Below are 72,089 nucleotides of genomic sequence, written 5' to 3'. Positions count from 1 at the left end.
ATGAGTCTGAGTGAACTCTGGGAGTTGGTGATGGACAGGGAGGCCTGGCGTGCTGGGATTCATGGGGTTGAAAAGAGTTGGACACAACTGAGTGACTGAACTGAAGTCTGAACTGAATCAGGGTTGGTTCCTGTGGTAACCAGCTCCTATCCTTAGATTCTTTCCAAAAGTCACCTCACTACCATAAACCCAGTTGTGGCAAATGGATTTGTTATGAACAATAAGATACCCATTTCACCTTTATGGCTCTGAAAGGACTTCAGAAACTGAGGACAGGAGACCATATATTACAACAAAAGATTTTCCCATTGCTATTTTCACTCAGGAAAATCCAAGAATTTTAGAAGATAAGCACCAGAAATCATGGAGGAAAACTAAATCTATATGAGAAATATATTTTTGTCATCTAAATGACCAAATAGATATATTTTTCATTAAAATTTTTTTTGAATTAAAACTGATCTTTCTCTCTCTTTATTTCCTTCTTCCTTTCTTATTGAAATAGGCACCAACATTATTTGTTTCTTAATTTATGACAAAGTTTCTAGTGAACTTGGATCTTTCAGTTTTTATTCACAATCTTGATTCTCTCTAGGTCTCCTGTATGAAACTAAATAAATGACAGACATTTCTGTAGTTTGAATCCTTCCGTCAACTGATAGGATGGTGATTGGGCAAATCCAGGCTACTCGACACCCTCTTCCCATAGGAGGTATTGGTTTCTACCAGTCTCTTCAGCCTCTCTCTTTATTTCCTTCTTCCTTTCTTATTGAAATAGGCACCAACATTTACTACTCTGGGCACTAAGCCCTAACTTTTGAATTTTTAGTATAAATTCTCTCCTTCTGATGGAATTCTTCCTCAGATACATCTACACAAGCTAGGTAAGTCTGAGATTGCCTTACCTTATCTGCTGCCCTGTTTGGCCAGCCTTAGTCCCAGAGGCAGAGATGGACACTGTGAAGCACTGTTTCTTATTGAGAGATCTCCTGATTTAGAATCACCTGCAGTGATTTAAAAATGAAGACTTCCATCCCCCGCTTCCCAATAAACATGTAACTGTTAAAAATAAAGATGATACCTACATGCCTGAGAACCAGCATTTTTTATGTAAACTATGCTTTGGCCTGACTGAGTTGGATATAAAATACCTGATATTCCTTCAGATCTAGTACTAGTAGGGTTAATTTCAACTTAATGATTTCAACTTGCATGTAAGAAGGCACTCAAGGTGAAATAATTGACTTATTTTGTAAAGCCCACCTCCACATATATGAATTACTCTTGAACAAAATGTGAGAATTTTCTGTTTGTGTATCTTGGGTGATGGGTTACAGTCATGTGTATAAACCATTCTTGGGTTTCCCAGGTGGCACTAGTGGTAAAGAACCTGCCTGCCAATGCAGGAGACATAAGAGACATGGATTTGGTCCCTGGGTCAGGAAGATCCCCTGGAGGAGGGCATGGCAACCCACTCCAGTATTATTGCCTGGAGAATCCCATGGACACAGGAGCCTGGTGGGCTATGGTCCATAGGGTCGCAAAGAGTTGGACATGACCGAAGCGACTGAGCACGCACACACACGCATGCATAAACCATTCTTAAGCTATCAAAGAGCTCTGTGGGTCAGAATTTTCTGTAGGTTTATGAAAGATTCTCCCCTAAATAACTAACGGCAGCTTTTGGCTAACATATTGTGGATTCACAGATTTAAATTCATATGTCATTATATATCTTGAATCAAGTCTTCCTAGATATCCCTGAGAGTGGCATTTTCCAGTCCCAAACCCCATCGCATTCTGTTTATCTATCTCTAATGGCACTTATCATGTTGTATCTTGAATTACATTTGTTTTCATTTATTTTATCTTGATGGCATTTCAGGGCAAACCGCTACCACCTGTCAGCAAAATGTGAGGGTAATGAAGCTGAAAATCAGGGAGGGTCAGGAATTGGATACTGAAGAGTTATTATCAAAATGCAAAGCTACACTCATGTTCCTTTCATGGAAGCAGAGTTGAAGATGTGGCTAATGGAACAAGACACATTAAATCCATATAGGGCATGTGTGAAAATCAAAGTCCAAGGGGAAACATGAGGTCACAGTGGGAGGAAGCTAATAAAAAGGCACACATGGGAAGTAATGGTGGTGTTCACTTATTCTATGCAGATTCATTATCATAGATGGACTCCCATTACCATTTTTAGTTCTCTTTCTGATGTCCAGGGCCTCTTATTCTTTTGTCAGTCTTAATGAAGTAGTCTGTTCTAAATGACAAGTAAAGAATCCTACTTCTGATGCTGCTCTAACTTCATTAGTCGTTCCTATTTTTTCTCTCTCAAGCATTTAACACACATAAGATGTAATAAATCAAATTTGAATGAATGAACAAATAAGTGAATAAATGAAGTATTCATTCTTCTTTTCAGTTTGAAGGATTCACTGTTTAAAATTTTTTGAACAGACACTGATACTTGGTTATGCATACTGGTATAATTTTCTGCAGTTGAGGCAGCAATTTCTCCAATTATACTTTCTATTGCTTCATTAGTCTCCACATATTACAAGTAAGTTTTCCTTAATGGGGTATTTAGGATCATTTTAGTGATGGTCATTTATTTAAAAAGCCAAGACTACAGTAAACTTCTACACTGAGTGCTAATGTATTGTTTAATTCTACTTCATCTGCAAGTGTTTATTTTCTTTTTATTAACTGTATTAGAAGAGGCTAATTTGTATAGCATTTACATGTTATTTTCCCCAGTGAGGTGTCAGCTGTCATGCTTCTATGGCTCTATTATACCAGAAAATGATATTGCATTGCTTTCAATTGCTTTAATATAAAAATCAATAAAAGAAATTGTATAGGGGGAAATCCCCTACAACTGAACCTATGCAATAAACAGGAGTGAAGGGAAAATTTTTTAAAAAAATCTTGAATATATTTGGTCAAACTCTTTTCTTCTTTAAAATAAACTTTAAATAACTTTTCTTCTTAAACATAAAAGCAATCGATTCCAGGAGTCTCAGAGCCACACTGAGTCACTCACGTGCCACTGCTGAGTCATCTGTGCAGTCACCGTGTACCAGTTAATTTTGCACAGTGCAGGGCGAGGAAAGGACCCGCCAGAGATTCCACCACACAATTAAGAAACACTCTTCTCATCTCTCTGCTCCCCGTTATCTTTTCTTCTCACCTTGCCCTGCATTTTTCTTCTTTATGAAATGGCAGTAGTTTTTCAGTCTTGGTGAGAAAATAACAATTCAGCTAACCCCAAATGATAGGAAAACTTGTACACTGAGTCATAGGTATGTGGCCCAAGTGAGCAATCTAGCCTAGTCATTTTCAGGCCAAATTTGAGGCAGATAAAACAAAACTAGAAAAATGGCAGAAGTAAGAAATTGTTAAAGAAAGAGCTGACTTTGTTAAAGAAACTGGATGCTATTAATTGAAGTCCTTTTATTCCAAGATTTTTTTTTCATCAACATTGGAGATTTTGTCTTCATAAACCAATTACTTTTTGTAAAGCATTTCTGGTAGAGCTTTTTTTTTTTTTGGTAATACCCACATTGAACAGTCATGACTTCATGTGAAGTGAAAATAGACCTCATTTAAACCTCGCTTTGCTTCAAAGTCTCTAAATTAGCAATTAGTCAGATTACAACACATGACAGATACTTTCTCAATAGATAGGTAAGAGAAATAGATATGGATGTATAATAACAAAGACTTTCAAGACTGACGTGACTAACAAAGCAAGGATCATTAAAGAAAATCAAGTATGTGAAAGAGCACTATAAGCTACAATGTATATAGAATATGAAATATTGATAACATACTTTTTGTTTGAAACAGAACATACACTTGTGATGTTTTCTTCCCTTATTTTCTGTGTACCAAATTGAACTCTTTTTTTCTGGTCTTCATGGCCAATAATGAGTAGGATAATTTTTCAAGATAGATCTGAGAAAAGACAGCAGAAAGATTTTGTCATACTCTGAATAAGTAGAAAATTCACATGTAGCTAAAAAAAAAATCAGGACTGCGCAAAAAAATAAATAAATAAATAAATAAAAACTGGGGGAGGGAGCTTGTGCTAAGGTCACCTGGGAGCCATTCATGTGGGTGGTGGCCATTTACTTTTCAATAAAACATAACTACTTACCATAGCAACCAGAATAGAGGATGGTACATGTGCTGCCTCCAAGATTCAGTGCTTTAATAAAGAAATACTTGCAGTGAAGAATGAACAAACACATGGGCACATTTTTATAATCTCATAATAGAAAACAATATCTTTTGCAAAGGCATTTATATTTTCCCGATTTTTAATACCCAGCTACTGTGGGATAATCAATACAATCTGCTATAAGCCATTTGTCTTTCTTTGTGACTGGCTTGCCTTTAATGTGATGATTTTTATTTGAGTGCTTGTTTCAACAGGATGAATGTTGCATTTCAGAAAGCACATGCTGCAGTGGGAAGGTAGCCTTTTTTTTTTTTCCCAGAGAGGGAGTACAAAGTGACTGAAGTCTCTGCTGGGGGATACACATGTTTGTGTGATTCTCTAAGACTGGCTCAGGTATTGTTTCCTAATTTCCTTCAAGTTTCACGCAGGAAGGAGGGGCATGAGGGGTTTTAATGAACGAATGAGCTAGGCTGCAGTGCTCTGCTGAGGAGGCTGTTCATTACTTTAAGGTACAAATTAGATCCCCATGCTTTTTTCTAAGCTCATTTATATCCTTTGGCTGCAAGTTTAGAATTTACTGCATCCTAAGCTTCGCATCTGAAAGAGTCTTGAATTATCTTGTTATGATACTAGTCCCTGTGAGCTGCTTCAAATTTTTACAATAATATTTATTTTGTATGGGTGGGATTATTCCTATATAATGACTACTGGCAGGTATATTCCATATGTTATAAAAGTTAATTTTTTTCTTGGAAATCATAGCCAAGGAACACTTTTTTTTCCCAATGAAAGTAATTTAAATTGAAGTAAGACCCTCTAATACCACCATCTGTATGAGTAAATTACTTTCAGAGTAATTAAATATGCATATCTGATCCATGTTCTGTACAGATGAACCAAGTTTTATTGAAGCAATATGCTTATAAATCCCGTAGGTGTTAAAGATGAAGAACCAATGGCATTTTATATTCACACAGATACAAATAAGCACAAAGAAAGATATTTGAGCAGTTTCTTTTCTAGAAATGCATTTTATCAATTTTCCCTAGTTAATTAATATGTTTCACCAAATAGTGTGACCAATATTTTCACTAGTCTAACATCTGCATTGATTTAAACCTTCACTGACTATTTTCATGTTGCATGTATGTCTGGATTTATGATAGGTGCCCCCTCACTTATCTTCTGCAGGTTCCCAGAGAGCAGAGCAATGCAGTGAAACTGAAATCATTTTGTCGTCTGAATTCATTACAGTTGGACTTGCCCCTCCATGAAATAGCAATGCACAGCCAATTGGAATTCATGGCCCCAGCCCTTTATTGCAACATCATGGTTTATAGTCCATAACAAATACAAATACAGAAAGAAACCATAACAATAGGATACATCAGACCTGCCAGCCTACCTTCTAGGGCTTTGCCTGATGAACTTGCACTTTCACTGCATGGGGGAGAAGCAAAGGCAACACGCTGTGTTGTTACCTTTTCTAAGGTCAGATCTTGAGTCCCTGGTCCACATCTTTACCATGTTTTTACAACCAACTATCATCACAGCCAATCTCAGTTGGGAAAAGCAGTCATTTATGTAAGGTCTTGCAGAAACAAGGCTTGGTGAGTGTTTATTGATGAGACTTTAAAAGTGACTTCCTGCTGTGGTGAGACAACCCAGTTGCTTGTATATTGCATTGCTGTCTTCCTTACTGGAGCTGACAAGTGAGCTGGGCCCAAGACATGGTTAGATAAATTGAAGGCTATCAAAGGAAAGTTCTGTCCGGGACTTTTTCATCCCAGATCCATAGAAAAGGAATGTCTTTTTCTCAGATTGTTCTTCATCCTTGGGAATTTGGTAATCAATCTTCATTTACTTCACATCAATATTTTCCATTAAAGTAAAATTAAATGTTTATTGGAAAGTGTTGATGCTTTTCTTCTCTTTAGCATCCTCTCATCTCTATAACCATACTCAAAGTGGATAAAAACTTCAAGTGATATGGAACAGGTTCCTTTTATTATTCATACTTAGCTGCCCTTTAACAAACAATTCAAGTAAATGAGCAAATACTTTCTTAAAGAAAGGAAATTCCAAATTACCTTTGGAATAGAAGCTCTACTTATCTTATCCTGTTATCTTTTGCTTTGGGGCATTTTACTTTTTAGTTTACAGCAAGTTGTAAAATGTAATCCCTTAAAAGTCAGATTAAAGTCCACATATTATTATTGATTAATCAAGATTGCCAGGAGAAATATCAATATATGCAGATGACACCACCCTTATGGCAGAAAGTGAAGAAGAACTAAAGAGCCTCTTGATGAAAGTGAAAGAGAGTGAAAAATTTGGCTTAAAACTCAACATTCAGAAAACTCAGATCATGGCATCTGCTCCCATCACTTAATGGCAAATAGATGGGGAAACAGTGGAAATAGTGATAGACTTTATCCCTTGGACTGCAAGGAGATCCAAGCAGTCCATCCTAAAGGAGATCAGTCCTGGGTGTTCATTGGAAGGACTAATGTCGAAGCTGAAACTCCAATACTTTGGCCACCTGATGCAGAGAGCTGACTCATTTGAAAAGACCCTGATGCTGGGAAAGATTGAAGGCAGAATGAGAAGGGAACGACAGAGGATGAGATGGTTGGATGGCATCACCGACTCAATGGACATGGGTTTGGGTGGACTCTGGCAGTTGGTGATGGACCGGGAGGCCTGGTATGCTGCCGTTCATTGGATCACAAAGAGTCGGACACAACTGAGCGACTGAACTGAACTGAACTGATTATTATTGAAAATGCATTTAAAACTATGGTATTAGAAACATGGAATTGTCCTTTAAATTCAGTCTAGTCTTTTCTTTTTGGGGCATAAAATCGTGTTAAACCATTTCATTCAGTGCATCTTCATTCAAAAAGCCATCTTTGAAGGTGGCTTTCCTTTACAGGTTCACAAGTAGTCCTGGCCTTGGGTTTTTACCATTCTGCTACCTAAAAGGATAAAGTTAGAGGCAATGTAGTAAGATTTACATAAAGCTGAATTTATAAGAATTATGAAAACTGTTCTTCAGTCGGGTTGTATCACTGACAAGCTATAAAATTAGGGCAAGTTAAGTAATCTGTCTGTATCTCAATGTTCACATCCTTAGAATAAGGATATAAAATTACCTCATAGATGTCATACACATACATGCTCAGAACAGTGCCTTACCCCAACCAAATTATAAAATCCTGAGGAAGAAGACTTACCATTCTATCCCCAGATTTTAACTTAGTGCTTTATCATGAATAGAGTTTCAATAAGTATTTTTTGAATAACTTGGTTTTCCTTTTATTTAACATACTTATTTAGAAACAACAACAACAACAAAGAACTGGAAACTCTACGTTAGTCTCCATATTTTCAAAATATTTACTAGTATATAAAGTCTTAACTGTTTTAGAAATCATCATCTTATTAGAAGCTTCTACCATACTCTTAAAAAGCTCAATTTACTCTTCAGTCACAGAAGTTTTCCTTCTAATCTATTAAATAAATCCCTCTGCTATTGAAGTCCATAGTTGTTAATATAAAGAGGAGGAAAGCTGCCCACAACACTCTATAGCAATTTTCAATCATAGGCTTAAATAGAGTGATTGTTTTTTTTCTTTGCCAATGAATGTGTTATTCAAACTGACTACTGATTAAAAATCAATGGTAGTAATGAGAGTTCAAAATAGCTTAGAGAATTTTAACCAGGGAATCTTATAAAATGTATATTCTATAGCTTGTTTACCCTCATCTAATCCAGAGAAATATGATTTTCTCTCAATGTGTATTTAGGGCTCTAGAAACTGTTTGCAGGGTTTCAGCTCTGGTTTTTATTGGGGAATGTTGGTAAGGCTCCAGATTCACCCTCTGTGAAGTGACCGTGTTTGTCACTTCTGCTACATAATAGTACATCTTTAGTACAGTTCAGTTCCTCAGTTGTGTCCAACTCTTTGTGACCCCCATGGACTGCAGCATGCCAGGCCTCTCTATCCGTCACCAACTCCTGGAGTTTATTCAAAATCATGTCCATTGAGTCAGTGATACCATTCAACTACCTCATCCTCTGTGTTCCCCTTTTCCTCCTGCCTTCAATCTTTCCAAGCATCAAGGTCTTTTCAAATGAGTCAGTTCTTTGCATCAGGTGGCCAATACTACATGTAGAGGTTCCCTAAAGCCTAAAAGACTGTATTGTGAAGATAACTGGTGAGTCTGTATGCCATCATATCTTAATTGAAGAAAGTTAAGCTAGACTGCTTGTTTAACTTATATGCAGAGTACATCATGAGAAATGCTAGGCTGGAAGAGGCACAAGCTGGAATCAAGATTGCTGGGAGAAATATCAATAACCTCAGATATGCAGATGACACCACCCTTATGGCAGAAAGTGAAGAGGAACTCAAAAGCCTCTTGATGAAAGTGAAAGAGGAGAGTTAAAAAGTTGGCTTAAAGCTCAACATTCAGAAAATGAAGATCATGGCATCTGGTCCCATCACTTTATGGGAAATAGATGGGGAAACAGTGGAAACAGTGTCAGACTTTATTTTGGGGGGCTCCAAAATCACTGCAGATGGTGACTGCTGCCATGAAATTAAAAGACACTTACTCCTTGGAAGGAAAAGTATGACCAACCTAGATAGCATATTCAAAAGCAGAGACATTACTTTGCCACCTAAGGTCCGTCTAGTCAAGGCTATGGTTTTTCCAGTGGTCATGTATGGATGTGAGAGTTGGACTGTCAAGAAAGCTGAGTGCCAAAAAATTGATGCTTTTGAACTGTGGTGTTGGAGAAGACTCTTGCGAGTCCCTTGGACTGAAAGGAAATCCAACCAGTCCATTCTGAAGGAGATCAGCCCTGGGATTTCTTTGGAAGGAATGATGCTAAAGCTGAAACTCCAGTACTTTGGCCATGCGAAGAGTTGACTCATTGGAAAAGACTCTGATGCTGGGAGGGATTGGGAGCAGGAGGAAAAAGGGACGACAGAGGATGAGATGGCTGGATGGCATCACCGACTCAATGGACATGGGTTTGAGTGAACTCCCGGAGCTGGTGATGGACAGGGAGGCCTGGCGTGCTGCGATTCATGGAGTCGCAATGAATCGGACACGACTGAGCAACTGAACTGAACTGAACTGAAGCTAGACTGGAAACAGTTAACTCTGAATTTCCATATTCTCTGCATTTTTTTCCAGTAATTATATATTATCTATCTCAGGTGAAATAATGCAGTTCTGAAAACAGTTAACCTCACCTTTAGGCTGAATCTCTGTGTTACAATCTTAGAACTCTAAGGTAAGCTGTAAAGCATGTGCTAACCCATCCTGATCCTCCAGTGAGTGTAATACAATCACAGAAGCAATCATTTTAATTACACAGTGAGAGAGGCTCACACAAGAGTTATTTTTTGGAGCTGTCTAGTGGTCTGCGACTGGGAGGATTAGTATGGATGGTTAAGGGTATGGGAATGGAGTATCTGTTGGAAGAAATTAAAAGCCAAACTATTATAGAAGGGTCAAGCTAGTTGAAATAAGCAGCAGATAAGCAGCTCTCTTAAAAATGTTTGCTTTCTCAAGGCATTTCAACCAAATATGAAAGCAGCTCATACTACCTTTAGTCTCTAAATATAGATGAGCGAGAGAATGAACATATCTCTAGTTTGCACATTTTCTGCCATCATATTTCAAAATACTTCTCAGTGAAAACCTCAAGGGTAGAAACCTTACCTGAAAACTTTGTCCCTTCATAAAGTACATACTTTCTTATCATGGATTTTGAATACCTAGTTTTGAATGCTATTTGAAGTAATCTTCAAATTCTGTGTGCTACTCTTAGGGCTATCCATCACAATGCACTTTTTTGTATTCACATATATAAACCTATGCTGCTTCTGAGCACACCTTTCCCTTCTAGCATTACCCAAAAATCACAGACCCAGCTGAAAACTCATTAGTAATCAACATTATTATGAAACTAAAAAAATTACTATTTACAATTTAATGTAGAAAATTATTTCAGCTGTCTCAGATGCTTACTTAGTGAATTTTCTGTTAGTTTTTTTTTTTTTGTATTTGTGGGGTTACTGTTCCTTCTTCTTTCCTTTCTCCTCCATATTCCCTTCCCTCTCCTCTTTGCCTTCTTCTTTTTCTTCTTAATTTCTTGCTGGACTGTGGCTTTTGTTACTGAAGGGAATTGAGAGACTAGATTAAAATGATCCCTCTTAATGAAAAAATGGTCTTTTGCTACCAAGTCCAAAATCATACAATAGCATGTGCTCCCATCATCCTTCAACACAACTAAGGTTTCACCTCTTCATTTTCGAACACAATTAACCTAACTTGGGAGAAGGCAATGGTGACCCACTCCAGTACTATTGCCTGGAAAATCCCATGGACAGAGGAGCCTGGTAGGCTGCAGTCCGTGGGTTCGCTGAGTAGGACATGACTGAGCGATTTCACTTTCACGCACTGGAGAAGGAAATGGCAACCCACTCCAGTGTTCTTGCCTGGAGAATCCCAAGGACGGGGGAGCCTGGTGGGCTGCAGTCTATGGGGTCATGCAGAGTCGGACACGACTGAAGTGACTTAGCAGCAGCAGCAGCAACAACCTAACTTGAATACTGTCTATTTTGCTCTACTTCAGGAAATGAGCAGCTCCTTGAACTTCTTAGATGTACTTTAGTTTTCTTCTTAAAGGAGGATCATGTCATATGGGGAAGATTGTCACTAAGCATGACTGAAACGTTTTCTTATACTAAAATGGGTACAATTATACTTGCTCATGACCTTTGAAAGCAAAGCTATGTATATTTTCTAAAATTATTTCAGGGCCTAAAGAAAGTATATATCTGAAACAATGCTTTTTAAATGGTAAGGAAAATAACAGAATGATCTTCTGTTTACAATTCTCCCTCAGTTTTACAGGTAGCATTTTTCATAGATTTTTGTCTATGAAAGACAGTTTTCATTTAACTGTACTAACATGAGATTATGCCACAAGATATAATTGTCTATTTAAAATAGTTTTTACTATCTTGAGATGTTTATTTGAAATGGTTACACTAAGCTAGAGTTTCTACTAGGGAAACATTGAAACTCCAGAATTATTTTTTTAACTCAACATTCTGCAAGGCAAAAGAAAATTTATATGTTTATAGAAATAGCATAAGCGACATCTTCTCAGACACTGAGGCACCGTTTGGTGCTTAAATCCCAGTACCAACTATGGAGTTAAAACTGCATTTGCTTTTAAATCTCTGGCAATAAAGGCCAGATGTAAAAGAGTATCGCTCAGTTAATTCTTGATTTTCTCATTCTGGGAGTTAGAATTAGAGTAAAAACTACATATATGACCATATACAGACATTCAATTAAGAAAGAAGCTTGAAAATCAGTTAAGGTACACACCAAAAGAGATATTATTTACTTTCCCTAGATAAAAGTCTTGTTAGGATTAATCACAAATCCACAATAGAGGGGAAAATGTCTCACAAAATACTTCAGAATTTTTAGCTAAAACTAACCATGGTGGAGAGGTCTGACAGAATGTGGTCCACTGGAGAAGGGAATGGCAAACCACTTCAATATTTTTGCCTTGAGAACCCCATGAACAGTATGAAAAGGCAAAATGATAGGATACTGAAAGAGGAACTCCCCAGGTCAGTAGGTGCCCAATATGCTACTGGAGATTAGTGGAGAAATAACTCCAGAAAGAATGAAGGGAAAGAGCCAAAGCAAAAACAATATCCAGTTGTGAATGTGACTGGTGATAGAAGCAAAGTCCAAAGCTGTAAAGAGCCATATTGCATAGGAACCTGGAATGTGAGGTCCAGGAATCAAGGCAAACTGGAAGTGGTCAAACAGGAGATGGCAAGAGTGAATGTCGACATTCAGCAAACTAAAATGGACTGGAATGGGTGAATTTACCTCAGATGACCATTATATCTAATACTGTGGGCAGGAATCCCTTAGAAGAAATGGAGTAGCCATCATGGTCAACAAAAGAGTCCAAAATGCAGTACTTGGATGCAATCTCAAAAATGACAGAATGATCTCTGTTCATTTCCAAGGCAAACCATTCAATATCACAATGATCCAAGCCTATGCCTCAACCAATAATGCTGAAGAAGCTGAAGTTGAACAGTTCTATGAAGACCTACAAGACCTTTTAGAACTAACACCCAAAAAAGATGTCCTTTTCATTATAGGGGACTGGAATGCAAAAGTAGGAAGTCAAGAAACACCTGGAGTAACAGGCAAATTTGGCCTTGGAATGCGTAAAGCAGGGCAAAGGCTAATAGAGTTTTGCCAAGTGAACACAATGGTCATAGCAAACACCCCCTTCCAACAACACAAGAGAAGACTCTACACATGGACATCACTAGATGGTCAACACCAAAATCAGATTGATTATATTCTTTTCAGCCAAAGATGGGAAAGCTCTATACAGTCAGCAAAAACAAGACCAGGAGCTGACTGTGGTTCAGATCATGAATGCCTTATTGCCAAATTCAGACTTAATTTGAAGAAAGTAGGGAAAACCACTAGACCATTCAGGTATGACCTAAATCAAATCCCTTATGATTATACAGTGGAAGTGAGAAATAGATTTAAGGGACTCTATCTGATAGACAGAGTACCTGATGAACTATGGACAGAGGTTCGTGACATTGTACAGGAGACAGGAATCAAGACCATCCTCATGGAAAAGAAATGCAAAAAAGCAAAATGGCTGTCTGGGGAGGCCTTACAAATAGCTGTGAAAAGAAGAGAAGCAAAAGCAAAGGAGAAAAGGAAAGATATAAGCATCTGAAAGCAGAGTTCCAAAGAATAGCAAGAGGAGATAAGAAAGCCTTCCTCAGCGATCAATGCAAAGAAATAGAGGGAAACAACAGAATGAGAAAGACTAGAGATCTCTTCAAGAAATTTAGAGATACCAAGGGAACATTTCATGCAAAGATGGGCTCGATAAAGGACCGAAATGGTATGGACCTAACAGAAGCAGAAGATATCAAGAAGAGGTGGCAAGAATATACAGAAGAACTATATAAAAAAGATCTTCATGACCCAGATAATCACAATGGTGTGATCACTGACCTAGAGCCAGACATCCTGGAATGTGAAGTCAAGTGGGCCTTAGAAAACATCACTATGAACAAAGCTAGTGGAGGTGATGGAATTCCAGTTGAGCTCTTTCAAATCCTGAAAGATGATGCTGTGAAAGTGCTGCACTCAATATGCCAGCAAATTGGGAAAACTCAGCAGTGGCCACAGGACTAAAAAGGTCAGTTTTCATTCCAATCCCAAAGAAAAGCAATGCCAAAGAATGCTCAAACTACTGCACAATTGCACTCATCTCACACACTAGTAAAATAATGTTCAAAATTCTCCAAGCCAGGCTTCAGCAATATGTGAACCATGAAATTCCAGTTGTTCAAGCTGGTTTTAGAAAAGGCAGAGGAATCAGAGATCAAATTGCCAACATCTGCTTGATCATCAAAAAAGAAAGAGAGTTCCAGAAAAAGATCTATTTCTGCCTTATTGACCCTACTAAAGCCTTTGACTGTGTAGATCACAATAAACTGTGGAAAATTCTGAAAGAGATGGGAATATCAGACCACCTGACCTGCCACTTGAGAAACCTATATGCAGGTCAAGAAGCAACAGTTAGAACTGGACATGGAACAACAGACTAGTTCCAAATAGGAAAAGGACTACATCAAGGCTGTATATTGTCACCCTGCTTATTTAACTTATATGCAGAGTACATCATGAGAAACCCTGGGCTGGAAGAAGCACAGACTGGAATCAAGATTGCCAGGAGAAATATCAATAACCTCAGATATGCAGATGACACCACCCTTATGGCAGAAAGTGAAGAGGAACTAAAAAGCCTCTTGATGAAAGTGAAAGAGGAAAGTGAAAAAGTTGGCTTAAAGCTCAACATTCAGAAAATGAAGATCATGGCATGCACTCCAGGGCAAATAGATGGGGAAACAGTGTAAACAGTGGCTGAATTTATTTTTGGGGGCTCCAAAATCACTGCTGATGGTGATTGCAGCCATGAAATTAAAAGACACTTACTCCTTGGAAGGAAAGTTATGACCAACCTAGATAGCATATTAAAAATTAGAGATATTACTTTGCCAACAAATGTTTGTCTAGTTAAGGCTATGGTTTTTCCAGTAGTCATGTATGGATGTGAGTTGGACTGTGAAGAAAGCTGAGTGCCAAAGAATTCATGCTTTTGAACTGTGGAGCTGGAGAAGACCTTCCGAGTCCTTTGGACTGCAAGGAGATCCAACCAGTCCATCCTAAAGGAGACCAGTCCTGGGTGTTCATTGGAAGGACTGATGCTGAGGCTGAAACTCCAATACTTTGGCCACTTCATGCGAAGAGTTGACTCATTGGAAAAGACCCTGATGCTAGGAAAGATTGAAGCCAGGAGGAGAAGGGGACGACTGAGGATGAGATGGCTGGATGGCATTACTGACTCTATGAACATGAGTTTGGGTGAATTCCAGGAGCTGGTGTTGGACAGGAAGGCCTGGTGTGCTGCGATTCATGGGGTCACAGAGTCAGACATGACTGAGCGACTGAACTGAACTGAACATTTTTATTGAGTTATCAAACACAAAATATAGCTGAGATGAGAAAAATCATATCTAAACTGTCCATGAGAGCAACGTCGATAAAAATAGCAAAAAATAGTTTAAATTGTAAGTAGTATTTCACTTCTGACCTTGAGAGAGGAGGTGGGTCCAAACTCAGTACCTAGAAAACTGACAAAATGCATAAAACAATAGATTTTAGAAACTGAACACTGAGCAACACAGGACTATTATTCCTGAGAATAAGAAAATGAAATGAGATGTATGATGACCTCAGGTCTCTACCTGGAAAGTTTCCAGATCATTGTGCAGGGGAGAGAGAACTCAGGAGACACCAGCATTCGCACAAAAAGGGGAAGATGGGTAGCAGCATTTAGGGAGTCCAAAGAAACAAGAACTTTCAAGGCATAGTATTAAAAAAGGAGGGATATACAGAGTAATAGTTTCAGGAATCTGCAGTCTTTTCGAGTATTTAAGGCTTCCCTGGTAGCTCAGTTGGTAAAGAATCCACCTGCAATGCAGGAGACCCCAGTTTGATTCCTGGGTTGGAAAGATCTGCTGGAGAAGGTATAGGCTACTCACTCCAGTATTGTTGGGCTCCCCTGGTGGTTCAGCTGGTAAAGAATTTCCCTCCAATATGGGAGACCTGGATTCAATCCCTGGGTTGGGAAGAATCCCTGGAGAAGAGGATGGCTACACACTCTAGTACTCTGGCCTGGAGAATTCTGTAGACTGTATAGTCCATGGAGTCACAGAGTTGGACATGACTAAACGACTTTCACCTAAGTATTTAATGAATGCCAGTTTTCACATGGACTTCCCAGGTGGCTCAGTGGTAAAGAATCTGCCTGCCAATGCAGGAAACACAGGACACTCAGGTTCAGTCTCTGCGAGGGGAAGATTCCTTGAAGGAGAAAATGGCAACCCACTCCAGTATTCTTGCCTGGAGAACACCATGGACAGAGGAGCCTGGGGGCTACAGTCCATAGAGTAGCAAAGTGTCTGACATGACTGAGCAACTGAGCACACAAGCAATTTTCACATGTATAAACTATATGAAGTCAAGCAAAAAACAATTTTTATAAAAATAATTAGAGAGCAGATACAAAACAAATAATTGCTAGAGCTTACACAAAGCAAGAAACCACTCAAATCTCCACGAGCCAGTCTGGGGGACCTCACTGACTATATGGGACATTCACTTGAGAACTCAGAGAGTGACAATTTATTAGCAGGGCTAAATTTGGCCAGAAATAAACCCTATTCTGGACCTACACTAAAATAAAAACAAGACTCAAAAAAATCAAACTAATATCAGGTAAATTGCTTGTTCTTAAAAGAAATACAATATCCAGCACAAAGGTTTGACTTTCAACCAAACATTACTAGACATAAGGAGTAACAGAAAAAAATTGACTCATAACCAGGAAAGACATCAACTGATGACAGTATAATCAGAAATGAAAAGAGATAATTGAAGTAGCACGAAAGATATTGATCAATATGCTCAAAGAATTAAAGAAAAACATAATGTGGAGAAAAATAGATTTTACAAAGACCCAAATGGAGCTACTAGAGATGGAATATAAAATCTGAATTAAAATTTCTCTATTATGTAGAACACAACAGATACTTCAGAAGAAAAATACTAACGCATATATATGGAATTTAGAAAGATGGTAACGATAACCCTGTGTACGAGACAGCAAAAGAGACACTGATGTATAGAACAGTCTTATGGACTCTGTGGGAGAGGGAGAGGGTGGGAAGATTTGGGAGAATGGCATTGAAACATGTGAAACGTCATGTATGAAACGAGATGCCAGTCCAGGTTCAATGCACGATGCTGGATGCTTGGGGCTGGTGCACTGGGACGACCCAGAGGGATGGTATGGGGAGGGAGGAGGGAGGAGGGTTCAGGATGGGGAACACATGTATACTAATTAAATAATTTTCTATTAAAGAAAAAATTTTTTAAAAATTAAATAAAAGAAAAAAAAGAAACTAAAAAAAAAAAAAATCAGTGAACTTAAAAAAAAGTAGCAATAGAAACTTTTCAAATGAGTATCAAAATTTAAAAACTTTGAACAATGACAATGACAACAAACCCAAAACTTCAAGAACCTATGAGACAATATGCTCTAACATAAATATAACTAGTCAAAGGAAAGGAGAATGTGAGGTCAGAAAAACAAAAAAAAATTTGAAGTAGTGGATAAAATTTTTTCAAGTTTTATGACAAGATAAACTTAGAAATTTATTGGACTTGGAGGGTATTATGCTAAATGAAGTAAGTCAGAGAAAGACAAATACTGTATGATATCACTTATAGTAGCATCTAAAAATAAAACAAACTAGTGAATATAACAAAAACGAAGCAGACTCGCAGATATAGAGAATAAACTAGTGGTTATCAGTGGGGAGAGGGAAGAAGGAAGGAGTAAGAAAGGGGTAGGGATTAAGAGGTACAAACTATTATATATAAAATAAATAAACTACAAGGATATATTGTACACTATGGAATACAAATAATATTTTATAATAACTATAAGTGGAATATAGCCTTTTAAGATTATGAATCACTATGTTGTCTACTTGAAACATATAGTATTGTATATCAACTATACCTCAATAAAAAAAAATTTAAGATCCAAGAGGCATATTGAACTCTAAGAAGAATGAACACAAAGAAAAACAAACTAAGTGACACATAATCAAATTCCTGAAAACCATTAATAAGGGGAAACTCTTAAAATGACCAATACAAAAGATATATTATACACAGAGGAAAAATATTTCTTAGAATCTCAGCAATCCAGAAAAAAATGAAATTGTATTTTTAAATTGCTAAATAATAAAGGCTAATGTATGGATACAGTATTGAATAAAACTTTTAAAATATTTGAAAGTAAAGATGAAATAAAGAATTTTTCAGATGATAAACAAAAGCTGAGACAATTTGTCAACCGATCTTCTCTTCAAAAAATACTACAGAAGTTTCTTGAAACTGAAAGCAAGTATTACCAGATGGAAAACTGGAGCTACAAAGTGGAATAAAGAGAGACAGAAATAGTAAACATGTGGGCAAACACAGAAGACTCTTATTTCCTTATTTAAAAAATTTCTCCAAAAGGTAACTGATTGATTAAAGCCAAAAATAATACCAATGCTTTTGTGGAATTTGTGACATATTTTTAAAAATATGAGAAAAATAGCATAAAAACATACAAAGAAGAGATGATATTAAACTATTGTAAGATTTCTATATTCCACATAATGAGGTATAATATTTGAAGGTAGACTGTAACAAATTAAATATACACCTTTTAAATCCTAGAGGAACGACTAAAAGTATAAAACAAAGAGATACATCTGATGAACCAATAGTGGAAATAAGATATTCATAAAAATGCTCAAACTAAAACAAAAGACAGAAAAAGAAAAATATATATATAAGTAGAACAAACAAAAGAAGTAACAAGGTTGCAGATTTAAACATAGCCATGTCAATCATATTTTCACTAAATGTAAAAGGAAAAAAACACTGCAATTGAAAGAAAGTGGTTGTTAGGCTAAAAAGTAAGCACAGCCCATCTATATGCAGTCTATACAGCATGACTTGAAGTATAGATACAGATATACATAGAAACAGATATAGACACAACTGCAAAGAGATATACTATGTAAACACTCATCATAAGAAAACTAGAGTGGCTATATTAAAACATTCAATGTATACTTCAGGATAAGAAATAATACTACAGAGAAAGATATTTTATAATAATGAGACATTAACGATCTTAAATGTACATTTGAACACTGTGCTTCAAATATCTGTAGAAAAACATGACAAAACTGAAGAAAGGAATAAATAAATCCACAATTATAGACATTTCAACATTCTTACTCAGTAATTGATAAAACAAATAGAAAATCAATAGAAATATAAATGATTTAAAAACATGGTCAACCAACTTAGTTAACTGTCATTCATAGAACACTTCACCAACAGCTGATAAGTAAGTATAGAGTTTTTTTCAAGAGGACATGGAATATTCCCCAAAATAGAACTATGCTAGGCTATAAAACCAGTCTCAATTATTAAAGTAGTGGAATGATACAGATTATGTTCCCTTACCATGATGCAATTATTTACAAATTAATATCAGAAAGTTATCTCTAAAACCCCAAAATAATAGAAAATTAAATACCACACTTGAATATTGTACCTGAAATCCTAGTTAAAGCAACAAAATATAAATAATTAAATGTTACATGTGCACTAGACAAAACCAAATTGTCATTATTTATAAACTATATGATTGCAAACAGATAACTTTAGATAAATTAATCATTAGACTAATATAATAATTCATCAAGATTCCTGTTTATAATGTTAACATACAAAATTCAAAAGCATTTCTATGCAGTCATGAACAATTATAATATTTAATAAAAATTAAGAGTTTCATAAAAAAAAACCCAGGAAATCAAAAATTTTCAAGTTAACTTCCTAGTAAGAAATCATAGAATTTACAAGCTGATGCTAAAATTCATTTGTGTGAGAAAAGGACCAAGAATAGCTAAAACAATCTGAAGAACAAGCTATAGTTACTTGGTCACTATAAACAAACCTATTATATTTCAATAATAATTCAGAAAATATAATATTGAGACAATGATAAATAGACAAACTGAATAGAAAAGAAAGTCCAGAAACAGACCTATGTATATGCAAAAATTAATATATATCTGTGATGACATTGCAAATAACTAACAAAAGGATTGCCTGTTATATATATATCATACAATATGCAAACTATAATTGGATCACTGACTCACATTACACACAGAAATTCAATCTGAAATTAATAATTTCCTAATTTGTATTTGGGAGCAGAGTGGCACAGCAGAAGAGAGAACTCCAGAAAAACATCTACTTCTGCTTTATTGACTATACCAAAGCCTTTGACTGTGGGGATCACAATAAACTGTGGAAAATTCTTAAAGAGATGGGAATACCAGACCACCTGACCTGCCTCTTGATAAATCTGTATGCAGGTCAGGAATCAACAGTTAGAACTGGACATGGAACAACAGACTGGTTCCAAATAGGGAAAGAAGTATGTCAAGGCTATATGCTGTCATCCTGCTTATTTAATTTATATGCAAAGTACATCATGAGAAATGCTGGGCTGGATGAATCACAAGCTGGAATCAACATTGCCAGGAGAAATATCAATAACCTCAGATATGCAGATGACACCATCCTTATGGCAGAAAGCGAAGAAGAACTAAAGAGCCTCTTGATGAAAGTGAAAGAGGAGAGTGAAAGGGTTGGCTTAAAACTCAACATTCAGAAAACTAAGATCATGGCATCTGGTCCCATCACTTCATGGCAAATAGATGAGGAAACAGTGGAAATAGTGACAGACTTTATCATTTGGGCTCCAAAATCACTGCAGATGGTGATTGCAGTCAGGAAATTAAAAGACTCCTGCTCTTTGGAAGAAAAGTTATGACCAATCTAGATAGTATATTAAAAAGCAGAGACATTACTTTGCCAACAAAGGTCCGTCTAGTCAAAGCTATGGATTTTTCTTTTTTTTTTTTAAATTTTATTTTATTTTTAAACTTTACATAATTGTATTAGTTTTGCCAAATATCAAAATGAATCCATCACAGGTATACCTGTGCTCCCAATCCTGAACCCTCCTCCCTCCTCCCTCCCCATACCATCCCTCTGGGTCGTCCCAGTGCACTAGCCCCAAGCATCCAGTATCGTGCATCGAACCTGGACTGGTATCTCGTTTCATACATGATATTTTACATGTTTCAATGCCATTCTCCCAAATCTTCCCACCCTCTCCCTCTCCCACAGATTCCATAAGACTGTTCCATACATCAGCGTCACTTTTGCTGTCTCGTACACAGGGTTATTGTTATCATCTTTCTAAATTCCATATATATGCGTTAGTATACTGTATTGGTGTTTTTCCTTCTGGCTTACTTCACTCTGTATCATAGGCTCCAGTTTCATCTACCTCATTAGAACTGATTCAAATGTATTCTTTTTAATGGCTGAGTAATACTCCATTGTGTATATGTACTACAGCTTTCTTATCCATTCATCTGCTGATGGACATCTAGGTTGCTTCCATGTCCTGGCTATTATAAACAGTGCTGTGATGAACATTGGGGTACACGTGTCTCTTTCCCTTCTGGTTTCCTCAGTGTGTATGCCCAGCAGTGGGATTGCTGGATCATAAGGCAGTTCTATTTCCAGTTTTTTAAGGAATCTCCACACTGTTCTCCATAGTGGCTATACTAGTTTGCATTCCCACCAACAGTGTAAGAGGGTTTCCTTTCCTCCACACCCTCTCCAACATTTTTTATTTGTAGACTTTTGGATCGCAGCCATTCTGACTGGTGTGAAATGGTACCTCATAGTGGTTTTGATTTGCATTTCTCTGATAATGAGTGATGTTGAGCATCTTTTCATGTGTTTGTTAGCCCTCTGTATGTCTTCTTTGGAGAAATGTCTGTTTAGTTCTTTGGCCCATTTTTTGATTGGGTCATTTATTTTTCTGGAATTGAGCTGTAGGAGTTGCTTGTATATTTTTGAGATTAGTTGTTTGTCAGTTGCTTCATTTGCTATTATTTTCTCCCATTCTGAAGGCTGTCTTTTCACCTTGCTGATAGTTTCCTTTAATGTGCAGAAGCTTTTAAGGTTAATTAGGTCCCATTTGTTTATTTTTGCTTTTATTTCCGATATTCTGGGAGGTGGGTCATAGAGGATCCTGCTGTGATGTATGTCAGAGAGTGTTTTGCCTATGTTCTCCTCTAGGAGTTTTATAGTTTCTGGTCTTATGTTTAGATCTTTAATCCATTTTGAGTTTATTTTTGCATGTATGGATGTGACAGTTGTACTTAAAGAAAACTGAGTGCTGAGGAATTGATGCTTTTGAACTGTGGTGTTGGAGAAGACTCTTGAGAGTCCTTGGACAGCATGGAGACCCAACCAGTCCATCCTAATGAAAATCAGTCCTGAATATTCATTGGAAGGACAGATGAAGCCAAAACTCCAATACTTTTGCCACCTGATGAGAAGAGTTGACTCATTAGAAAAGACCCTGATGCTGGGAAAGATTGAAGGCTAGAGGAAAAGGGGACGACAGAGGATGAGATGGTTGGATGGCATCACCGACTCAATGGACATGAGTTTGAGTAAGCTCCAGGAGTTGGTGATGAACAGGGAAGCCTGGCATGCTGCAGCCCATGGGGTCGCAAAGAGTCGGACATGACTGAGAGACTGAACTGAACTGAATTTGTATTTGATTTGCAAAATATTACATATTTAGAACAAGATAAGACTGGACAGAATTTCTTAAACATGATGTAAGATAATACAAACCATGAAAAAAAGTATTAACAAATGTGATCATATTCATTTCAGTTCAGTCGCTCAGTCGTGTCCAACTCTTTGCAACCCCATGAATCGCAGCATGCCAGGCCTCCCTGTCCATCACCAACTCCCGGAGTTCACTCAGACTCACGTCCATTGAGTCAGTGATGCCATCCAGCCATCTCATCCTCTGTCGTCCCCTTCTCCTGCCCTCAATCCCTCCCAGCATCAGAGTCTTTTCCAATGAGTCAACCCTTTACATGAGGTGGCCAAAGTACTGGAATTTCAGCTTTAGCATCATTCCTTCCAAAGAAATCCCAGGGCTGATCTCCTTCAGAATGGACTGGTTGGATCTCCTTGCAGTCCAAGGGACTCTCAAGAGTCTTCTCCAACACTACAGTTCAAAAGCATCAATTCTTTGGCATTCAGCTTTCTTGACAGTCCAACTCTCACATCCATACATGACCACTGTAAAAGCCATAGCCTTGACTAGACAGACCTTAGGCGGCAAAGTAATGTCTCTGCTTTTCAATATGCTATCTAGGTTGGTCATAACTTTTATTCCAAGGAGTAAGCGTCTTTTAATTTCATGGCTGCAGTCACCATCCGCAGTGATTGGAGACCCCAAAAATAAAGTCTGACACTGTTTCCACTGTTTCCCCATCTATTTCCCATGAAGTTTCAAATGTTTAAAATAAAAATCCTCAAGTAAATTAAAAAAGAGTCCTAACCAAAGTTGGAACCATTTGAGCTATAAAATAAAGTAACATTGAATTATAATCTAAATTATAACATTAATATTCTTAAGTCCATCTGATATTAAAAATAAATTAAATAAATAAATGCATGGGGGAGAACAGACAAATATCCAGTGCAAAAGAATTTCACATTATTTATGTATAAATTCTGTCCTTTCAGAGATGGAATCTAACCTCCCGCTTCTTAAGTGTTGACTGCCTATAGTGACTTCCTTCCAAACAGGAGAGAGCATGGAAATGGAAAAAAATGAATTACTTGACAATGGAGAACCTGACACACACTGCCTTAGTCAGGTGACTGGTGCTGACATTAACAATTATAAGTTATGTTGATAGTATGCAACTTTTGCATGTGATGTGATAAAAATGGTACTTTTTGTGATTTTCCTGCCTAGTATAACCATTTGCAAAACATCATGTAAATTCCAACTGACAAATGCTTGATCAGTACTCAAAACTATTATGGTCATCAAAATCAAACAACCACCACTACCAACAAAAAGCCCTGGGAAATCATCATAGCCAAGACAATCCTAAAAGATGCAGTGACTAAATTAACACCCTGGATGGGATCCTGGAACTGAAAAAGGACATTAGTGAGAAATTTGAATTTGCTTAATGATAACATGCAGTATTAGTTCATTAATTTTGACAAGTGTACCATACTAATATAATAATAAGAGAAACTGGTTGTGGGATATAAAGGAATTTTCTATACAATATTTATAACTTTTTTGTGAGCCTGAAACTGTTCTTATATAAAAATTTTCCTAAAGAAATAAGATAGCCATACTCTAGGAGAAAAATTTTTCAACATGTAAAATAGATAAAAATTAATATTAAGGCTATGTAAAACGTGATAAATCAATAAGTAAAAAGCATAAAATCCAAGAGAAAACTTGGAAAAAATTATAAACTGTCAATTCACAGAATAGGCAACCCTAATGGCCATGTACTTAAAAAAACCTCAACCTCATAATTCAAAAGGGAAATACAAATTTAAATTACAATGTGATAAAATTGTACATGCACCAATGATTTAAAATTTAAAAATCTGACAATGCAGAAAAGGAGACGGAAGGATGGTGAGTCTCATGTTCTAACTATAGAGTGAAAATTGGGTCACATATTCTGGAAATCTACTTAATAATATTTAACAATGCTGAAGATACATCATACTTTGCAACCCAAGTATTCACCTTAAAGTACATATAGTGGAGCAGTTTTCTTCCCACTAAAGTATTCATACAGCTAGGGTTATATAATGACATCGTGAGGAATATGTAGGCATAGACAGTTTTATGGGAGCCAACATTAAGATCTTCAATATCCATGGTACCCTTTTTAGAAATAGGTGTCCTCAGAAGAGAGGTCTGCCTATTCTCTTTAAATACTCCTAGGTTCCTACACACTTATCCTTTTCAATAAGAAAGAATACCTCTCTCTTTTTTGAACCTTGCAGTTGTGGACTGCCCAAAGAGACATTTCAAGAATGCATGGCTCATAAGCAAAAGTCCTGGGACTGCAAGCAGTAACCTTGGTTAAAAAACTTTGAAGGGAGCAATGGCTTTTTTATCCCAGTAACCAAACAAGGCAAAGCCCTTTGCCTTTATATTTTCATCTATTCTTTTTTCTTTTCACCTATCTTAGAAATAGAATTCCAAAGTGAACTGGTTGTCATGGAGATGAGTATAAAGCATGTTTATTTGAATTGAAAAATAAAGTCATATATTTCTGACAGAACATAAGTCTGATAACTGTTTGTTTTGACAACAAAGACCCATTTGCCTTTTTAGTTAAATAATAGACAATTCCTACAAATCACATTAGCCAAATCTGCTCCAAGGTTTTGACCAAAATGTATTTAAAGCACAAATACAACTTAGACTATGATGAAATTTATATATCCTCTGTAACTCTTAACTTTGGATTAAAAAAAACATAGATGTTCACTTAAAAATGTGCTGAGTGATATATAGTTTTCAAACAAACTAAGTGTCTATCAAAAGAAAACCAGATCAATGAATTCTGGCATATTCACACAATGTATAATAAAAAGTTAAAATGAATGAATAGATTTACAACTATCTTCAGCTACATCAAAACTGTGACTTGGAAAAATAAATAAAGCTACAAAATACATTCTTTGAATATCCTGTCAATTAGTATTTATTGAGAAGTTGTTATATTACAGGCATCATTTCAAGTGCTAGGGATAGAGTATCAAGAGAACAAAAATTTCTACTCTTAATAAGACTCGAATTTTCTTTGAGGAGGAAGACAAACAACCAATTAATAAGCAAAAAAACATGTCAACAAGTACACATGATTCTAGAACTATCAAGAGATGGGAAGGCTGGGAAATAGGATAGAGAGTACTGGCATAGACAGAATGGGTTGAGGCACCAGGGGAGTAAATCAGTTCAGTTCAGTTCAGTCACTCAGTTGTGTCTGACTCTGTGATCCCATGGACTGCAGCATGCTAGACTTCCCTGTCCATCACCAACTCCTGGAGCTTACTCAAACTCATGTTCATTGAGTCGGTGATGCCTTCCAACCATCTCATCCTCTGTCATCCCCTTCTCCTCCTGGCTTCAATCTTCCCCAACATCAGGGTGTTTTCCAATGAGTCAGTTCCTCCCATCAGGTGGCCAAAGATCTGGAGTTTCAGCTTCAGCATCAGACCTTCCAATGAATATTCAGGACTGATTTCCTTTAGAATGGACTGGTTGGGTCTCCTTGCTGTCCAAGGGACTCTCAAGAGTCTTCTCCAACACCACAGTTCAAAAGCATCAGTTCTTCAGAGCTCAGCTCTCTTTATAGTCCAACTCTCACATCCATACATGACTACTGGAAAAACTATAGCCTTGATTGGATGGACATTTGTTGGCAAAGTGATGTCTCTGCTTTTTAATATGCTGTCTAGTTTGGTCATAGCTTTTCTTCCAAGGAGCAAGAGTCTTTTAATTTCATGGCTGCAGTCACCATCTTCAGTAATTTTGGAGCCCCAAAACATTTCAACTATAAATGCCTGAAATTAGAAAGCTTCTAAATTAAACAACAAAAAGCTATAGGTGTAGCAGCAGGCTTCCCAGATGGCTCAGTGTAAAGAATCCACCTGCTATGCAGGAGACCCCAGTTTGATTCTTGGGTTGGGAAGATCCCCTGGAGAATGGATAGGCTACCCACTCCAGTATTCTTGGGCTTCCCTGGTGGCTTAGATGGTAAAGAAGCCACCTGCAATGTGGGAGACCTGGGTTTGATGCCTGGTTGGGAAGATCCCCTGGAGAAGGGCATGGCAACCCACTCTTGTATTCTTCCCTGGAGAATTCCATGGACAGAAGAACCTGGTGGGCTACAGTCCACAGAGTCACAAAGAGTTGGACATGGCTAAGCGATTAAGCACAGCACAGCACACATATTTGTGAATATAATTTAACGTATGAAAATATGCATGTAAAAGATGACCAAATTCATAATTGTAGTAATCAATGAGTAGACAGATAGGTGGCTTCAACTGTATACATATTTTAATTTAAACAAAAGATGTAATATTGAGGGAACTTCCCTGATGGTCCAGTGGTTAAGACTCCACACTTGCAATGCAGGGAGCATAGGTTCAATTACTGGTGGGGGAACTAAGACACTACATGCTGCATGACATGGCCTAAATAAATGGATGTTTCAAAAAAACATGGGCAGAATTTTAAAAGAAAGTTATAATATTCTTTCTGCCTTCAAGAAACTTTCAATTCACTCATGAAAAAGACTGGCATACATTAGAAAGTAAAGATACTTGAGACTGAGAATGTACTGGATTTTGTTGTTGTTCAGTTACTAAGTCCTGTCCAACACTTTGCAACCCCATGAACTACAGCACTCCAAGCTCCTCTGACCTCCACTATTTCCTGAAGTTTGCTCAAATTCATGCTGCTGAGCCAATGATGTCATCCAATCATCTCACCCTCTGTCACCCCCTTCTCCTGCCCTTGATGTTTCCCAGCATCAGAGTCTTTTCATCAGCAGTGAGTCAGCTCTTCACATCAGGTAGCCAAAGTATTGTAACTTCAGTTTTAGCATTAGTCCTTCCACTCAATATTCAGGACTGATTTCCTTTAAGATTGACTGGTTTGATTGCCTTAGAGTCCAAGGGACTCTGAAGAGTCTTCTCTAGCACCACAGTATTAAAGCATCATTTCTTTGCCACACAGCCTTCTTTATGGTCCAACTCTCACATCCATGCATGACTACTAGAAAAACCATAGCCTTGACTATATGGACCTTTGTCAATCAAGTAAAGTCTATGCTTTTTTAAAAAATTATTTATTATTTAATATAGGATAATCGCTTTACAGAATTTTGTTGTTTTCTGTCAAACCTCAACATGAATCAGCCATAGGTATACATATATCTCCTCCCTTTTGAACCTCCCTCCCACCTCCCTCCCCATCCCACTTCTCTAGGTTGATACAGAGCCCCTGTTTGACTTTCTTGAGCCATACAGCAAATTCCCATTGGCTATCTATTTTACATATGGTAATGTAAGTTTCTTCACAGTCCAACTCTCACATCCATACATGACCACTGAAAAAACCATAGCCTTGACTAGACGGACCTTTGTTGGCAAAGTAATGTCTCTGCTTTTCAATATGCTATCTAGGTTGGTCATAACTTTTCTTCCAAGGGTTAGGCGTCTTTTAATTTCATGGCTGCAGTCACCATCTGTAGTGATTTTGGAGCCCAGAAAAATGAAGTCTGACACTGTTTCCACTGTTTCCCCATATATCTGCCATGAAGTGATGGGACCAGATGCCATGATCTTCGTTTTCTGAATGTTGAGTTAAGCCAACTTTTTCACTCTCCTCTTTCACCTTCATCAAGAAGCTTTTTAATTCCTCTTTACTTTCCACCATAAAGGTGGTGTCATCTGCATATCTGAGGTTATTGATATTCCTCCCAGCAATCTTGATTCCAGCTTGTGCTTCTTCCAGCCCAGCATTTCTCATGATGAACTCTGCATATAAGTTAAATAAGCAGGGTGACAACATACAGCCTTGACATACTCCTTTTCCTATTTGGAACCAGTCTGTTGTTCCATGTCAAGTTCTAACTGTTGCTTCCTGACCTGCAAACAAATTTCTCAAAAGACAGGTCAGGTGGTCTGGTATTCCCATCTCTTTCAGAATTTTCCACAGTTTATTGTGATCCACACAGTCAAAGGCTTTGGCATAGTCAATAAAGCAGAAATAGATGTTTTTCTGGAATTCTCTTGCTTTTTCGACAATCCAGCAGATGTTGGCAATTTGATCTCCGGTTCCTCTGCCTTTTCGAAAACCAGCTTGAACATCAGGAAGTTCACGGTTCACATATTGCTGAAGCCTGGCTTGGAGAATTTTCAGCATTACTTTACTAGCGTGTGAGATGAGTGCAATTGGGTGGTAGTTTGAGCATTCTTTGGCATTGCCTTTCTTTCGGATTGGAATGAAAACTGACCTTTTCCAGTCCTGTGGCCACTGCTGAGTTTTCCAAATTTGCTGGCATATTGAGTGCAGCACTTTCACAGCATCAACTTTCAGGACTTGAAATAGCTCAACTGGAATTCCATCACCTCCACTAGCTTTGTTCGTAGTGATGCTTTCTAAGGCCCACTTGACTTCACATTCCAGGATATCTGGTTCTAGGTGAGTGATCACACCATCATGATTATCTTGGTTGTGAAGATCTTTTTTGTACAGTTCTCCTATGTATTCTTGCCACCCCTTCTTAATATCTTCTGCTTCTGTTAGGTCTATACCATTTCTATTCTTTATCAGCCCATCTTTGCATGAAATGTTCCCTTGGTATCTCTAATTTTCTTGAAGAGATCTCTAGTCTTTCCCATTCTGTTGTTTTCCTCTATTTCTTTGCATTGATTGCTGAGGAAGGCTTTCTTATCTCTTCTTGCTATTCTTTGGAACTCTGCATTCAGATGCTTATATCTTTCCTTTTTTCCTTTGCTTTTCGCTTCTCTTCTTTTCTGTGAAGAAAGCTGTGTGCCGAAGAATTGATGCTTTTGAACTGTGGTGTTGGAGAAGACTCTTGAGAGTCCCTTTGAGGACTCTCAATATGCAGGTCAGGAAGCAACAGTTAGAACTGGACATGGAACAACAAACTGGTTCCAAATAGGAAAAGGAGTATGTTAAGGCTGTATATTGTCACCCTGCTTATTTAACTCATATGCAGAGTACATCATGAGAAACGCTGGGCTGGAAGAGGCACAAGCTGGAATCAAGATTGCCAGGAGAAATATCAATAACCTCAGATATGCAGATGACACCACCCTTATGGCAGAAAGTGAAGAGGAACTAAAAAGCCTCTTGATGAAAGTGAAAGAGGAGAGTGAAAAAGTTGGCTTAAAGCTCAACATTCAGACAACTAAGATCATGGCATTCGGTCCCATCACTTCATGGGAAATAGATGGGGAAACAGTGGAAACAGTGGCTGACTTTATTTTTCTGAGCTTCAAAATCACTGCAGATGGTCATTGCAGCTATGACATTAAAAGACACTTACTCCTTGGAAGGAAAGTTATGACCAACCTAGATAGCATATTCAAAGGAAAGCTATTACTTAGCCAACAAAGGTCCGTGTAGTCAAGGCTATGGTTTTTCCAGTGGTCATGTATAGATGTGAGAGTTGGACTGTCAAGAAAACTGAGCGCCGAAGAATTGATGCTTTTGAACTGTGGTGCTGGGGAAGACTCTTGTGAGTCTCTTAGACTGCAAGGAGATCCAACCAGTCCATCCTAAAGGAGACCAGTCCTGGGTATTCATTGGAAGGACCGATGCTGAGGTGGAAACTCAAATACTTAGGCCACTTCATGCAAAGCGTTGACTCATTGGAAAAGACCCTGATGCTGGGAGGGACTGGAGGCAGGAAGAGAAGGGGACAACAGAGGATGAGATGGCTGGATGGCATCACCAACTCAACGGACATGAGTTTGGCTGTACTTTGGGAGTTGGTGATGGACAGAGAGGCCTGGCGTGCTGCGATTGATGGGGTCTCAAAGAGTCAGACATGACTAAGTGACTGAACTGTACTGAACTGAATATTCCATTGTGTATATGTACCACAACTTCTTTATCCATTCATCTGTCTGTGGACATCTAGGTTTCTCCAAAGAAGACGTACAGATGGCTAACAAACACACAAATGGTTGCTCAACAGTGCTCATTATTAGAGCAATGCAAATCAAATCTACAATGAGTTATCACCTCTCACGGGTCAGAATGGCCATCATAAAGAAGGCTGCAAAGAATAAATTCTGGAGATGTTATGGAGAAAAGGAAACGTTCTTGTACTTTTAGTGGGAATGTAAATTGATACAGCCACTATGGAAGACAGTATGGTGATTCCTTCAAAAACTAGGAATAAAATGACCCAGCAAAAAATAAAAAAATAAATAAATAAATAAAATAAAATGACCCAGCAATTCCACTCTTAGGCATATATACCAGGGAAACAAAAATTGAAAAAGAAATGTGTATGCCATTGTTTATTGCAGCACTATTTACAATGTCTCTGCTTTGTAACAGACTAAGTTCATCCTAGCTTGTCTTCCAAGGAGCAAGCATCTTTTAATTTCACAGCCGCAGCCACTGTCCACTGCAATTTTCAGTTCAGTTCAGTTCAGTCGCTCAGTCGTGTCTGACTCTTTGTGACCCCATGAATTGCAGCACGCCAGGCCTCCCTGTCCATCACCAACTCCCAGAGTTCACCCAAACTCATGTCCATCGAGTCGGTGATGCCATCCAGCCATCTCATCCTCTGTCGTCCCCTTTTCTTCCTGCCCTCAATCCCTCCCAGCATCAGGGTCTTTTCCAATGAGTCAACTCTTCACATGAGGTGGCCAAAGTATTGGAGTTTCAGCTTTAGCATCATTCCTTCCAAAGAACACCCAGGACTGATCTCCTTTAGAATTGACTGGTTGGATCTCCTTGCAGTCCAAGGGACTCTCAAGAGTCTTCTCCAACACCACAGTTCAAAAGCATCAATTCTTCGGCACTCAGCTTTCTTCACACTTCAACTTTCACATACATACATGACCACTGGAAAAACCATAGCCTTGACTAGACGACAATTTTGAAGCCCAAGAAAATAAAGTCTGTCACTGTTTCCACTTTTTCCCCATCTACTTGCCATGAAGTGATGGGACCGGATGCCATGATCTTAGTTAATGTTGAGTGTCAAGCCAGCCTTTTCACTCTCCTCTTTCACCCTCATCAAGAGGCTCTTTAGTTCCTCTTCACTTTCTACCATTAGAGTGGTATCATCTGCATATCTGAGGTTGTTGGTATTTCTCCTGGCAATCTTGATTCCAGCTTGTGATTCATCCAGCCCAGCATTTTGCATGATGTATTCTGCATATAAGTTAAATAAGCAGGGTGAAAACATACAGTCTAATTATTTGGTATTAATTTTAATACCAAGGAATCCAAAGAGTGAAGTTATATGTGTTGACATTGTCTAGTATGCAAACTATGTCCACAAACTCTTACTTATGCCTTGAGATTTATTTGAATACCTTGATTTACACTAAGTTAGAGTAACAAACTTGGGATGAGATTGAGGAGATGGAAGTAACATGTCAACAATAACAACACTGAAGTTCATAATCATACCAGATTGACTGTGTGTGTGTGTGTGTGTGTGTGTGTGTGTGTATACATGGCTCAGGGCAACAGAATCAGTTTTTTTTAAATAAAAAGCACAGTTTTAAACAAACTCTTGCAGAAAACAGAAAATTCTTCACAGATTATTTTATGAAACCAGATAACATTGACAATGAAATCTAACAGTGACATTACAAGAGAGAAAAATTTGGGCCAATCTCTCTAGTAACATACTTCGAAAGATTCTTAAATAAATTATCAGCTAAATGGATCTAGCAATATGTAGAAAGGGTCATTTACCCCAACAAGAATGTGGGGAAGATTTAATATTAAAAATTCATATATATATAACTCACCTTGTTAAGAGAAAAGATCATTTGTGAACATCTTAATAGATGTAGAAAACGTACTTGACAGAGTTGAAATCTATTTATAGTTTAAAAAAGTTAAAAATTAGATGTAGAATGGTCCTCTCTGAGTTTAATATGTACTATTAACCAAAAACCCTACAGAAAACACCATACTTGATGGCTTTGACACTTTAGTGATTCTGTGATAATTGAAAATATCAAAGATCAGCAGTGATAGTTGTACCATGACTTCATTCAAAATGACACCCTGGTTTCAGAAATTCTGATCACAAGTTCTAAACAAAAATAAAAAATTCTAGTGGAAATATTTCCCGGAAAGCAGGAATTGTAAATAGCGCATAAAAAGATGGGAGGAAGTTGGATCAGCCAAAGAGAGAAGGGGAAATATTAAAAGATACAGTTTAAAATAGAGTGGTGAGGAGAGGAGGAGAAAGAGCAAAAATAGTAGCTGTCTTTAATATTATATTCTGGATAATTTTATTAAAAATATTAATGGAGCTTATTGATCATCCTTACACAATATTTTTAACTAGTATACACTCACCAAATATTTGCTAAATAAGTAAACTGACCAATGAACATGCTAGTAATTAAATTTGGTCATCAAAAACACATCTCATAATTCTCAAGTTGTTATTTACTTTCTTGGAAATACTTTCATAAGAGCATTATTGGGCTATCCCAGTTGGATAATTATAAACAGGGATTGACCAGCTCTTTCAAATTCACAAATAAGTCAATAAAGCATTGTAACTACTACCTGAAAGTACAATGTAAGGGATGCGGAAGATTTGACCAGATCAGTTATTTCAGGCTAGAAATTCCCCTAAGAACTACAATACATTTTTCACTGTTCTACTCCCTTTTTCCATGTCCAGTTTCCCCCCTTCTATTTATTCTTCTTTCCTATCTACCAATTACTTTCTTCTTTTTCTTATGTTTCTTGATGAGTATTCCCATTATTCTGGGTATATTTCTTCCCCCACTGTTTCCCCCACTACCTTTCTGTCTCTCTTGCTTTCTTTTCTGTTTCTCTATTGTCTCTTTCTACTTAATCTCTTTTAACAATATACTCCTTTCCCCATTTAGACCAGTCATTATGTAGAAACCAAGTGGATATTTTTAAAAGATGCTGTATTTTTAAAATATAGTTTATGTTACTTCTGGATTTGAGAGCAGCCCAAATATTTTATCTGATTTTAAGGGAAACTATAAATTAGTTGTATTCCAAGAGCCAAAGGAATGGCCTTCTCAATATCAGAGTCAGCACAACTTCTTCAGGGAACTCCTTAATGTCTAGATAGAGCTAATATCCTCTCCTTACATAGCATATACTATGAAACAAAATTCAGTTATTAGTTTCATTATTATCTTCTTTGCATGTAGTGACTTTTTTCTGCTAATGTGTAAATTCTCTGAAGTCAGAGACTATATTATTTTGCACACTCTACAAGCCCTAGTACCTAGCTTAGTGTCTGGAGCATAGAAGGCAGTTAGACTATGTTTGTTAAATGAATGAAGTAATGAATAAAAATTTTCATTACTTTATTCATTTATTTAACAAACATACAGTAATGTATATGCTTCAATGCTAGTCTCTCAATTCATACCACCCTCTCCTTCCACAACTAATGTCTGCATCTCTATACCCTGCAAATGAATTCATCCGTACCATTTTTCTAGATTCTATATATTAATATATGCATTCATATACAAAATTTGTTTGTTTCTTTCTGACATGATAACTAATAGGAAGTTGCTGTATATCACAGGGAGCTCAACTCACTGCCCTGTGACAACCTAGAGGGACGGGATAGAAGTTCAAGAGGGATGGGACGTATGTATACTTACGGCTGATTCCTGTTGCTATATAGCAGAAGCCAACACAATATTGTGAAGCAATTATCCTCCAATTAAAAATAAACAAATTCCAGCCCATCTCCATTTCCATGTCTTCAAAAATAGCCCTCCTTCCTCATTCTTTGTAACTCATCTAAAACTGTTCTGCTCGTTCCACTGTTCCCCGAAAGTGTGAAGACCAGAAGTGGACTGTGGCAAGTGGGATAATGAAGCTATTCTCATGGGCAGTGAGTTCTGAAATAAATTCTATAAATTTTAAGTTTCTTGCTGTGATCTCATTTTTAAACTATAATGTGCTACACATTCCTCTATTTTCCCTTCAGCTCTTGATGCTCCAAGAATACCTTCTCTATCACTGCTTAACACATTGAGGTCTCCTAGACTTTCCATCCTATCAACCACAATGGGCCTCTTTGACTCACAGTTTAGTGCCTAGAGTCATTAGTGCCTAGTATTTCTCGTTTCCATCCTGCAATGTGTTTTTTAAAAAAAATTTTCCTGAAAGGGTAAAACACAAATAAGTGAAGATAAGTTGTTGGCTTTGTTCCAAAACAAGCTTGTTGTTTTAGGACCCCAAACAGTCTGAAACACCATTAAGATGCTGCAGGCCACCCGAGGTTGTGCATCAATTAGCAATTAGGTCACACGTTGGGTAGTTGAAGCCACTCAGCCTTTGGCCTTGTTCCTCACAGCACACCCAAGCGGGGCACTGCTATCCAAACAATGCCCACCCTGCTGTCTCTTGTTCCTTAATTGGGATGACTTAGAGATGCTAATGTGCACAGGCAGACCCTGTCGCCCCAATTAGGCCTCATTAGTGGCTCTGCCAGTGGTGACCACTGCAAAATGATATTTGCTCTTGGGAAGGCTTTGTGAGATGCTCCCAGTTCCTGCAGAGAAGGAAAAAGTTCACGCTTTACACCCGCCCCAGCAGCAAACTCCTTCCCTCCATCTTCCACTGCCTCTGTCAGCTTGGCTGTGTTACTCTCCGGGTCTCAGCTATAACACCTTGACTACGGGGTCTAGGGTGGCAGATGGAAATTCTTACAGACACGCGCTAGTTTACGAGAAGACTGGTTTATGTCTCCTCCTTCCCCTCCCCCACATATTTTCCCATGAAATACAGAAAATGTGTTCAGAGACAGGCTTCTGGAGCCCAGAGACAACACCATCCTGAACTCTGAAGTATCCCCTACGTGATTTTTAGCTGACTAAAACATGAAAAATAGAGAACAACAATCTCGAAAAATGCATAGGGAATGAAGAATGCAAGTTTGCTATTTTTTAAGTCAGGCATATTTCAAAAAGGCAGGTTCTGAAAATATTGCCATTAACTCTTCACAAGGGAAAACATTTGTTGGTCTAAGAAAATTGAGGAAAGATGTTCATGCCCAACTAGCAGAGGACTTTCTGTAGGTGCTTTAGTCCCTGCACATTTAGCTTAAAGAGAGACACAGTGTGATGCTTCATTAGGGCCGCTGGCACAAACCCATCTGGGTTATATCATAGTTAGAGTTTACCTCACAATCCGCACAGACAAGAGTTCTGTAAAGGCCAGGCAGCCAAGGCAATACCCCCTCCACTGGGATGGGGCCAGGGTTGAAAGGGATGTGGTTAGATGCTCCTGCCGCTGTCCCCTCAGTTCACTCAAAGGTCATTAGAGTGCTTGTTTTAGCATTTTCTTTATTTTTTTCCATAAGAATTGGAGGGAATGAAATTGTCTTATTATTGAATGAATAAGACTGGAGGTAAACAGAATGATCAATAATAGAAGACATTAAAAAATGTTGAATCCGAGTGTCACTTGCTTGCAATTAGTTCTTTAAAAAAAATCCTTTTTCTATTTTTTGCTTTTGATCATTCATGTTCCAACAGCTGCCTAATTGCCTGGAATTGCTGTATGTATCCAGACATATTAGATATATCCCCATCTAATGAGACTTTAGGAGAATAGTAAGAGCAGGGCTTTCCTAGTGCCTATTTCCATCATGTGATTTCCTGTCCCCACCCCCGCCCCCATCCCTTGCACCCTTGCATCCTTCTTCCTGCCCTTTGACTTGTGTGAGCAGTAGCTGCAGAGATGGCAGGATGTCAATGCCCCCAAAATTGAACCTGTGATTTGTTTTTCTTTGATTTATGTTCTTGTAGTCAATAAACTTTATAAAGGAAAGTATCAGACTGAACAATCAATCAAAGATAAACAGATTCCTGTCCTTTAAAAGCATTTCAGCCCAGTAGGTGAATGCCTCATTCATCTTTTGCAGGCAGGCTTTCGGCCTTTCCACTGAGACACAACTGACTGCTCACTGCAGGCAGTTTTCCACCAAAGGGCTGCTGCAGTGGAGCCGAGATTTATCAATTTCATGGCACCAGTGGTCCTGATATGGTATCATTTTCAGGATCTAAATGGTTAAGCATGCTGTTTGCGTGCTGACTCGGGCTTTCCAATCTACCAGAAAGGAGAGAGGGACAAGGAGTTTTAAACACTTTGGGTTTACACTGGATAGTTCTATAAAAATTCATATGGTGCATTTTTTTTTTTAATTCTAAAAAGCCAACTCCCTTCCTTGCAAAAGAGAATTCCCTCTTCGTTTTATTAGTAGGTTTCTGAATCTTCCTTCGAATAAGGCAAATGTCATCCTGCATTTTTTTGCTTCTCTGCAGCACAGATGGTGTGCATATGCAGATTGGTGATTTTCTAATCAATACAGTGGCACTTGGGAATATCTGTAAGTATTGTAATAATGCATTAGTCAGGAATGATGTTGTAACACACTGAGATCATACACATAAATCTAAGACACCGTGTCTAGACACTCCAGGGAAGATGGCATGGCATGGGTTAGAGCAGGCATTAAGGGAGGGCAATATTTCAAATATGATGGGAAAATAATGCAATTTGCAGACTTTAATAAAACCATTGGGGAATTAATTTCAGTAGGGGTACATTCTCTCCCCAAACATTCTCGTTCTTCTGTTTGCTTCCTAGACACTTGTAATGAGATACTTTTCACCTGTTATCTCAGGCATAAACACAGAATGGGATCTGTGAATTGAGCTAGATTTTTAATGTGCTGCATATGAAAATAATCCCTTTATAGGTAGCGCTTTAGCTGTACAAAAGTGCATTATGCAAACAACACAGAGACAGAACAAACCTTGGAGATTCAGAGTTAGAAAAGCTTATAAATTAATCTCCTAAGCATACATTGAGCATGCTCAGAGAGCCCATTCACACACAAAATGACCAACCAAACCTGCAAAGTTTTAATAGGGCTGAGCTTGATAACAAAATATTTAAATAATACTAAATGTATGACCATTTTAACACCACCCAAAAGTTACAGGCTGGTTTATCATCTGCTGCCTCCAGTGCCATTTGGGCTTGAGCCTTTTCTTTTAATCAACCAGACTCAGTTTAAATTGTTCAGGCTGAGAGCAGTCCTGTCTTCGGGTACTCACACCTGATGGAAAAGCTGTGATAAAAATGTTAAATTAAAAGTAGCCAGAAATGAAATCTGTGAGTATTCTCAAGCAAAAAAAAAAAAAAAACCAGGTACAGAATGTGCCACCCCTGCCCCCTTGCTGGTCAGTTTCCAGCAGCCACATAACAGGCTCCTGGTCCCACACACTGCTTAGGCTGTCTTCTGGTTGTCATTTTGGTCCATTGCTGCCTAAGTGAAATATCCTCATGTCTCAGGCCAGCTCTGTGCTTCTAACACTCGGGAGGCTTTTCAATTAAAATGCGAGAGAAGCAGAAGGCTAGATGGAATCAACCCAATTATCTCTGTAGCCATAGAAATGCACATGATAAATGAACTCCAACCTTTTCCATTCCGATGACAACTTGGGCTCTGAATAGAGGTGTGATTTTTTTGTGTGTGAGTATGAGGAAGAATGTGGCTTTCTTTAGTATAAAATGAAACACCACTGCCTTGGCAAAATATCTCAAGGCATAATGCTTCCAGCACCTGTACAGTCAGTTCCATGAAGGCTTAGACTTAGAGGAAAAAAAAAAAAAAAAAATTCTCAGACGGCTGTCTAGAGGAAAACTATATTGCAGCATCTACATTGCAGCATCTCATTCCTCATTCACAGAAGTCTTTTCCTGCAGCTTTAGTGATCCGCTTCCTTATTACATTAATTTTTAAATTTGTGTTTCTATATATTTTACTCTTTCTTTCAAACGTTGCTTTTGAAGGAGGAATAAGTATATACACTGGACTTCCTAGGTGGCGCTAGTGGTAAAGAGTCTGCCTGCCAATACAGGAGACGTAAGAACAGGGGGTCAATCCTTGGATTGGGAAGATCCCCTGGAGGAGGGCATGGCAACCCACTCCATTATTCTTGCCTGGAGAATCCCATGGACAGAGGATCCTGGTGGACAGCAGTCCATGGGGTTGCAAAGAGCTGGACATGCCTGAAGCGCCTTAGCATGCATGCAAGTATATACACAGAATGTATTAAGTCTCTTTTATTTCATAAACCCCTCAACTACCCCCTCTTCATGGAAGGTCATTTTATCAGCATTACTAATACTGGATACACCTGTTATGAGAAAAACTGGAGAGCTCAACAAAAGCAGAGGGCACTCTGTTTTTCACATTCTTCCAGCAGGCAGCGCTCACTCAAAGCACAGGAGATAGTTGCCCTCTCTTTCAAATTGCAGAAATACAGAAAATTCTGCCTTATATTACTTCTATCACACCTACTCAATGCCACTGTACTTTTTCTTAATTTCGGCAATCTTTCTGCCAAATGCAAAGTATGTAAGTTGGTGTGTCCTTTTTATTTTGTTAGTCTACCATAGTCTACAATACTACTGGAGTTTCAGTTCAGTTCAGTCACTGAGTCGTGTTCGCCTCTTTGTGACTGCATGAACCACAGCATGCCAGGCCTCCCTGTCCATCACCAACTCCTGGAGTTTACCCAAACTCACGTCCATTGAGTCAGTGATGCCATCCAACCATCTCATCCTCTGTCGTACCCTTCTCCTCCTGCCCTCAATCTTTCCCAGCATCAGAGTCTTTTCAAATGAGTTAGCGTTTTTTCACATCAGGTGGCCAAAGTATTGGAGTTTCAGCTTCAACATCAGTCCTTCCAATGAACACCCAGGACTGATCTCCTTTAGGATGGACTGGTTGGATCTCCTTACAGTCCAAGGGACTCTCAAGAGTCTTTTCCAACACCACAGTTCAAAAACATCAATTCTTCTGCACTCAGCTTTCGTTATACAATGGAGTTTATCCTGTTCGAATTCTTAGTCATGCAATAATCAAAATTTAAGTCATCATATTCCTTTTGCTATTTTTTTCCTTGTCTTATTCTTAGGGTTATTTGAAATCCCTAATTAGAAATTTAAACATTTTATGACAGTGATCACCAAAATGTGTGTTTAAGCATATATCCTCTGCAGACAGTAACAATTTGACTCACTTTTTATAATTCACTCTACCATAATCTGTTTACCTAAGGTTAGTTTCTCCTAGAGCCAGAAAAATTTGAAATGACAATATGATCTTGGAGATAATGTGCATTCACTTTTATTTAATATTTTGTAGTTTACAAATTACATATGGGAACATGATAAATAGAGCCTGTTTGGGAAGAAAGGGTAGAAAAGGGGAATAATTATTAAAACAGCGTTTAAGAGTGATCTTTCTGATAACTCAATGCTCTGAGATTCAGCCTGAAAATAGAGGATGAAATGTCTGTGTGGGGAGTTGAGCATCAAGTTATTGGAAGGACAGGATCTCGAAAAAAGAGACCCTACCCCTCAGCATGGGGTCAATGAGGGGATAGGAATCTTTCAAGCAGAAAGCAAAGTTAAAGAGTTTTTCCTATCAAGATAAATAACCAAAATTATTTTTCAAGTGATGAAGTTTGCTTCTACATTTATGATGGAATCTCTCATGACCATTTCCTCCCCAAATCCATTAAAGTTGTTTGATTTACATGATGACAACCTTTAAGTTTATACTTTACTAATTTCCCCTCTAGGAAGATTGGATCCTGAGTATGATAGAAGTTCAGAGAGAAGTTTAGTGAAGACTAAAACATCTGTGTCACCAATACAACCCCCAAACTCCTGATTCCCGAGGTTTATGGCTTTGTGCTTATTAAAATGCAAATATCCCAGTGGAAGGTAACATATATAAGTCACTTCTATTTTAACATTAATGGTATTATTGGGTCTTTACCTGATGACAAATTTTAATACATGAGGTCCCAGAGGCCCATGGCAGAGGCGATTCCTCTTCCTTCTCAGAGAAATGAAGAGTTTGTCTCCCCAAACTTGGAGAGTGGAGAAGGCAATGGCACCCCACTCCAGTACTATTGCCTGGAAAATCCCATGGACAGAGGAGCCTGGTAGGCTGCAGTCCATGGGGTCGTGAAGAGTCGGACACGACTGAGCGACTTCACTTTCACTTTTCACTTTCATGCATTGGAGAAGGAAATGGCAACCCACTCCAGTGTTCTTGCCTGGAGAATCCCAGGGACGGGGGAGCCTAGTGGGCTTCAGTCTATGGGGTCGCACCGAGTCAGACACGACTGAAGCAACTTAACAGCAGCAGCAGTGGCAGCAAACTTGGAGAGTGAGGTAAAGGGAAGGGGAGAGGGAGATGGAGAAGCAGAGGATGGGGAGGAAATGAAAAAAATAGAAAGCTGATGATGCTGGAAGCTCACTCTTTGCTTACCAGTGATATCAGGACAATCCCTACCTGAAGCCGAAACTATGAAACATGTATTTCGAAAACAAGAAACAGGTATTGCTAAAACAAACCATCCTTTGTGTATACTCCCCATTGACTCAAAACTGAAAACAGCATGAAGGACTGTTTCCCTGGTGTTGGACAACATGCCCAGAGGTACACAGAGAAAGCACTGATTTACCGTCTTGTGATGTTTAGTAGGAATGTGTATGCCCTCTGTCCCCTAGTTCTCAGCCTTCTCCTATTTCCTCTTAAGAGTCTCTTGGAACTACAAGGAGATCAAACCAGTCAATCCTAAAGGAAATCAACCCTGAATATTCATTGGAAGGACTGATGCTGAAACTGAAGCTCCAATACTTTGGCCATCTGATGTGAAGAGCCAACTCATTAGAAAAGACCCTGATGCTGGGAAAGATTGAAGGTATAAAGAGAAGCGGGCAGCAGAGGATGAGATGGTTAGATAGCATCACCGATTCAATGAACATGAATTTGAGCAAACTCTGGGCGATAGTGAAGGACAAGGAAGCCTAGTGTGTTGCGGTCCATGGGGTCACAAAGAGTCAGACATGACTTAGCGACTGAACAACAACAAGTTTTCTACAGTAGATCTATTCATCATCAGATGACAGACAGATTACTGATTAAACCAGTCTTAGACTTGGGAATATACACACTGAGAGCTCTAGAGACAGAATCTGCTATTTCACAGGCTGTAGGTCTCATTCTCCCTCACACCTCCCCAACCATTTTAAACAACTGAGATTATGAAGTGCTAGAACAATGATGAAATTAATTTGATTATTTAGAAAATAGTATTTCCTATGCTGTATCTGCTTTTTTGCAACTCTTTTTTAATTAATTCTGTTTGATAAATAGAATTTTTATCCCTGTTTTTTTTTATCCCTATTTTTATCCCTGGTTTCTCTTCTGACATTATTGGGATAGATAATGATTATATTATATTCTATATCAATAACACCATGCAAAAATAAAATGGCATTTTAAAGGATCTGCATTTAATTAAATTGCCTAAACAAGAGAATAGATGAGCATTGAAAACTAGTACAGCCACTATTAAGAAGAGTGTGGAGATTCCTTAAAAAATTGGAAATAGAACTGCCATACATCCCAGCAATCCCACTGCTGGACATACACACCTAGGAAACCAGAATTGAAAGAGACACATGTACCCCAATGTTCATCACAGCACTGTTTACAACAGCCAGGACATGGAAGCAACCTAGATGTCCATCAGCAGATGAATGGATAAGAAAGTAATGGTACATATACACAATGGAGTATTACTTAGCTATTAAAAAGAATGCATTTGAATCAGTTCTAATGAAGTGGATGAAACTGGAGCCTATTATACAGAGCAAGGTAAGTCAGAAAGAAGAACACCAATATAGTATATTAATGCATATATATGGGATTTAGAAAGATGGTAACGATGACCCTATATGCGAGACAGCAAAAGAGACACAGATGTAAAGAACAGACTGTTGGACTCTGTGGGAGAAGGAGAGGGTGGGATGATTTGAGAGAATAGTGTTGAAACATGTTTATTATCATATGTGAAATAAGATCACCAGTCCAGGTTTGATGCATGAAGCAGGGTGCTCAGGGCTGGTGCACTGGGATGACCCTGAGGAATGGGATGGGGAGGGAGGTGGGAGGGAGAGTCCGGATGGGGAACACATGTACACCCATGGCTGATTCATGTCAATGTATGGCAAAAACCACCAAAATATTGTAAAGTAATTAGCTTCCAAATAAAATTTTTTAAAAATTTTAAAAAAAGAATAGATGAGCATTGGATTCGTAAGTCAGAGCAGACCCACGCCTGATTCTGCTTTACCTTGACAAGTCCTATGCCTTACTAGGACTCAGTATTCCCTTCCTTATGATAAAGAGGTTGGACATTCAACAACAATTCGATGGTTCCATCTTCTCTGTCAACTCAGACCAGTTGCCAATGATTATCTGAACTGCTGTGTTAAGAGCTATCACTCGCAACCCTGGCTCTTCAGAAAAGACTTTCACTGTTCAGCAACATCTGCCGGAGGTAAAAAGTTAGGGATTGAAAGGATCTGAACCAGACTTTACCAGCCTAGAACTAGGTGATCTCAAAATGCTCCTCCTAGTTCTGGAATCTTCATCCTCAACTACAGAATAATTTACTTTTGTTATTTAAAACAAACAAACAAAAAACTAAACATACACAGGTATAAAAGTGAAAATTATCAATTACTTTATATTCTTTAAAAAAGCTGAAAATTATTAATACATTATATATATATATTTAATATCTGCAGATTTCTGCCCCATTATTTTACCCATTTGTCAATCCCCAGTGATTACAGTTGAAAAAAATCATATAGTTCATTTTTCTTTCTTAGTGCTGATGGTGAAGTAATGATGATGAAGTAATTCCATCTGAAAAAAAACAAACAAACATATTTTGAGGATTTCAGATAGTCTTATGTGTTTTCAGATGAACTATACTTTTCACCTACAAGTTCAATATAATTGTCAGGAATTGTGACAGGCAGTACGTAAGTTTCATTTTATACCAGCATATTCGATATGAAAGACAATCATTGTGTGGTTGGTATTAAATTAGCAAATCCAAAGAGATTGCACCATATCACAAGTTGGGAATGCTGTGTGTTTAAGGAACTTAATTATCATCTTGTCTCTTTTTAAAAGAAAAAAACAAGTGTTTCTTTTCCTTAATCGGCAATATACCCTGTAAATAATGCTGTTCCCTTCACACTGAAAACCATTTAATTCTCCATTATCTCACTTCATTAGCCAAATGTCCTGTTTAGGCACACTCTGAATATGAAGCACATTATAATGTGCTGGGCAAATAATATTTAGAAACATCTTTGAACTGGAAAGAAAAACCCAGGAAAACAGAAGTCAACACAGATGATATGTATTCATCGTATTCTGGGCTATTTCAGGGATCTAGTTCCTATTATGACTGACCTTGAAAATCAACTAGGAGCAATTTTCACACACTGTAGTAAGGAAACAATTACTTCTGGGACATAAACAACAGTAACAAAAGTTAGAAATTGATTTTTCAACAAGGAGTTTGAATATATGTAAAACCTTAAGCCAAACCAGAAGGGCCTAAGGGACCAGGAAATCCTGTGTATCACCAGCTCATGTCTCCATCCACTGTTGTCCTCTTCCCTAGCAAAATATCCCTTGAAATGTGTAAAATATGAACCAAGAGTGCCTTTAATAGGGAAGAAAGAGGAATGAGTACAGAAGGAAGGCCATCTCAAAGGAAGAGATGTGGAAGAGGCCATGGGCCACAGGCAAACACCAGCACTGCAGAGATGAGACTTTCCTGGCAGTAGAGTGGTTAAGACTCATGCTTTCACTGCCTTGGGCCCCAGTTCTATCCCTGGTTGATATATCCTACAAGCTGCATGGCATGGCTTGAAGAAAAAAACAACAACAACAAATAAACAAAAAACCAAACAACACTTTAGAAGTGTATTGTTCTCTGCTAGCAAAACCATTCCCTTCTCCCTCTCAGGTTCCATTCTCAGTTCACGGCTCACTCACTCGTACCAGGTGCATGCTGTCCAGTTGCTTCTGTCGTGTCAGACGCTTTGCAACCCCATGGACTGTAGTCCATAAGGCTCCTCTGTCTGTGGGATTCTTCAGGCCAGAATACTGGAGTGGGTCACCAAGCCCTCCTCCAGGGATCTTCCCAACCGAGGGAATGAACTCACGTCTGCCTGCTTCTCCTGCATTGCAGGCAGATTCTTTACCCTCTGAGCACCTGGGAAGCCAATTAACTAGTATCAGGAGCCTCACCCTAAAACAAAGAAGCCTAAGAAGCCATTCTAATAGTAATGGCTCCTCATTGTCAACTCAAGCAGTTCCTTCAACTAGGAGCAGAGCAGCAAGAACTGTTCTGGAAGCTCAGAGAAGGAGAGACTGAGAATGTCAGAGACAACTTCTTGCTCCAGATATTTCCCCTTAACACAATTGAAGGGATTGTTTTAGCTCCTTTTCAGAGGTGAAAACAAGATCATTGAAAAGTGCTGCCCCCACCTCCCCACAAACACACACTATTAGATGAACTTTCCATTTCTTACTCAATCCTGTAGTAGATAGCATTACCATCATAATCCTGCTGCTCCTTCCTTGTTAGATCTGTCTCTAAGAGAGGGTTCCATCTCTTATCCCACCAATGGCAGAATTAGTAATGTGTCTTTTTAGTCAATGTATGAAGAGTAGAAATGTCAAATGCTGCTTGTAAGCAGAAGATTTAAAAGCCTTCATGAAGTCACATCATTTATCTTTTTCTTTATTCATGAGTCTAGCAAAGAGTTACCAGAAAACAAACAGGACATGCATTGAAATCTGAACCAGATAAATTGCAAATAAATTTTTGGTGTAATTATGTCCCAAATATTGCATAGGATATAGTTACACTGAATAATAATAATAATTTGTTATTTATCTGATATTTAAATCTAATGGGAAGTTTTATATTTTTATTGGCTATGTTTGGTAATGCTAGTTTTGCAGGATCCCATATAATAGTTGCTCCTTTAATCTGTGTTCCAGAAAAGAAAGGCATATGGATAAGACTTCAGTGGACTTGCAGCCAACTTGAAATGTAATCAAGCTTTATGGTCTCAAGCCACTTAGATTTGGAGTTCATCTCTAAGTGACACCTAGAGGAAGGTGACTGATAAAATCAGCATCAGTTTCTCCCTGAGATGCTCATGACGCCTTTAACTAGGAGAAGCTGGGGAACATCCTTCTGGTTTTAGTTGAGTCCTTTCTCAGCTGCTTGTCACATCGGCTTCTACATACTCTACTCTCTGCATTGGTCCAATCTCACACTGTCTGTGCTGGTTTGATCACTCCTTTTTACCAAAGTCCTTTGTTAGTGGCAGCTGTCAGTCTTCCTGCTGGCAACTAATGTGAATTTAGTGTCTATGGCACAGAGGTTTTACTCCCCTGACCATATACATTTCATCAATGATATTTCTAATACTTTGCTTTTGTCAGTTAGTCCCTGATTGCCATTGCAGAATTTGGGTCCATATTCTGGAAATTCTAGAAAGTACATGTGACCTCTACAGAAATACTTAATAAAAAATGCATTCTGATTATGCAGTTCACTCATTACAGAAATGTTCATTGAATCCCACTAGATTGAGGTGGCTGTACCATGATGAACAAAGCAGGTGTGATAAATGGCTTGGTGGAGTTTATAGTCTAGAAGATGAGAAGGGTACATGGATATCCCTAGATTTAGAAAAAAATAATTAAATAGGGCTTGGTTATTTTTCCCTTTTCTTTAGCCATCATGCCTTCTAATTTATTCATATGCTTGTTTCCTTTAAGATTTATATCTATCATTCATCCTCAAATGTCCCTGTATCTGTAGCAGCTGTTAGTTAAACTTTTTTATCTTCTGCCAATATGAGCTTTTTCATTTAACTTTTAACACCCCTTTATACAAAATTTATAATTGGTTCCCTTAGGGAATATACCATATTTTACTCTCGTATGTGTTAATTCAAATAAAACACTACCAAATGCTCACTCTCAGTGGACTCAGGACAGGAGGAGGGTATAGTAAAAATAAGTAAAAGGCATGGTCTTTACCCTCAAAGAGCTTTTATATATTCCCCTAGGAGGAATTAAAACCAACACCTCTGAAATAGTGGATTAACTATACATGTCATAAATAGTAACTGGGGTTAGCAAGATGTAAGGTAATATATATAAAATGGATTAACAACAAGGTCCTACTATATAGCACAGAGAACTATATTGAAAATCCTATGATAAACTATAATGGAAAAGAATATTAAAAAAGAATGTGTGTGTGTGTGTGTGTGAATAACGGAATGACTCTGATGCGCAGCAGAAATTAACACAACAATGCAAATCAACTGTACTTCAATAAAAAAAAAATAGTAGCTGGTCAGGGATGCAGTTGGGCTCAGGAACTATCAGGAATACCAGGGAATATAAGAGTGTCAGGATTCACTTTGTCTCTACTCAAGGTAACTATTTATTCATCTGTTCCATTTTTCTTTTTGTGTAAACCAATTGGTTCCATTTCATGGCTTAAAACTGACTGATGAAGAGCTCCCAGGTTAATTGACATTTGACATCTTTGGTTACAAGTGAGCAAGTGAGTGAAGTTGCTCAGTTGTGTCCGACTCTTTGCAATCCCATGGACTGTAGCCTACCAGGCTCCTTCATCCATGGAATTTTCCAGGCAAGAGTACTGGAGTGGGTTGCCATTTCCTTCTCCAGGGGATCTTCCTGACCCAAGGATCGAACCCAAGTCTCCTGCATTGCAGGCAGACACTTTACCGTTTGAGCCACCAGAGATTGCCAAAACTCCCGCTCTGAAGTTCAAAATCTCAAGAAAGGAATTCGGAGGCCTAGTTTGGATCAGATTGTCACTACTGAGTCAATCAACTGCAATCTAGGGGAAATTTTATAGTGTATAAAATAGGTGTTGGCATGATAACAATGTGGATATGAAGAGTGGATGTCCCTAGAAAAGTTAGGGATAGGACACACACAAAATATGTGTCTTATATACAGAGTGACCTTTCTAACCATATATATTGATGCTTTTGGACTCTGGTGTTGGAGAAGACTCTTGAGAGTCTCTTGGACTCCAAGGAGATCCAACCACTCAATCCTAAAGGAAATCAATCCTGAATATTCATTGGAAGGACTGATGCTGAAGTTGAAACTCCAATACTCTGGCCACCTGATGCAAAGAACTGACTCATTGGAAAAGACCCTGATGCTGGGAAAGATTGAAGGCAGGAGGGGAAGGGGATGACAGTTGGATGGCATCACCAACTCAATGAAAGTGACTTTGAGTAAGCTCCAGGTGTTGGTGATGGACAGGGAAGCCTAGCGTGATGCAGTCCATGGGGTCACAAAGAGTCGGACATGACTAAGGGACTGAGCTGAACTGACTGAAGTTTTTTACAGTTTTGTGTTGTTTTCTGCCATACAACAATGTGAACCAGCCAAAGTTAATGTAAAACCCTGTCCCTCTGTACTCTCCTTCTCCTCCCTCCATCCCATCCCTCCAGGTCATCACAGAGCAGCAGACGTGGCTCCCTGTGTTACATAACAACTTCTTACCAGCTATCCATCTTACACATAATAGTGTATATATATGTTGATACTACTATTTCCGTTCATCCCACTCTCTCCATCCTCCCCTATGCCCACAAGTCCATTCTCTACATCTGTGTCTCCATTCCTTTCCTGAAAATAGGTTCAGCAATACCATTTTTCTAGAGTTCATCAGTTCAGTTCAGTTCAGTTGCTCAGTCGTGTCCGACTCTTTGAGACCCCATGAATCGCAGCATGCCAGGCCTCCCTGTCCATCACCAACTCCCAGAGTTCACTCAGACTCAAGTCCATCGAGTCAGTAATACCATCCAGCCATCTCATCCTCTGTCATCCCCTTCTCCTCCTACCCCCAATCCCTCCCAGCATCAGAGTCTTTTCCAATGAGTCAACTCTTCGCATGAGGTGGCCAAAATACTGGAGTTTCAGCTTCAGCATCAGTCCTTCCAAAGAAATCCCAGGGCTGATCTCCTTCGGAATGGACTGGTTGGATCTCCCTGCAGGCCAAGGGACTCTCAAGAGTCTTCTCCAACACCACAGTTCAAAAGCATCAATTCTTTGGTGCTCAGCTTTCTTGACAGTCCAACTCTCACATCCATACATGACCACTGGAAAAACCATAGCCTTGACTAGACAGACCTTTATTGGCAAAGTAATGTCTCTGCTTTTGAATATGCTATCTAGGTTGGTCATAGTTTTTCTTCCAAGGAGTAAGCGTCTTTTAATTTCATGGCTGCAGTTACCATCTGCAGTGATTTTGGAGCCCCCCAAAATAAAGTCTGACACTGTTTCCACTGTTTCCCCATATATACATTAATATATGATACTTGTTTTTCTCTTTCTGATTTACTTCACTCTTTATAACAGGCTCTAGGTTCATCCACTTCACTAGAACTGACTCAAATTTGTTCTTTTTATGGCTGAGTAGTATTCCATTATATATATGTGTGTGTACCACATCTTCTTTATCTGTTCAATTGTCAGTGAACATCTAGGTTGCTTCCATGACTTGACTATTGTAAATAGTGCTGCAATGAACATTGGAATACATGTGTCTTTTAGAATTGTGGTTTTCTCAGGGTATATGCTCGATAGTGGGGTTGCTGGGTCATATGGTAGATTCATTCCTAGTTCTTTAAGGAATCTCTTTACTATTCTTCATAATGGCAGTATCAGTTTACATTCCCACCAACAACGTAGAAGTGTTTCCTTTTTTCTGCATCCTCTCCAGCATTTATTGTTCATAGATTTTTTTGATGATGGCCATTCTGACTAGTGTGAGATGATACCTCATTGTTTTGATTTGCATTTATCTAACAATTAGTGATGTTCAGCATCTTTTCATGTGTCTGTTGGCAATCTGTATGTCTTCTTTGGAGAAATGACTATTAGCTCTTTTGCCCATTTTTTGATTGGGCTGGTTTTTTTTTTTCCCCTACTATTGAGCTGTAGGAGCTGCTTATGTATTCTGGAGATGAATGATTTGTTAGTTGTTTCGCTTTACCATTATTTTCTTCCATTCTGAAGGTCATCTTTTGTTCTTGTTTATTGTTTCCGTCTTTGTGCAAAAGCTTTTAAAATTAATTAGGTCCCATTTGCTTATTTTCATTTTAATTTCCACTACTCTAGGCCAACTGTATTTTACATATAACTTTAACTGAAAGGATATCTGTTACACATGAATGCTAAATCACTATTCAAATCTTAGATCCAACTGAGGCAGTTCTGATAAAAAGATTCATAGTCACCCATCTTTCGGTCTTGCTACTGTACATTTAATGGTCTGAGTTTCATTTCTAACATGAGGACAAAAATGTAAACTGAGAACACAGACACTGGTGGAGCAATGTCTTATGAAAATATGTATTCAGTTGGTAAGTCATGTCCGACTCTTTGTGACCCTATGGACTATATCCCACCAGGTTCAGATTTTGTCCATGGGATTTCCTAAGCAAGAATACTGGAGTGAGCTGCCATTTCCTTCTCCAAGTATGAATGAATAACCTTGAGTATATATTAGTCTGAACCAATTGTTTCTGAAAAACTAGAAGGGTCCCTTTGAACTGGCCCTAGCCTAGTGTTCACTGGCCAGTTTGAGTATGTGATATAATTGCCTTTCAGGCTTGCAGAGAGCCAGTGATAACTGTCAAAGTGCTGCACTCAATATGCCAACAAATTTGGAAAACTCAGCAGTGGCCACAGAACTGGAAAAGGTCAGTTTTCATTCCAGTCCCTAAGAAAGGCAGTGCCAAAGAATGCTCAAACTACTGCACTCATCTTACACACTAGTAAAGCAATGCTCAAAATTCTCCAAGCCAGGCTTCAACAATATGTGAACCATGAACTTCCAGATGTTCAAGATGGTTTTATAAAAGGCAGCGGAACCGGAGATCAAATTGCCAACATCTGCTGGATCATCGAAAAAGCAAGAGAGTTCCAGAAAAAGATCTATTTCTGCTTTATTGACTATGCCAAAGCTTTTGACTGTGTGGATCACAATAAACTGTGGAAAATTCTAAAAGAGATGGGAACGTCAGACCACCTGGCCTGTCTCTTGAGAAATCTGTATGCAGGTCAGGAAGCAACAATTAGAACTGGACACGGAACAACAGACTGGTTCCAAATAGGAAAAGGAGTATGTCAAGGCTGTATATTGTCACCCTGTTTATTTAACTTATATGCAGAGTACATCATGAGAAATGCTGGGCTGGAAGAAGCACAAGCTGGAATCAAGATTGCCGGGAGAAATATCAATAAGCTCAATGTGCAAATGACACTACCCTTATGGAAGAAAGTAAAGAAGACCTAAAGAGCCTCTTGATGAAAGTGAAAGAGGAGAGTGAAAATGTTGGCTTAAAACTCAACATTCAAAAAACTAAGATCATGGCATCCGGTCCCATCACTTTATGGCAAATAGATGGGGAAACAGTGGAAACGGTGGCAGACTTTATTTTTGGGGGCTCCAAAATCACTGCAGATGGTGATTGCAGCCATGAAATTATAAGACGCTTACTCCTTGGAAGGAAAGTTATGACCAACCTAGACAGCATATTAAAAAGCAGAGACATTACTTTGCCAACAAAGGTCCATCTAGTCAAGGCTATGGCTTTTCCAGTGGTCATGTATGGATGTGAGAGTTGGACTATAACGAAAGCTCAGTGCCAAAAAATTGATGCTTTTGAACTGTGGTGTTGGAGAAGACTCTTGAGAGTCCCTTGGACTGCAAGGAGGTCCAACCAGTCAATCCTAAAGGAAATCAGTCCTGAATATTCATTGGAAGGACTGATGCTGAAGCTGAAACTCCAATACTTTGGCCACCTGATGCAAAAGAGCTGACTCATTTGAAAAGACCCTGATAGTGGGAAAGATTGAAGGTAGGAGGAGAAGGGGATGACAGAGGATGAGATGGTTGGATGGTATCACCAACTCAATGGACATGGGTTTGGGTAAACTCTGGGAGTTGGTAATGGACAGGGAGGCCTGGTGTGCTGCAGACCATGGGGTCTCAAGGAGTTGGACACAATTGAGTGACTGAACTGAACTGAATTGAATGGTGATTTCAGCTGCTATTGCACGTTGGTTGATAGCACTGCAAAACTGGTTTTATAACCAGCACATATGGAGAAGAACAGTGTGGAGATGATCACAAATGGGATTTTAGCATCTTCACAAACTATCATTAAGATTTATCTTTAAACCAAAATTTTTCAAAGATTAATCATCTCGGGAATTTGAAACAGAAATGACAAGTTTCTGTACTTACCTATTTGCATGTATGTGTGCTCTTGCACTAAGACTTTAGTTAAGTCGCTGGGAGGGATTGGGGGCAGGAGGAAAAGGGGACGACAGAGGATGAGATGGCTGGATGGCATCACTGATTCGATGGATGTAAGTGTGAATGAACTCCAGGAGTTGGTGATGGATAGGGAGGCCTGGCGTGCTGCTATTCATGGGGTCACAAAGAGTCAGACACAACTGAGCGACTGAACTGAACTGAACTGAACTGAACTTCATTGTACATTTCAACTGAAACATAAATTCTGAAAGTAAGGTCCTGATCTAAAACTTCTTTAGCCACAAATCCTTCCCTCTCCATGACATACCTCAGTACTTCCACCTAGCAATTATGCCTACACCATTTCCTTAATTCAGGAATTGTTCCGTGAATATTTATTGATAAATTCATTATATAAAACTCTGCAGAGGAATCCTCAGGTGGTCCTCGGCAAGGTGGGTTTTGTAGTAGATGTAAAAAGGAGTAAATATGGCAAAATAAATTTGGCATCACTTGTTAGTCTATATACATATTGATAGGGACCATTATGGTGTGCTAACAATGAATATGAAAAGAAAGAATTGTTTTTCAAAAATATTATGAAGAAAAGTAGTAAATAGGATATTGAAATTGTTTAGAAAACAAACAATAAGAAATAAAAAGATAAGAAAAGGCAATGTTAGTTTTTCAACTAGAAGACTCACAGAGTTATGAAAATCTGGAGGTAGATTTGAAGAAGAGATAAGTTTCAGGAGATGAAGAAATATTTAAGTGAAAATATCTAGTAATATTTGATTACTTATGCCAAGGCATCTTCCAGAAGAATACAATAAAGTACTTTAAAGTAGATTTCAACTTGAATATGCTTAGTACTAAATTTAAGATCAAGTCTAGGCGAACTATCATCTGAGATGATAAAGTTATAAGGTCTTGTGCTTAAAAATTTGAAGCAAATTTTATTTATACTATCACCATCTTTTAAATTTTCGTATAAGAATGGGGCTGGAAAAAGTTCCATGAGTAACCTGCAATCTACCATAGTCAATAGATTCACATTTTAGTATACAGAGAAGAATCTAGAGTCAGAGTTCAAAGATATGGTTTCTTGTTTCTGTTACTAAATAGCTGTGTGATGTTGGGCAAGTCTTATATCCTTGCTAGGTTCATTGCGCAGCTATAAAGAGAATGCTTTTAGAGATGTACTCCAAGTTTCCTTCTAGCTCTAAAATTCTAAGGTTCTACTCTCAAGACTTGGAGACTTAGCTTTTAAGGGATTCTGTTTTGTGTTTTCACTTAGTAGAAATCTGAGGATGTCAGAACTAAGGCTCAGTTAATAAGCAGAGTGAACATCTTTGGCGGCTGTGGCTTAATAATCTTCTTTTTGCGTACAGTAATCCAAAATGGCCATTGATTTGGTCAGTCTGTCATGAGTATAGTGATAGATGATTTTGCAATATTTCTTGATGTTTTACGAACAATGCTGTATCTTGGTATGACAATTCTGTTCCTCATAAGACGTTTGGCAGTCTCTGAAGGTATTTTTCTTGTCACAACTGGGTAGGGGGTACTACTAGCATCTTGAGGGGCAGAGGCCAGGGAATCTGCTAAATAGCCTCTAATTCACAGGGGTACCCCTCCCCCTCCAACAAAGAATTATCCTTCCAACTATTAGTAGTGCTGAACTTGAGAAATCATCTCTCTTATTTCATATTTCCTAAGTCCATTACAAATTAGCCTTGAAAACATCACACAATACAGCCAAGTCACAGATGTCCTGTTCACAGTCCCTTTTAAGACCTGCCTGGGAAAATTGAATGACAAGGTACATGACCCTGTTTTTCCTAATTCTTGGAAGCAAAGAGGGAAAATTGGGAAATGAACCTGAAGATGAATTTACAGATGTGTCTAAACTTACAAACTAAGTGCTTATATTACATTTTCAAAAGGAGTTTGAAGTTGATAAAACAGCAGGCTTCTTTCTCCCTACCACATTTTTCACTTTTGAGCTGGTTATTTTGGAAAACAGCAACTAAGACTTGTAGGGGAAGTTAATGAATTTATTCAGGAAACACAATGTGAAATTACTGGCACAGTTTTAAAAAATTAACTCTCTTAGACAAAGCTTATAAAAATTGATTAACAAGCTAGTAGCGGCTATTCAAAGAACATGCATGCTTTCACATCTTTTAGAAAACCGCTTTAAATTATTATGAAAGCTTATATGCATTCTGAATTAACACATGTCTAAGTATTTAAGTGATTTTTTTCTCCTATGTTCCATTTTCAGTTTATTTTCACTTTTGATTCACTATTATATAATCTGAAAGAGAAGGAACTGGCAGCAGCAAACTTCAGCTAGTGATAAAATGATCTGTGTTACCTGCTCCATTTGTCTTTTTCTTTCTTCCCTTTTTGTTATTATTTATTGGCATTTTGCCTGTGGCAAGACAGAGGTTTTAAATGTGGACCTTATGATGTTTGTGAGTCAATCTAGAGACAGCAGAGTATTTCAAGGGCAGCACAAAAGATAAGTATTCTTGAATTTTAATTTGAAGCATTTTAGCATACATATGCAATGGAGGTTTATTTATTGAATTTGAAAAATTAATTCCTTACAGCCCTGAGTGTATTTTGTTTTGTCTGCCTCTGGGTTTGTACATATTGGTATTTTTTTTTTCCTTTTTAATATTTCAACAGGTGAGGTTAGCAAGACAGCTGATGATGCTGTTTTACACCTAGAGGTCTTATGGAACCAGGACTGCATTCATAAGCGGAACAAACAACTTTGGGGGATGGTTTAATAATTGCCTTTGGTAGAACTTGTCTCACATTCATTAAAAAGCCCAGGCAAGGCTGCTTCCTTGATCTTCATTTCTTTTCAGTTGCCAAGCAAACAAACAAAAATCCCTTCCTGAAAGCTGCTTAGTTATCTAACCTAGAATATCTTTGACTACGATGAAAGTTATATATCTCAAATATCTCAACATTTAGATGTTGGAGCTTGGCAGACATTTGGATAATTGCTGGAATGTATGACTTGTCTGCTTTTCAAGCATTTAAAATAGCCTAGAATTTTAAACTTTATTTACTGTCAGATTTTCACTCTCAAAAATGTTGTTTTTGTGATCTTGTTTAATCATCTCTGATGTAGGAAATGACTAGAGACTAATTAATACAAAAGAGCATGATTTTATTTTTTGGGAAATTATAAATGAATATTAAACCTCTGTCTAGCTTATACTTACAGATTACTGAAACCCATCTATCTTTTTTCTTCATTTAGTTTTATAACTAGATCTGAACTTAGGCTTGTAAAAGTGACATTATACACGAACACCATAAAAATGTATTTTGTATAGAAAGGAGATAGTGAGTATTCACTTTTGCCTGTCAAGGGATGCCCATAAGAATTGTTGGTAGGCGTCTAAATGTGGAGGTAAGTAATAAGCAGGTATTGACTTCTGTTGAGATCAATATCAAGATTTGTTGACCCAAAGAGGATAAAATTGACTGAAGAGTGGGACAATAAATCTTGTTATTGACTAGAAAGCAGAAGTCAATATATGTATTATTATAAACATTTTTCTTTTAGTGTAGATGATAGGGGTGGAGTCATTTTTAAGACTTTAAGTATATATAGCCACATGCTCTTTATATCGTGGTGGTGGCCATATAGGTTCCTTGACTTACTAAAAGTGTGTTTATTCACATGACATCAATAATAACACTCCTAGATCATTGTTTCTGATGGCAACTATCCTTCTCCCTATACTTTGGGTCTCTTATTCTGATTAACTTTTCACTGAAATATGGAATACCCAAACTTGCATAATGAAACTTTATTTGAAAGGAAAAAGGTAGAAAAGATACAATTTATTTCCCTAGAGTGTGCTTCAGATCTCTTTACAGACCTCTGAATGCTGCTCTAGTTGTGTGTGTGTGTGTGTGTGTGTGTGTGTGCACATGCATATGTATTTTCATGTATACAATGCCTATGTTCTGTGTGCCGGATCAACATTCTTTCATTTTGAGGCAAAAGAGAGACTTTCTTTCAGGTTTCCAACTGCTATGACTCTGCTCTTCACTTGAGTTATCATATTTACTGTATAGTCTTAAAAGCATATCAAGATTAAGACACTTTTAAAATGTATATTTAAAATTGTTTTTCCCAAACCATAAAATACATGCAAGCTGGATGTTACTAGGTCACTTCAGAGTTTTTCTCTTCACCACCAACCACCCAATTGTGCACAAGCCAAACAGATTTTATTATACCATAGTTGAGAGAAGTGGAAATGGAAAATGATTTTCCATTGTCCCAAATAGCTCTCATGTTGATAAGAAATCAAACTCTGTACATCCAAGCTGAACAGAACTTACTGGGTTACACTAAGTCTCTGTTTGTCCAGTAGCTTTGCCCAAACTGAGGTCTGTACACATGGATCAGGAATGCATGAAATCCTGGAGGAATACTCAGCCAGAACATGGATATTTCAGATTGCTACTGCTGCTACTGCTAAGTCGCTTCAGTCGTGTCCGACTCTGTGCGACCCCATAGACAGCAGCCCACCAGGCTCTGCCATCCCTGGGACTCTCCAGGCAAGAACACTGGAGTGGGTTGCCATTTCTTTCTCCATTGCGTGAAAGTGAAAGTGAAAGTGAAGGAAGTGAAAGTGAAAGTGAAGTTGCTCAGTGGCGATCGACTCGTAGCGACCCCATGGAATGCAGCCCACCAGGTTCCTCCATCCATGGGATTTTCTAGGCAAGAGTACTGGAGTGGCTTGCCATTGCCTTCTCCAATATTTCAGATTACTCACCCCAAATTCTTTCATGTGATATGAATTCACCTTCATACCTTCATCCACAGCCTTGTTGCAATAAGGAAGGAAAAACACTGTTTTTCTTTTCTTTTCTTCCTAACCATATCCCCAAAGATGGTACTTTACAAGGAATATTCAAATCCATAAATGCTCTGAAATCTGCAAGTAAGAGATGAAACATGAACAATGCCTTCAATGCCTCAGACTATGGGGTATCTCCAATTCCTCAATACACCCCATTGTGTTTCACTGCTAGAGAAAGCACTGCACAACCCATTTCCTCCTTTAACTGTGAATTTCCTCGCTTCTATAGGTTTAGATTTTAATGGTTGAATTACATTTACATCTACTTGTCCATTTGCCATCAGCAGCCAAGTTCCTGCCTAAAATCTTTACTAACTTTGAGAACAAGTTTCTCATAAACAGCCTCATTTGGTCTCTCTATATAAATTCATACAATGGCTCTTAACTCTTAGGAAGCTCCAGAGATAACTCTTGGTATACTAAATGGCAGATTATCCTGGCTATCTATTGGTGGTGGTGTTTTTGTTTTTGTGTGTGTGGAGTGGGGAGGCACAGATAGGGCGAATTCTTTGGTTGTTTTTTTAATAATAGCTAAACTCTTCTTTTTTAAATTGAAGTACAGTTGATGGCTAGTATAAGGTGCAACCATACAACATAGTGATTCATAACTTTTAAAAAATATTTATTTATTTATTTGGCTGTGTTGGGTCTTAGTTGCAGCACTCAGGATCTTCAAGGCATCACATGGGATCTCTCCTTACTGGTGGAGGCTCTCCTAGTTGAGACACATGGGTTTAGTTGCTCAGCAGCAAGTGGGATCTTAGTTCCCCAACCAGGGATTGAGTCTCCATCCCCTGCACTGCAGAGAAGATTCTTAACCACTGGACCATCAGGGACATCCTAATTCATAATTTTTAAAGGTTACACTCCATCTATGTGTGTATGTGTAGTCACTCAGTCACGTCTGACTCTGTAACCCCATGGACTGTAGCCCACTAGGCTCCTCTGTCCATGGGGATTCTCCAGCAAGAAATACTGGAGTGGATTGCCATGCCCTCCTCCAAGGGATCTTCCAAACCCAAGGACTGAACCCAGGTCTCCCGCATTGTAGGCAGGTTCTTTACAGTCTGTGACAACAGGGAAGCACACATTCCATCTATATTTACTATAAAATATTGGCCATATTACTTTATTATACAATATACCCTTGTGCCTTAGTTAATGCATAAGAGTTTGTACCTTTTAATCACCTACCTCTATGTGGCCCTTCCCCTCTTCTCTCCCCACTGATAATCACTAGTTTGCTTTCTCTATCTGTAAGTTGTCTTCTTTTTTGTTGTATTCACTAGTTTGTTGCATTTTTTAGATTTCATATATAAGTGATATCATCAAGTATTTGTCTTTATCTGACTTATCTCACTTAACATAATGTGCTCCAAATCCATCCATGGTGCTGCAAATGTCATTATTTCATCCTTCTTTATGACTGAGTAGTATTCTATTGTGTATATATACCAATCTTCTTTATCCATTTGTGTTAATATACATGAACCTCAGTGTTCATAGCATTGTGTGTGCTAAGTCACTTCAGTCACTTCCAACTTTGAATACTGGAGTGGGTTGCCATTTCCTTCTCCAAAAATGTATGTTTTTAATATAACTCTCCCTGTAATGAAATTTCTATTTATCTCCATATATGTATATGAATTTCCCACAAAAGGTTAAGAAATTTCTACTTGAATATTTGTGGTTATTGCAAATATATAGTCTTACCTCATGTATATTCTGTATGCAAAGATGAGAAAAGGACACAGTCTAAGTCCTTTGTTTTCTAATGCTGATAGGCTTATAGGAGCAGCACAAACTTTCTCATTCAATCTACTGTCTAGTTGGGCTAAGTCTGTCACGGACATCTGAGGGTAGTGCTTTCACCACTGGAAGCTCACAGAAGATGGACAGAATGATGCCCACAGATGTGAAAAAGGCATTGCTTCAAAACATTTTTGACTAATTGCAGAGATGATTTCCTACCCTTCTGAAACTATCTAATTGCCAGAAAAGGCATTTATTAGGCATAAAATCAAGTATGAGGTGGCTTGGAGAGAAGACAGCAGAAAAAAACATGAAATCTTAATCAGTCTGTTTGTAACAGCCATTCTTAAAGGTGAGTCATTAAAGATTACGACAATGGAAGATTGTAGGAAAATGTGTATTCTAAAGAAAGTTGGAAACTATTTAGAGGAAATAGACATTGGAAAGTTAGAAGAACTTGAAGAGAAAAAATATTCCAATTGCCACTGCATATAGTCTTACTGTATGCACATTAATGTAAAGTGTACCATTTGATCAATTTTGACATATATATGGACCAATGAAACAATTGCAATAAGATAATGAGCACATTCAATCATTCTCAAAGTTTCCTTTTGCCCTTTGTAATCCTCCACTTATCCTTTCCTTATTCCTTTCCCCTAAACCTGATGAAATTCCAGTTGAGGTAATTAAAATCCTAAAAGATGATATTGTTAAAGTGCTGCACTCAATACGCCAGCAAACTTGGAAACCTCAGCAGTGGCTACAGGACTGGAAAAGGTCAGTTTTCATTCCAATCCCAAAGAAAGGAAATGCCAAAGAATGTTCAAACTACCGCAAAAATGTACTCATCTCACATGCTAGCAAAGTAATGCTCAAATTCTCCCAGCCAGGCTTTAACAGTACATGAACCACGAACTTCCAGATGTTCAAACTGGATTTAGAAAAGGCAGAGGAACCAGAGATCAAATAGCCAACATCTGCTGGATCATCAAAAAAGCAAGAGAGCTCCAGAAAAACATCTACTTCTGCTTTATTGTTTGTACCAAAGCCTTTGACTGTGTAGATCACAACAAACTGGAAAATTCTTAAAGAGATGGGAATGCCAGACCACCTGACCTGCCTCCTGAGAAATCTCTATGCAGGTCAAGAAGCAACAGTTAGATATGGAACAACAGACTGTTTCCAAATAGGAAAAGGAGTACATCAAGGCTGTATATTGTCACCCTGCTTATTTAACTTATATGCAGAGTACATCATGAGAAACACTGGGCTGGAGGAAGCACAAGCTGGAATCAAGATTGCTGGGAGAAATACCAGTAACCTCAGATGTGCAGATGACACCACACTTACGGCAGAAAGCGAAGAGGAACTAAAAAAACCTCTTGATGAAAGTGAAGAGGAGAGTGAAAAAGATGGCTTAAAACTCAACATTCGAAAGAATACATTTGAATCAGTTCTAATGAGGTGGATGAAACTGGAGCCTATTATACAGAGTGAAGTAAGCCAGAAAGAAAAACACCAATACAGTATACTAACGCATATATATGGAATTTAGAAAGATGGTAACAATAACCCTGTATACGAGACAGCAAAAGAGACACTGATGTATAGAACAGTCTTTTGGACTCTGTGGGAGAGGGAGAGGGTGGGATGATTTGGGAGAATGGCATTGAAATACGTATAATATCATATATGAAACGAGTCGCCAGTCCAGGTTCATCCAGCACCATACTGGATGCTTGGGGCTGGTGCACTGGGATGACCCAGAGGGATGGTATGGGGAGGGAGGAGGGAGGAGGGTTCAGGATGGGGAACACATGTATACCTGTGGCAGATTCATTTCGATATTTGGCAAAACCAATACAATATTGTAAAGTTTAAAAATAAAATAAAATTTTAAAAAATTAAAAAAAAAAAAGAAAAATGAAAATTTTGGCATCTGATCCCATCACTTTATGGCAAATAGATGAGGAAACAGTGGGAACAGTGTCAGACTTTATTTTTTGGGGCTCCAAAATCACTGCAGATGGTGACTGCAGCCATGAAATTAAAAGACGGAGAAGGCAGTGGCACCCCATTGCAGTACTTTTGCCTGGAAAATCCCATGGACGGAGGAGCCTGGAGGGCTGCAGTCCATGGGGTCGCTAAGAGTCGGACACGACTGAGCGATTTCACTTTCACTTTTCACTTTCCTGCATTGGAGAAGGAAATGGCAACCCACTCCAGTGTTCTTGCCTGGAGAATCCCAGGGACGGGGGAGCCTGGTGGGCTGCCGTCTATGGGGTCGCATAGAGTCGGATACGACTGAAGCGACTTAGCAGCAGCAGCAGCAGCTCCTTGAAAGAAAAGTTAGGACCAACCTGGACAGCATATTAAAAAGCAGAGACGTTACTTTGCCAGCAAAGATCCATCTAGTCAAAGCTATGGTTTTTCCAGTAGTCATGTATGGATGTGAGAGTTGGACTATAAAGAAAGCTAAGTGCCAAAAAATTGATGCTTTTGAACTGTGGTTTTGGAGAAGACTCTTAAGAGTCCATTGGATGGCAAAGAGATCAAACCAGTCCATCCTAAAGGAAATAAGTTCTGAGTATTCATTGGAAGGACTGATACTGAAGCTGAAACTCCAATACTTTGGCCACCTAATGCAAAGAACTGACTCATTTGAAAAGGCCTTGATGCTGGGGAAGATTGAAGGCAGGAGGAGAAGGGGATGACAGAGGTGGATATGATTGGATGGCATCACCGACTATGGACATAAGTTTGAGTAAGCTCCGGGAGTTGGTGATGGACAGGGAAGCCTGGGGTGCTACAGTCCCTGGGGTGGTAAAGAGTGGACACAACTGAGCAACTGAACTGAACTGACTGAAACCTGCTTTCTGTCACTATAGTTTGCACCTATTTTCTAGAGTTTTATATTAGATTCACATAGTGTTCCTTTTTGTCAGGATTCTTTCATTCAGCATAACTGAGATTCATCCATTTTGTGCCATTCTTTTTAATGTTGAGTTGTATTTCATTGTATTTATACACCATAATCTGTTTATCCAGTCACCTGTTGAGTGGCATTTGGGCTGTTACCAGTTCAAGGCCACTACAAATAAGGTTGCTATGAGTATCTTGTATAAATTTGTACTAGCATGCTTTCATTCTGGTGTGTAATATCTACAAATGGAATGACTAGACTGTAGGGTAGGAGTATAATTGGTGTTCTGAGAAACTATCATATTATTTTCTAGAGTGGCTATACCATTTTACACTCCAACCAGCAATATATGAGAATTCTAGCTGTCCCACACTCTTGTGACACTTTTTCATATTAGCCTTTTACTATTAGTCATTTACTGGATCATTTCAAAATTTCCAAAGAAATGCAGTTTTCTTATAACTTGCACACTGTTGACTGCCCACCCAAGGGTGATGTCCTGCATGTCCCTCCACTTAGGATACTAACTTTCCCATTCACCCTTGTAATTGGAACATGCTAGAAAAACAAATCTATGAGAAAATCCGAGAAGCTTCTGAGAAAGGTTTCTTTCTCTCTAAAATAATAATAATAGAGAAAAATGAAGAGAGGCACTCATTCTCATGCTAGAAGTGGCTATGTGAGGATATATGATGCTTAAAGCACAACAGCTGTGCTGCTTATCATCTGTTTACACTTCTAGAAAAATTCTCTTTCCTTCCCCATTCTGCTTTCTGGGAGACTGGCCTATCAGAACAAGTTAAATTATTCCCTTGCTCTCTGATTTCCTACTGGGTTTAACCAAAGAGCACCTCTGACAGGATTGGAGGAAGAGAGGACAGTCAGGAACTCAATAATTCCTCTATTTCCCTCTCTACATGGTGTCCTGGTGGTTGTGTCTTCATGCTGAAAGTCACAGCTCTTTTCAGGCTGGCTTCTCTACACATCTCCTTCCTGGCTCTAGTAGCTGCTCTGTCCCCCTGCCCCTTCATGCTTAGGGATGGTGGCTGTTCTCCTGCTAGTACCAGCCAGCCCCTTGGCTAACAGTACCATCCCTTGTGGTTGCCTACAATCTTCATGCATTTTTGCAAATAATCTTGAGTTATGCTAATTTAAAGTTCATCTGTTTTCCTTGAGACCCTTTCTGACTCAAAATCCATGCTAAGTCAAGGCAAAAGTCTGAATTTAAAGGCCAACCATGAATGAGAAAAGAGTTGGAAATCACCTGAGCTATATTTTTGCATCTTTTAAATTAACCAATACTGAAACTTCTTTTTTTTTTTAAGTTTAAGAAACTTTTTCTTTTTTTTAAATTTTATTTTATTAACTTTACAATATTGTATTGGTTTTGCCATATATCAAAATGAATCTGCCACAGGTATACATGTGTTCCCCATCCTGAACCCTCCTCCCTCTTCCCTCCCCATACCATCCCTCTGGGTCATCCCAGTGCACCAGCCCCAAGCATCCAGTATCGTGCTTTGAACCTTGACTGGCGACTCATTTCATATATGATATTACACATATTTCAATGCCATTCTCCCAAATCATCCCACCCTCTCCCTCTCCCACAGAGTCCAAAAGACTGTTCTATACATCAGTGTCTCTTTTGCTGTCTCGTATACAGGGTTATTGTTACCATCTACTTATTTGCTATATAAGACATAATTATAAGTACAATTATAAACATTATAAATACCTTCTTGATCTTATCACTTTTCCTAATTAGAAGATTGAGCTTGCATTTTGTGACTTGGACATCTCACTCACCTCTCTGTAGACCCAGCCAATCTACAGAGGTAGGTCTTCCATGTATACCTTTCTCATCTTCCCTTGTTCTCATCTCCCTCCCATTCTCCTAGAACTGGAATCCTAGATTCTGACCACTTGACTGTGGATTGTTCCAAAATGTCAGTGCTATTAGACTCCTCTTAGTGAAAAGGAGCTTCTTGAGCAATATAGAGTGTTTAGCTTCATACTTTTCCTTCCTTGGGAATCTCTAGGTGGTAATGTTACAGTTACTTTTCTTCTCCTTATAGGCAACCTCCACTCTTTTTCCCTGGCCACCATCACAGTTAATTTAACTGGCCAGTTAAATTAAATACCTCTGCTTTGAGGAATGTAACCATGAGTGCACATACGTTAAATGAGGTGGGAGCCCAAGTGGGGTAACAGGCTTCCTTGAGTAGATGAAAGTCAAGGATACTTAGATTATGAGATCAACCTTTTCTTTTGTTTTTTAATGTTTTCATGCCTGTGACATAATGACTATGAATAGTCACAGAGTCACACTATGTATAGGGCTCTATATATCCCATCAGGTCACTAGAAATAATTTATTCATCATGTTAGCCCTTATCTCCTGATATATACTCATCTGCAAGAAATTATCCCCAACAACTGCTTAGGATAAAATATTTCATTGGTAGCATTTTATTGAACTGAAACTTTAGAAATAATTACAGATATATTTAAGATAATCAAATACATAGTGTTAATATTTAAGAACTCAGGAAATATGCTTCACTTTTGAGTATTTATAATGTTTAAAATATTTTAGTTTATTAAAGAATAGGTAAAACTTATGATCCAACTTAAAATGTATAATTAGCAGTTGGTTTAAGCCTGTGCAGTTAAGCAGAAATTTTATTTAGCTTAAATAGTAATTACAGTAAGTGTATAAAATATTAAAACATTTTAGAAAACTTAAGGTCCATATTATTTCTAGGTTTAATTTATCAGAGTCATTAGAGGTATTTTAAGTATTCTAGAAAATTTGTTTTTAAATCACCCATTTGAAGTGTCTAAATAAGAAGTCAAATATATTTAACTTATAAATTTAGTTTAAAATGTTCAAAGGAGTTTAATTAACTTAGTTTGTAAATTGGACTAAACATTAATCAAAGACCTCGTAAAAGTGATTGCTAAATTTGCCAGACTTATAAATATAAGATTATAGAAGAGCTAAGTTTTCAAATTTTTGCATTTAATGACTCAAATATACTTTTAACTAAACTCAACTTCTGAATAATCTTTCCTGTGTACAAATCTGCCCTTGAAAATATTGACATTGACAAAGCAAAACAGGCCAAAAGAAGAAAAAAATTGACATTGACAAAGCTGGCATGTAGCAAGATAAGAGGCATTAAATTACTGTGATAGTAAAGACCTTCCAAGAATATTGCATACCACAAATGTCTTCAAATACTCTTAACTTCAAGCAAGTTTCATAACATTAGTACTGACAGTAGAGAATGTAGTGGTCACAAACTGAGGCTTTGGAGTCAAACCCATGTGGTTTGTGCTCCATATATAGCTGTAGGATTCTGGGTGAGGACTAAACTTTCTAAGATGCATTTTCCATATTTGAAAACTGGAAATATCAATAGTTCATAAAGTGTAGAGAGACTTGAATGAGATGATGCTTACAAAGTACTCAGTGCAGTACCTGGCATCAAAGTAAAGGCTAAATAAATGTTAACTTTGGAGAAGGCAATGGCACCCCACTCCAGTACTCTTGCCTGGAAAATCCCATGGATGGAGGAGCCAGGAAGGCTGGAGTCCATGGGGTTGCTGAGGGTTGGACACGACTGAGCGACTTCCCTTTCACTTTTCACTTTCCTGCATTGGAGAAGGAAATGGCAACCCACTCCAGTGTTCTTGCCTGGAGAATCCCAGGGACGGGGGAGCCTGGTGGGCTGCCGTCTATGCGGTCGCACAGAGTTGGATACGACTGAAGCGACTTAGAAGCAGCAGCAGCAGTAGTAGGAAGAGGAGATATCTCCTACAGGAACTACTCTCACCTTGTTTTCAAACAGATGCCTAGAAACACTACATAATTATTGCAAATTCAATGAAATGCTGTCTAGAAAGTTTTGAACTTGGTAGTGGGTGGAGAGAGAAAAGAACAGCTTTGTTTTCCAGTGACGAGAACCCACAATAATCAAAGATTAAAAAAAGGATATTGTTTATCAACAATATCAACTCTTATATGTCTTGTAGTAAAAACTCTTACGTATCCATTCTCAAAGAAATTATAGTTTCATAAGTGCACTCAACAAGTTCATGACTTATTTAGCTTAGTTCCTGCCCAAGTGTATTACTATAAAATGAAGTGAGAAAAGAAACATCGTATCAGTCCTCAAAACTATACATTTTAAAATACTTAGTGCTCTATCTTTACAATAATAGAAAAAAATGGAACCCAACTTACATTAATAGCAATAACTGATCTATTAAATAAACAATGATACATTTATAAATGAGTATGCTATTCAGCCACTAGGATGAATTATTATAGAAATTTATATATGTTATCAGAAAAATTAATTTACAATATGTGTGTGTAATATGCTGATGAATAGATTTTAAAACCAAGTTGCAAAGGTTATAAATAAAAGAGGCTATTTTTTGTTTAAAAAATGGGAGAACATATCCCATTTTGCCTATGTATACCAGCTGTATCTATAGGGTATATAAGTACATAGGAATAATCTAGATAATTATATATGGTTACTTGTATTGTTCAGAGAAGGCAATGTTAAGCCACTCCAGTACTCTTGCCTAGAAAATCCCATGGATGGAGGAGCCTGGTAGGCTGCAGTCCATGGGGTCGCTATGAGTTGGATGCGACTGAGCGAGTTCACTTTCACTTTTCACTTTCACACAATGGAGAAGGCAATGGCAATCCACTCCAGTGTTCTTGCCTGGAGAATTCCAGGGACGGCAGAGTCTGGTGGGCTGCCGTCTATGGGGTCGCATAGAGTCAGACACGACTGAAGCGACTTAGCAGCAGTAGCAGCAGCACGTGTATTGTTGGCAAAAAATTTAACATCCATATGTATAAGGTTGCAAAGAAAGGTCTCCCCAACATTCATTTGCTAATAAAGGAATTGCTACACCAGCCTGAAAAATAATGTAACGGTTTTCTATTGAAATGTTGTATGAGAAATACTACTTTTGGCAATTGACATAAATAAAAGTGTCAGCACACACATAGGTAATTTTTATCACCTTTGTGTGTTAGCAAAGAGGAGAACAACTTAGATGCTTCTTAACTGTACCATGGAAATGATGTTATGAAACTTCCAGGGATAGGTCATAAAAAACACAGATTCATTCACCTCATTCTCTGTTGGATTAATTACCCAGGGGAAAACCAGACACTCAAGCAGCCCTATGTAGAGGTCTACATGTATAAAAATAGATGTGGTCTTCCAACAACTGGCAAGGAACTGAGAACTCCAGCCAACAGCCATTTGAGTAAGCTGCTTTGGGAGCAGGTCTTCCCATCCCAGTGAAATTTTCAGGTGACTGCAAACCTAGCCAACACCTTGACTGCAGCCTCAAGAGAAACCCAAAGCCAGAACAACCAAACTAAGCTTCTCCCAGATTCCTGACACAGAGGTCATGGGATAATAAATGCTCACTGTTTTGAGTCACCGCAAAAACGGTGCACACTCATACAAGCAAACATTATACTTCTACCTGAAAAAGTATTATATAAATACATACATACTAAATTTAACAGTAACAGTATCAAAACTATGATTACAGAATAATGTATATAATATGATTCAACTTTTGCCTAAAAATGTAAAATTGTCTATATGTTTATATATATTTTTTGAGAGTAAGGAAAGTGCTAAATGATTTACTGTTGTTGTTTAGTCGCTAAATTGTGTCCAACTCTTTTGCAGCCCCATGTACTGTAGCCCACCAGGCTCCTCTGTCCATGGGATTCTCTAGGCAAGAACACTGGAGTCGGTTGCCATTTCTTCTCCAAGGGATCTTCCTGACCCAGGAATCAAACCTGCATCTCCTTTACATTGCAGGTAGATTCTTTATGGACTGAGCTATGAGGGAAGCCCAAACTGCTAATTTTGGTTACCTCAGTAATTTGGGAAAATTATAAGTGTTTTTTTAATATACCTTATAACTATTTATATCATATGAAGAAGAGGTATTATTTTTTTATAATTTAAAAATATTTATTGAACAAAGTGAGAAAGATCAGTAGCTTTATCTGGATTTCAGGATTTTTAACTTTTTAAAAATTTACTTTTTTCTTTATGTCTCATTTTTTCAATGACTATAAACAAATTAGATAAACTTAGATTTAAAATGTTTTTAATAAATTTTAAAAATTGAAAAGTAAACTATAAAAGACCCTTCAGAATGTAAACAAAGAACCATTGTTCTCAGTGGAGCTTCACTCACCAACCTGATTGTAAAATTTTCTGAGACTGCTATTTAAAATATGAAACTTGTCCAGATTCTTTACATCAGAATAGAGCAGGACATTTTTTAGTGTATGAAATGATTAGTATTTAAAGCATTCTTTATGTTTTGATGGGTAAGATGACAGTCAAGTCCTATCCCTGGGAAATGCAGTCAAAGAAAAGTAAAGAGGACCACCCAGGGTTATCCAACAGTAAAGTAGGGTTAGGGCACATCTCTCACCTCTGTGCCAGGTCATTGACATCTTACTCCCATCAACACAAATTGGTAGAACTGAAAGAATTATTTGTGCACTTAAACGTATCTGCATAAAACAAACACCAAACCTCTTTGTTTGGTCATTTTTTGGTCACCATGGTGGACCATGTATACAAAACCCAAAGGCCATCCCTTTGACCCCAGGCTGATGAACTGGAATTCTACTTAACTTCCATGGCAAACTGCAGCTTTTACCTAGTAAATATACACAATGGAATTTAATTGTCTCATGTCTCCATTTTCTCTCTGCCTTGACAAAATTAGAGTTGTCAAGTCAACATAATGTACCAAGTTGAACTATAAAGATATAAGTAGCCCTGCTCTTCTTAAAAGAAAAATTTGTTTTGAAGAAGGCAGGGGGGAAAAATCACCAATCTTGATCATCTCTCCCAAGCTAAGATGTTTGAGTCACAGCAGCAGCCTTTAAAGTGAGGGGAAAGTGATGAGTATGAAGAAATGTACACATGCTAACCTCATTTTAAAAATATTCTCGAAGTATCATATTCCTAACAGATAAATACACCTTTAAAAAGAAATAAATTTGCTTTGTTTTTTTCTTTTTAATGGGTTCACTGCTGGGACTGATTCAAACTCATGTCTTTCTTAGGCTTCAAATGGCAATGTGTTATTTGCTTTAAAAGATAAATCATTTCCATATTTGGAATCTATTTAACTCTCACAACAACCTTTTAAGGCCAGTTATCAGTCCTATTTAACAGAGCCAACAGCTCAAGTGCAAAGAAATTGAATGATTAACTTGTAGCCATTAAGTGGCATAAACAGGGCTCAAAGTTGTATCTGTTTCACTCTTTAAATGCTATATATTTTTTTCTTCTTTGCATCTGCCTCCCATGCTACTGTCTCATTTACAGGCTTTGAATGCTTCATAGGAATACCTCAGCCCCACTTCACCTCTGAATACCACCCTCAAAGCCTAAAATGGAAAAGCCAACACATTAGAATTGGTGATTCAAATAAACATTGAGCCATTTGCTCTAATTATTGGCAACTTGCCTACACATTTGATATGTGAGCAATTATTCAGTCTACACCCATGACCTAAGAGAAGGGCTCTTGGGAAAAGGGTGACTCATTCCATGTCTTGTTTGGGTAAACAGAAAGGCCGAAGAGGCACATGCATATAGTAATCAGGAGGTATTGACTTCTGCTGAGATCAGGAGCAAGATTTATTAACCTAAGAGGTAAATATTGACTGAAAATTTGGACAGTTACTCTTTTTCTTCCCAGAGACCTGGTAAATTACTCAGACTGCCATTCAGACACTAGAAACTCAGAATTTCCCTCCCAATTTTATATCCATCTTTAGTTATAGACCTCCTGAGGGAGGAAAATCCTGGTAGTCTATTTTAGAGGGATATTTAAAATGCTGCTAATTATTGCTTCATTTTTATCTATTCTAAGACTCACTGGCCAGAAGCCTTTTATTATACAGTAATAGGTTTCCACATCCTTAGGGCTTCCCACCCACCCCCCAGCCCTGGTCTGCAGTGTCTGGCTGTGAGTCTAAAATTCAGATCATCTCATGTGACAGTTTCAATTCTCCTTCCCCTCCCCTGCAGTTTTCTCTCCTCCTTAAAAAGTGGTTTGCCTCCTTTGGAAACACCTCCTATGCTGCCAGGTCTTCCCTGGTAGCTCAGCTGGTAAAGAATTTGCCTGCAATGCAGGAGATCTGGGTTCAATTCCTGGGTCAAGAGGATCTCCTGGAGGAGGAAATGGCTACCCACTCCAGTATTCTTGCCTGGAGAATCCCATGAACAGAGGAGTCTGGCGCACTACGGTCCATGGGGTTTTAAGAGTCGAATGTGACTTAACAATTTAAACCACTACCTATGCTTGCCAACTGAGCAGGAGATGCCTTAGGAATGTTAAGTTCTGAAAGTTCCTTGTAGTGACGTGTTATCACTCAGGCATAGTAAGTGCTGATCTCCTCAGATTTCCCGCTCCTGAGGCCTGGCTTGGATTGTCAAACATCCAGGTCTCCGTCCTTCTGTCCGCAAGGTTTGAAAGCGTTTACATATGTCTTCAGATGTTAGTCAGGTTTATTCTCTTCTTGGTCTTGATGACATGTGACAATCACCTCAGATAACACGCTTTCCTTTTCAGACTTCTTTCCTCAGTATTTCTTTTCTTGGAGCTCATCTTTCAGTAAATTTAGAGGTACATCCCCAAATTATATTAATAGCTTCACAACTGTAAATCTGTGAGGCTTCATAAATGTACTCTATTCATTTTAAATATATTTCTCCCTGATCAGAACCATCAACACCTTCCACAGCCTGTTTCCTACTGAGAACAAGAGTGTTCAAGGCTCTTATCTCTTTGACTCCAATAAATTACTCAAAGTATTCATTCTAGTTACTCTCAAATACCTTAGAAACATTTGTGGCATTAACACAATGTATTGCATCTTTTGAAGTTTTATTACTTTTCAGTTCTTTTTTCTTACGTATTTAAACCCTAATCCCCTTTCTTTTCTTGAGATGATTGTGTTTGCCAGAGACCTGCTTGGAAAAAGTCTGCCTATATTTACATGCATTTTTTATCCTTCAGTCTTATTCCTTTGGAGGCTGTTAGGGATTTATAATTACAGAAGTTACTACTATCTTTTCTCATTCTTTCTGAGAGTTACAACCATGCTTTGACATGTCTGTAGTAACTACAAGGTACTGTGTTCAGCGTGTTGCCTAGGGAACAGGTGGGAAGTCTTGTTAGAAATGCTGAATTGCGACTTCAGCAAGCAAGACCCACTTTCTATTAGTAACACATTTTCTTAGCAAGTAATATTTGAGTATGCGACAACTGTGCAGCATCCTAAAATGGGTTCTAGACTGTGTTGAGCTGAAGTTTGTACAGCATTCCTTCTGCTTCAACACTTTCCATTGTGTTGGTGGCCACTAAGTTCGGGAGAGCAGAGTTGAAGAATGGGGTAAGCCTGGCCATGAGGAGTGACATGCTGGAACAGGTCATGCAATTTGTGAATGGAAAACATCCCTAGACACACACACACACACACACACACACACACACAGAGGCTGATTCTCAGGGCTAAGTTCACATCAGCATCTTTGCCACAGAAAAGAGCTGGATATTACCAACGCCCAAGAAGCCCTTGAAATTCTCCATAAACAGAGATCCAAAGAGGCTGAAAATCAATCATCTGCCACGAGGTGGCGTAATCACATTGATGTCCTTACTGCTCCATCTCCCCATAGAAACCTTTTAATGTCAACTATTTGAGGACAAAGGTATCATTTTTACATTTAGATAAAAACTACTTATCACTAAGATTTACAAATCATTTCAGTGCATCCAGACATTCATTTGCATGTACTGGATAGTGCTTAAAGAGGAAAGGTTACAGCTGCTGAATAAGAAAGCACAAAGTTATATTTTGTTTACTCAGCTTCTTGTGGGAACCTGCGTTCTCCCCACATTTGATGACCCTTTTCCTTCTGGACTTAGTCATGATATGGCATCTCTTAAAAAAATATAAAGATTAAGAATAGAAAACATATAGAATATATTTTATAGTGTATCATAAAACTTTTGCGAAGTTCAGTGTACCTTAGGTATGGGGGGGTGGTATGAACAAGGATGTAAATGTTATACAAAATATTTTAAGTGCCATCTCAGGAGGAAAAAGGGGTAGCTTCTAGATGCAGTCATGGCACAAATCTTGCTGCTACCGTTCACTGGGGTGTGGGTTTTGCTCTGACTTCAGTGTTCAAATCCTGGCGCAGTCACTTATATTCTTGGGGATTTCATTAAATTCTCTGGGTATTTACTGCCTCATATTTGAAAGTATTTGAAAACAATACTCCAACGAACTGTTGTGGGGATGAAATAGAAGAGTTCATATAAGCATAGCTGCTAATGGTTTGTAGCACATTGTGGAAATTAGACAAAGGGGCCCGTTCAGGGTGGACACACATCCCCTCTGTAGGGTACACAGCACGGCAAGCAAAGCTACCTCCTAGATTTCAGCCCATTCACCACCAGCCCTTACCTGGTCAGCCTTGCTCAGGGAACACCCTGCACAAGTGTATGTCTAGGTTTTACACAGGAAAACACTTAAACCAGAGTTGGCACAAGTCAGACGAGCCTTCTAAAAATGTTTGCTGTCATCATCCTCTTCATTGTCATTGTCATCATCATGTCCTCTCATTGTGCCCTCATCTCAACTGCGTCTAGTTTATTCTACACAGGTGTCAGAATTGGTACTTATGGGTGGAGTAAGGTGAAGCAAGGGCTCAGATGGTAAAGAATCCTCCTGCAATGCAGGAGACCTGTGTTCAGTCCCTGGGTTGGGAAGATCTTCTGGAGGAGAACTTGGCAACGCAGTCCAGTGTTCTTCCTGGAGAATCCCCACGGACAGAGGAGCCTGGTGGGTTATAGCCTCGTGGGGTCGCAAGGAGTTGGACACAACTGAGGGACTAAGCACAGT

The 72,089-nt window shown here is 38.3% G+C and overlaps 1 long non-coding RNA gene across 1 annotated transcript; it reads right to left on the bottom strand.

Moving 5' to 3' along the window:
• Positions 1-42,848: 42,848 nt before the first annotated feature.
• LOC132344872 (uncharacterized) lies at positions 42,849-71,880 on the bottom strand. The gene is made up of 3 exons (XR_009493910.1): positions 71,652-71,880; positions 56,323-56,484; positions 42,849-43,008 (listed from the first exon to the last, which is right to left on the bottom strand). It is a non-coding gene; the product is annotated as an uncharacterized lncRNA (long non-coding RNA).
• Positions 71,881-72,089: the final 209 nt, after the last annotated feature.

This window comes from Bos taurus, chromosome 3 (genome assembly GCF_002263795.3).
Source record: "Bos taurus isolate L1 Dominette 01449 registration number 42190680 breed Hereford chromosome 3, ARS-UCD2.0, whole genome shotgun sequence".
In the NCBI taxonomy this organism is placed as follows: domain Eukaryota; kingdom Metazoa; phylum Chordata; class Mammalia; order Artiodactyla; family Bovidae; genus Bos; species Bos taurus.
The sequence above is the reverse complement of the archived record's forward strand: the minus strand, read 5'-3'. Positions and strand labels throughout refer to the sequence as shown.